The 72,089-nt window shown below is 40.7% G+C and overlaps 2 protein-coding genes across 7 annotated transcripts; one reads left to right on the top strand and one right to left on the bottom strand.

The window, feature by feature from the left end:
- Positions 1-30,239: 30,239 nt before the first annotated feature.
- On the bottom strand, positions 30,240-59,932 carry LOC147444070 (uncharacterized). Of its 2 annotated transcripts, none has more exons than XM_086526804.1 (8): positions 59,686-59,932; positions 59,384-59,565; positions 58,543-58,795; positions 58,139-58,291; positions 56,234-56,293; positions 55,933-56,134; positions 31,191-31,519; positions 30,240-30,643 (listed from the first exon to the last, which is right to left on the bottom strand). In XM_086526804.1, the coding sequence occupies exons 1-8, from the start codon at positions 59,782-59,784 to the stop codon at positions 30,368-30,370; spliced, it is 1,554 nt and encodes a 517-aa protein (XP_086382930.1). In that variant the 5' UTR covers positions 59,785-59,932; the 3' UTR covers positions 30,240-30,367. The 2 variants fall into 2 exon arrangements, with proteins under 2 accessions (XP_086382930.1, XP_086382931.1); XM_086526805.1 differs by having other exon boundaries at positions 56,234-56,284.
- On the top strand, positions 31,306-39,478 carry LOC147444071 (uncharacterized). 5 transcript variants are annotated; one of them, XM_086526806.1, is made up of 2 exons: positions 31,306-31,444; positions 32,411-39,478. In XM_086526806.1, the coding sequence occupies exon 2, from the start codon at positions 36,089-36,091 to the stop codon at positions 37,049-37,051; it is 963 nt and encodes a 320-aa protein (XP_086382932.1). In that variant the 5' UTR covers positions 31,306-31,444; positions 32,411-36,088; the 3' UTR covers positions 37,052-39,478. The 5 variants fall into 5 exon arrangements, with proteins under 5 accessions (XP_086382932.1, XP_086382934.1, XP_086382937.1 ...); XM_086526808.1 differs by having other exon boundaries at positions 31,307-31,444; positions 32,827-39,478; XM_086526811.1 differs by lacking the exon at positions 31,306-31,444 and having other exon boundaries at positions 32,045-32,546; positions 32,827-39,478.
- Positions 59,933-72,089: the final 12,157 nt, after the last annotated feature.

Genomic DNA, 72,089 nt, shown 5'->3' with positions numbered 1-72,089 from the left:
GACACAATTTTGTGATGCTTATACGATGTTTTGGCATCGCTATCGACATCACTTATGCGATGGTTTTGTAGTGACACGGTTTTTGTCGCTTATGCGACACATGAAAAAAAAGCATCCCTAGTGCCAAAGTGAGCTAGTACTGGATACAAAGGAAGCACATGAAGGGGAAAAGTGGGTAATGTTTAATGGAGTGTATGATGCAATTAATGTCTACTTATTGGCACGATTATATGGGCTTGTGGTGGTGTTCCAATGGAGAATAAAGATTTTTTTCTTTATTTCCATGATATATACCATTGTAGAGATACTACTTAGGCGGCAAAAGATATCATTGTCAAGCTTCCTTTGTGGAAAGTTTTATGCTCTAGAATTACATAATGATATAGCATTGTCTTAGATGTGTGTGTGTGTGTGTGTGTAGTTGTTAAATATTAGAAAATAAGACATAATTGAATTTTTACATTCAAAAGATAGCTGGCAATGGAAGAAGGACCAGATAAGTACAAAAACAACTCAGTATTAGAATCACTTAAGTACAATGTTTGTAGGAAAGAGATCCCCTTTCAGTAAGCAGAAAGTAAATGAACTTCCCAAGTCATTAGTGAGTATTCCATCCAGAGTAAGATAGCTTGCCAAAGTTAAAAAACCTTCCAAGATAAGATAGAGTCCTTACATGCACCCATCCAAACAAAACAACAATTCAGTTAGCTTTGGATGTGTTTTACAGGTATCAATGGACCATACCAGTTGTTATCCATGTCCATCTTATAAACTTTTTTTATTTTAACAAGCTTAGTGATATATGAAAAAATGTTCTTCTTTTTCCTTCTTCATAAACCCAAGTTATTAGCAAAAAAACATCATTCTTATTAGAAGGCCACCACCCCTTCTAATCCAAGTGTCATAGTCCCCTATCAATAAATCCTTCAAGATTAATGAAACTTAAGTGAAGTTCAAAAAGACTTCTATTATAGTTCAAAAAAAGCAATAAGCTAGTTTATGTTTAGTTTAAATCAAATAAGTTAAATGTTCATCATGGTATATGGAATTTAAAACATCTTATAGTGTGTATGACTATTATCAGATAAATCTCTTAGCTCATTAAGTGGCAAGGAGACCTTGAAGTAACCAAGTAGTTCAATATCCATATGTAGCTGGCAGGCCAAGCCTTCAAAAACCATAGAGATAGTATCAATTATTACGCAAGAAGATACCCGGTATCATATCATCCTCATGCCAAACCAAGGGGTACATGATATGCAGTCAAATGTAGTCGAAAAAAACAATCCCATAGTGTATACTTACCTTAACGAGGTAAAGGTTCTTAAGTAAGAAAAAATGGGGTATGCTACAAAGCATCGGGTGCAACAGGTCAAGGAATACTTATATACAAAATAGTATAACTGCCCAGCGAATGCGGCAGAGGTAATAGACAACCTAGTTAAAGATTTTTGTACAGCAAATGTATGCAGCCGGCCCAATCAACCCCGCACACAGTGTGTATGAAGCCAAATCAGTACTCCTTATATATAAAAAACCCAAACGATGTGAGGTCCCCACCCCACCGTATCAAACGACGGATCTGATGGTGAACCTGGTGGCCACTAGATCTATAGCGGAAGCAAACAAAGTGGTTCAGGGTTCAACTAGCGGACGATCTCTCATCACAAAGTGAGTCGAGTTCGAGCCTACTAGCAATGAGATCTAGCTCCACCTCGCAGGGGAAGCGTACTTGAACTATCTAGCGATCCTAAGACCCACTTTCCAAGAGGAGAGAAACCCCGAGTGCCTTTTTCCCCATTTTTCAGAGGCACGTACCCTCGAGATTTCACCGCTCTAGGGGCAATGAGTAATTACTAATATCGAATAAGCACTATGGGGCCAGAGAGTTCCCGACCAATCGGGACCACCCATCTCGTAGGCATTGGCAACCCGAGCCAAGCCCCCACTTTCCACCCCCACACTCACACTTCCTTGTGTGACCTAATTACTACCACAAAGGTTGTTCAACATAAAGATTCCTTGTTTAATTCCGAATCACATTGTTCGTTAAAACAGCCCTTCAACTAGTCTTGCAAACAACACCAAGACATAATTCTAGTAAAAATTCTACTCAAACTTATTCATAAAAATTCCAATGTTCTGGAGGTACAACATCCCCCCTCCAGCGAGAGTTCACTCCTCCCGTTGTCGCCTAGCTGCCCATACAACTAGGTATGTCCACCGCATAGAAAGCACGTCATGGATACTCCCACCGCATAGAAAGCAAGACGTGGGTTCCCACCGCATAGAAAGCAAGTCGTGGGTATCCACCGCATAAAAAGCAAGTCGTGGATTCAAGAGCCCTTAACGAGGAACTATGCCCCCTGTGATCAGTAGGGGGGTCAGGATTGATTCAACATTGGAAATAAAATAAACATGTCGAGCTAAATTTTCCCTAGCAGACATTCTTTCCTAATTGCAACCAGCATACCCATCAATCATTTCCTTCCTACTTTAGAACTTAATGTACAATGAATTCAATTCCGAGGTTTCCGTCAGATTTCTCCAACATGTTTGGGGGTATTTTCATTCCTAACTAAACGTGTGCAATGTTAACTTAAACAGCTTGAATGAAATTATGACCTATCTCTTCCATTTCTTCGTCGATGGCCCGTGAGATGGCCTGTAATTGTTCGTCCATGGGAGCTTTTCCCTTCTCGTTCACCTTGCTCGTTCCTGCCACGTGGTCGTGGGCTCCACCAAAGCGAGTCCTCTTAACCGGGGCCATTTTAAACTCACTACTTTAAATAATTAACTTGGAGAAAAGAGCTAATGTCCGTAAGCGTCATAACAAGCCAAATGATAGATTAGCAACATCAAACAATCCCTGCTACATGAGAGGTTTAGATTTTTCCATATAGCAATCATTATGGATGATGCATATTCCTATGGGAACCTGCACTAAAGATAATTACTCGACTTACATGATTAAGAATAGTAGGATTTCACTGATGGAATTATCAGAGAGGTGAATTAAGTATGATTAATCTCTTTCCTAGCAACTAGATGATGCAGATTTATCTTATGCATATGTGTGAGGAAAGTCAATTCGTAGAGACTTAATAACAGATTGATTTTTCCTTAATTACACCTTAATGCATAAAGGAAATGAATTTAATTTAGGTACAGTATTAATGGGTGATAGAAAAAGTGATTCTCTTAAATCTACACAATTACTAGCTTATCGACTAATTTCTATGCCGCCTAGAGAGAGAAAATTCTAATAATTATACACTAATCATTAATCGACAATGATGAATGGCTGATAATTCAGCTATGGAATGATGATTACATAATAGAATATGGTTAAAGAGAATTTAAAGAGTAATTATAGCGGATTACGACTAGGAATAAGCATAATAGACGAGGAATTTAGATGGCAGAGGAAAGAATGTACAGATGGCATTAATTTAACCGTGGTTACCGTGATTAAGGACTGATAATCTTCTCGATTCTCTGATCTAATCGAGCTTCTTGAGGCGAGAATTCGACAGCACCTCCCTCCTTGCTTCTTCTTCAAAAGGTGTGTGATCCGGCAGCACCTTCCCAGTGTGTGTAGGTGTGTGTGTATGCACTGTGTGTGTGTGTGAGCATAAGTGTGTGTGTGTGTGTGTGTGTGTGTGTGTGTGTGCAGGTCTTTAAATAGGCTCCTACAAGCTGAAAATCAACCTGGGTTGCTAAATGCATCTGGGAGCTTCTCCAGTTAAGCATGGCAAGTCCAGTTCCCTACCCACCAAGTGTCAGGTTGGCTTGGTTAACTGGTTCTGAGACTAAGTTACTGGCTTGGCAGCTTCTCCAGGACTCCCACAAGGCAAGAGGGCGCCCCCTAGCTACTAAAGCCGGTCTGGAGTGGGTTGGAACCTGTTCCCACACAGCCTCGGGCCCCCGGTACCTCTCCGGACAATTTTTAGGAAATTTGGTTCTAGGCTAAAACGGGTCATACGAGTCGGATTTTGACGCCGTAAATTGCTATACGGAGCTCTAACTAAGACGTACAGGACCGAGTACTTGCCATATTTAGCAGCCCCCGGGTCCGAAAATGCATTTTTTCAAATTTGAGGTACGGGTGCAGTTTTTCAAGACGATTAAAACTAGACGGGTCGGGTCACCAAAAACTTGCTATTTTTGGAATTTTTTTACAAAAATTATTTTAATTCACATTTCGAAGCTTTAAAACATTCTAAACATCATGGCACTGACAAAATTTGGAAAACTGCTAAAAATAGTAACTTATTCCATTATATTCATTTCATGGTACAAGGGTGCTCTTTTTGATCGGGGTCAGAGACCTTACAAACGACCAGTGAACCGTTACCCATGCTTATCAATCCAATCCCAAACCTTACCCTCTTTAAGCAGTTACCTCAATAAAGCAAGAGAACTAATAAAGTACTGGTTAGCACCCGGAAAGAAAAACCCTGTTACAGTACTCCTTTATATTCCAACAAAACCAAAACGATGAGTTTTACCAGCTTGTAATACCACCAAATAACCATTGAACCATTACCCATGCTTATCAATCCAATCCCAAACCATACCTTTTTTTATGCAGTTACCTCAATAAAGCAAGAGAACTAATACAGTATTGGTTAGCACCCGGGGAAAGAAACCCTTTTTTTTAACAGTAAGTGAAGTCCAAGCAAAACCCAATTTCTCCTTTTCCAATGATGACAAATTATTCCAACCAATCCTTATCCATAATTTCCATGCTTGAGTAAAATGATAAAACCTATCATTCAAGAGCAATAAAAACACCAGTTGTACACAGTGTGAAAACAGACAGACCCGACCTATCATGAACGCAAGCAGAAAATGTCTAAGGTAAAAACACCCGCCACCATGCTAAAACATATAATGTTTTACCTTACATTGTCAACAAATAGCAGATGAAAGCATACTGTACAAAATTCCAATATAACCAGTAACGAGGTAAGCTAGGGTAGGAAAAAACCTGAGACACCTGAGTGGTGAGCTCCATAGCTCCTTTTTGTGAAGCAGGCAGTAAGACTTCTCAGAAAAAAACTGGCTAAGTGAGGGGCAGAGATGCACCCTCACCTGTTTAAATAGTCCAAGGAGGACGAAGGACTGCCAATCCTCTGAGAGGGAGTAATGAGCGAGTCGGGCGGCCTTTCCTTGGGAGTGTGTGGTAGCACAAAAGGGCACACTGATACCCATGAATGGGGAGATCCAAAGCCAGGGAGGAGAGGCCACCTTCACGGCATAATGAGGAAAGAAACCTTAATCACGCTCGGCACTCCAGGGGGTATTATATATCTTAGTTTATTACTCAAGGGCTAGGGCCCATGGTCTTAATAGGGTAATGACATCTTATGAGTAGTATCACTAAAGTGACCCAGTAAAATCTGGGCTAGATCCAAGTGGTGGTGGGGGGGGGGGGGGGAAGGGGGATGTGGAGTAGGTTTGGGGGTGGTTTGTTTTATAAAACCAAAAGAGTATAACTGTGTGTGTGTGTGTGTGTGTGTGTGTGTGTGTGTGTGTGTGTGTGTGTGTGTGTGTGTGTGTGTGTGTGTGTGTGTGTGTGTGTGTGTGAAGTGTAGATTTAATATGACAGAATTCCTTACCAGATACCTTATCATGAGCGGCCTTCCAAGCCAGGTATTTGCAAACGATAGTGGGACAGTTAGAGCTTTTGTCAAGCCCGACAACCAACCATCTATCAGAGATTTTTTGAAAATCAAGATTTAGCTGGGAAGTAAGCCAAGAATCATCAGATGATAACCATTTACTAGGAAGTTGTGAAATTTTATGAAGGAAGCATTCCTTCACAACTTCACTTAAGTTCGGTAGGACTGTCATCTCCAGTCGGAGAGCACTGACAAGGTCAGTGAGACAGCTTAGTATAGCTGATAGAGCAAGGTACGGGTTTTTGGGAGAGTTAGGTATATGATTGAGCCCTTTGGCCAAAATTCTATGTATTTTAGTATTTTCAATAATGCTAAGATCACAAGTGCAAACATGATTACCAAAAGCCTCAAAATTACTGCAAAAGGTGGTAAACTGAAAACATGTACAATGAGAAACAGCATTCTGTCTAAGAAAGTCATTATTATAGATCAACCTCTTTATGGGATGATGATATTTCCATCCTATGAGTATATTGTCGAGCAGTTTGAGATTACCAAAAAATAGATCAAAGCACTCACAAAACAGATTTTTTGGTTGAATCCAATCGAGGAGTACATTGTGAAAGAAATAGTGTATGTAGATGAAACCATTAACCCGATCCACTTTGCTGAGAGTTCTTCTTTCGCAAGGGCTTGTAGCAACCTGCAATATAACCAAAGTTTAGAATTCAGGGAAGTTCCTTATGGGGGGAGACCTGCCTCTTCCTCTTGTAAAGCTACGAACTCTTCCTCGGTTAGAGGAAGAACTAGGTGTTAGGAAGGAAGTGAAGGAGTTGGGGGTGATTAAAGAGTTAGCCCTTTTGAGGGTAGGGGAGTCATCATCATCAATACAAGGTTTAAGAAGACTAGTGATAAGTTTAACACCTTTATAGTTAGCACAAGTAGTTAAGTAAATTCCAGGTTCATCAGATTTCAGCTCCTTCAACATGTCAAACATTAGTCCACGGAAGATGTTGAAGGCAATCTGCGCAATTACAATTTGCTTAGATTGGCCACCAAGCTAAGAGCAAGGTGCTAAGAAAACTTTGTTGGGTAGGACCCAAAGCTAATGGTCAACCCCGAGGGATTCAATTTCAATTTGTCTCACGGGCAAGACAGGAAAAACTTTAGAAATTTTAGGCACCATCTCCAGGAGGTTAGAGTCATTGAGGGAGCAAAGATTACTCTGAAATTCCTTGACTACTTCAAGGGTTGCAATATCCCGACAGAAAATTCCACCAGTTTGTGGAATAGATGGAGTGGCTGGTGCGCAGACAAAAGAGGGATTAAGCCCACATAATTTCCTAAGAAAGTTAGATAGATCAGCACCAGAGGAGGAAAAAAGAGCAAACTCTTGCTGATACTGCGAGGATAAAAGAGGAAGCTGGGCAATGTATTGTGAAATTAAATTTACTCCTTCCATGGAGTCTTTATCCAAAGTAGCTAAAATCTTGACCCAATTATTAAATGACAGCATATGTAAGACAGATAGTTTCTTGTCAGAGGTAAGAGCCAAATCATAAATTAGTTCAGAAGCATCCAAGCTGCTAATACATCTGAGAACAAGAGAAGTGGCCACTGAGAGGGGATCCGAGGCCAGTTCCAATCCTTGTGAGAGAGCAAGAGTCTGCAAAAAAATGAGGAGAGGTTTATTTATATTTCTCATAGTAGGTAATAGAATCTTTGGCCTTCCTACAGAGGAAGGGTCTAGTTCTAACTGCCAAGGCATTCTTTGGTTTACGGTCCTTAAGTTAAAGCTTAATCTGTTCGAGAATCTTTGCATGATTCTCAGGGTTGTGATTAGTGCTCATGCGAGTTGTCTTTTTATAGGGTAAGCAGTCCTGAAAAGGGAACACTGTAAACATAAATAAAGGTAGAAACAGTAAATGTGATTTTCTGGGCCTGCAAACCTTAAGCCAGCAAAGTCAAAGACTATAGTAGCCGTGTGCAGGGGACCAGAAAAAGAATCTAAAGAGGGACCACCTAACACCAGTCAACCAGTCAAGGGATTACAGACTGTGGGTTCAACTTAGAACTCAATTTCAAAGAAAATGTCCAAAGCCAGCATCCCAGTTTCTCTTGGAAAGAAAAACCTTATGTATAGGATGTGTGTGATATTAGATAATAAGACATAATTGATTTTTACATTCAAAAGACAGTTGGCAATGGAACAAGGACCAGAGAAGTACAAAAACAAGTCAGTATTAGAATCACTTAAGTACAATGTTTGTAGGAAAGAGATCCCCTTTCAGTAAGCAGAAAGTAAATGAACTTCCCAAGTCATTAGTGAGTGTTCCATCCAGAGTAAGATAGCTTGCCAAAGTTTAAAAAAAAAACTTCCAAGATAATATAGAGTCCTTACATGCATCCATCCAAACAAGACAACAATTCAGTTAGCCTTGGATGTGTTTTACAAGTATCAATGGACCATACTAGTTGTTATCCATGTCTATCTTATAGAACTTTTTTATTTTAACAAGCTTATTGATATATGAAAAAATGTTCTTTTTCCTTCTTCATAAACCCAAGTTATTAGCAAAAAACATCATTCTTATTAGAAGGCCACCACCCCTTCTAATCCAAGTGTCATAGTCCCCTATCAATAAATCCTTCAAGATTAATGAAACTTAACCGAAGTTCAAAAAGACTTCTATTATAGTTCAAAAAAATCAATAAGCTAGTTTATGTTTAGTTTAAATCAAATAAGTTAAATGTTCATCATGGTATATGGAATTTAAAACATCCTATAGTGTGTATGACTATTATCAGATAAATCTCTTAGCTCATTAAGTGGCAAGGAGACCTTGAAGTAACCAAGTAGTTCAATATCCATATGTAGCTGGCAGGCCAAGCCTTCAAAAACCATAGAGATAGTATCAATTATTACGCAAGAAGATACCCGGTATCATATCATCCTCATGCCAAACCAAGGGGTACATGATATGCAGTCAAATGTAGTCGAAAAAAACAGTCCCATAGTGTATACTTACCTTAACTAGGTAAAGGTTCTTAAGTAAGAAAAAATGGGGTATGTTACAAAGCATCGGGTGCAACAGGTCAAGGAATACTTATATACAAAATAGTATAACTGCCCAGCGAATGCGACAAAGGTAATAGACAACCTAGTTAAAGATTTTTGTATAGCGAACGTATGCAGCCGGCCCAACCAACCCCGCACACAGTGCGTATGAAGCCAAATCAATACTCCTTATATAAAAAAACCCAAACCATGCATTTTACCAGCTTGTATTATCACCAAATGATCAGTGAACCGTTACCCATGCTTATCAATCAAATCCCAAACCATACCATGTTTAAGCAGTTACCTCAATAAAGCAAGAGAACTTATATAGTACTGGTTAGCACCCGGAAAGAAAAACCCTGTTACAGTACTCCTTTATATTCCAAAAAAACCAAAACGATGAGTTTTACCAGCTTGTAATACCACCAAATAACCATTGAACCATTGCCCATGCTTATCAATCCAATCCCAAACCATACCTTTTTTTAAGCAGTTACCTCAATAAAGCAAGAGAACTAATACAGTACTGGTTAGCACCCGGGGAAAGAAACCCTTTTTTTTAACAGTAAGCGAATTCCAGTTACAAGCTAGCCAAGCAAACCCAATTTCTCCTTTTCCAATGAATGACAAATTATTCCAACCAATCCTTACCCATAATTTCCACGCTTGAGTAAAATGATAAAACCTATCATCCAAGAGCAATAAAAACACCAGCTGTACACAGTGTGAAAACCGAAAAACCCCGACAGCTGTAAGACCTATCATGAACGCAAGCAAAAATATCTAAGGTAAAAACACCCGCCACCATGCTAAAACATATAATGTTTTACCTTACATTGTCAACAAATAGCAGGTGAAAGCATACTGTACAAAATTCCAATATAGCCAGTAACGAGGTAAGCTAGGGTAGGAAAAAACCTGAGAAACCTGAGTGGTGAGCTCCATAGCTCCTTTTTGTGAAGCAGGCAGTAAGACCTCTCTGAAAAACACAAGAGAAAAACACTGGCTAAGTGAGGGGCAGAGATGCGCCCTCACCTGTTTAAGTAGTGGAAGGAGGACGAAGGACTGCCAGTCCTCTGAGCGGGATTAATGAGCAAGTCGGGCCGCCTTTCCTTGGGAGTGTGTGGTAGCACAAAACAACACGCAGATACCCATGAATGGGGAGATCCAAAGCCAGGGAGGAAAGGCCGCCTTCACGGCATAATGAGGAAAGAACCCTTAATCACGCTCGGCACTCCAAGGGGTATTATAAAAATCTTAGTTTATTACTCAAGGGCTAGGCCCCATGGTCTTAACAGGGTAATGACATCTTATGAGTAGTATCACTATAGTGACCCAGTAAAATCTGGGCTAGATCCAAGTGGGGGGTTGGTGGGGGGGGGGGGGGGGGGGGGAAGGGGGGTGTGGGGTAGGTTTGGGGGTGGTTTGTTTTATAAAACAAACCCCAAAAGAGTATAACAGAGTGTGTGTGTGTGTGTGTGAGTGAGAGAGAGAGAGAGAGAGTATTCTTACACCTTATCTATTGTCCTAAGTCCAAAAGCATGCAAGATTGCTTCAAAAACAACAACTTTTAAAAGTACATTGATGAATTTGGATAATTGATAGTTAAGGAAATTTTATTTTTCAACACATCCCACCAACCCATTGTTTGCAAATACTCACCATTTAGTGTGTGTTTAAGTGTCTAAAATTGCACAATCTCTATTAGACTGGTAGCTTTTTGTGAAGACATAGGTAAAATTTTACGAGGTATGAGCTAAAAAATAGAGAGGATTTTAAACATGCTCTTTTTCCTTTGTTTTTTCATAAGCCCAGGACTTTCAAGTAATAAACACAAGGGGGGTTTGACAAAGACTAGGAGGGGAGAAATTGCTTTAAAAAATTGAACTATACCTATTATGCCAAAGTGGCATTTTGAATCATGATTGAGGTTTTTGCATAATAGGTACATTCACTCGGGCAGCATGCTGTTTGGGGGGGGGGGGGGGGGGGGGGGGGGGAGAGGATCAGATCAAACAAACTTTCTAAAAAACTTAAACTATTCCCATTAGCCAAAAAAATCATTTCTAATCATAAAAATTTGAGTTTTGCACAATAGGTGCATTCACTTGGGGGGAGGCACTTTTTAAAAAAAACACTATACCATTGAACTATACCCACTATGTTGAAAAAGAATTTCGAATCATAACGGGTTTTGGCACATTTACTAGGGGGCAAAAAGGGGGCGGGGGGGGAAGGGTTTCAACGAACTCAAAAGAGTTAAATCATACCTATTATCCCCAAACAGGGTTTTCAATCTTAATGGGCTAAAGCTTTTTGCATAATAGGTGCATCCAGATCGTAGGAGACATTAAGATACTAATTTTTGCTTATTTGTCTTTTTACATCTTTGAATACTTCAAATGTACAATTATGTTGAAAAGATATTTTTAATGATATATTCATTAAAAAATATCATTGAAACATCTATTTTTCTTGATTATCAATCAAATAGTCTCTTCTCTAATATCAAAGGTATACATGTGACTAAGATTTTACAGCCTTGCTATAGAAAGATATATAAATGACAAACTCTAAATATTTTACAAAATTAAAAATACAAAAAATCAAAAAAAAAGTTAAACTAGTGTTAGTTTGATTTTTGTTTTCTATTTGTAGAAAAACTCATGGCTAGAACATGTCTCACAATGCTAAGATCAAAGTTTGAAAACTTTTAGTATGAGTCAATCTTTGTAGATAAAAAAGTGAGAGATATTTTGTTGGTTCCTCCATCAAAGATTTTAAAAGATAGTGTGAAGATTCAAGACATAACACACGATAAGGATACAAGATCAAATCAAGAGAAACTAGAAAATTGAAAAAGAAAGGAAGAAGACAAATTGAAACGGTACAATTCAGTTCAAGAATTAATGGTCCTTCATAGAGGGAATGTTATGATCAAAACATTAGGAGGTTTGGGATTTAATGTCAAAGTATTGTGACAAACCAAGGACATCTAAAATTTTGGCTCTTCTCTAAGAGATAAATAAATTGAAATGTTAAAAAGTAGAGATATCGATATATTCGTTACTTTAGTTCAATTGATGCAAGGTAATTTTTTTTTTCTAATTAGCTAGATTTTAGTGGCTACATATTTGAAAGTACATACAATGGCTAGAATTGTTTTGCAACATTATAAAGTCTAAACTTTATAAACAATTTCAAATTGAGGCTTTCATTCTAGATTGTGCAATTTCTCAAATCCTCAATCCAAGAAAAGCTCCACATCTTATGCAGATAATACAATGAAATTGGTTATATTTCCTTATCGCTTAAGGTAAGCTGCACATTTGAGATAATATCTCACAAAATGAATTTTTCAATTGTTTTATAACTTAATAGGAGACATTGGAGCCTTGCAATTATAGGCATCCAAGAGAAATACACACTATTTCAACTCTCTTCGACCGTCCTTTTCAAAATCCAAAAGTAAGAAATCTCATTTTCTAAAGCTCTAAAGTTTAAGAGTGCTAACTTATTTTTTTCAATCATATGAACCTCTTAATTGCTGCAATTGAGTCTTCCCACCAAGGAGGTTTATTTATCAAAGAAAGAACACATAAAAGTGTTCATGTAAGAAATAATTAGTTTGTCATAAATTACAATGTTATTTTGAGTATAAGACTTTAGAGTCTTAATGTGAAAAACTATAAAGATTACAAATACCTACACACCAAGATAGTCACCACAAGTGTGTTTGGTACCTACTCTATAATATGAAAGCACTTTTGAGACATTTATACATTCATGAAGATGAAACAAAAAAAATCAAGACTACAAATTTAAATTGAGAAAGACAAACACAATTTTTTTTGGATTAATTGAGTAGTTGAACTTCATTGCAGATGCCAATGCAATATTACAGGGAGCTTGACTTGCTGCAAATTAGACTGGATATGGTCGAGGATTTAGTAAATAGACTCTCAATAAAAATCTTGGAGAAGGAAAAGAACTTGTCTAAAAAAGCTAAAGAGCCTAAAGGTCCATGTGAGGGATCTGACAAAGAAAAGGAGGAAGAGCTAAGAAAACAATTCCACAATAAAAGAAGCACCATCAAAGAGGGAGATTGAAATGTGGAGGATGTTCCTAATCTTCCACACGATGGATTGAAAGACATTGATTCGGAGATTTTAGGTCCTCAACAAGTGACTTTTCTTTACCAATCTCCTAGCCTCAAGATGATTCAGCCTCCACAATCTTGAAGCTCTCTAAAATAGAAGATCAAAGTGAGGAAAAGAAGAACAAGAACCATGATGATAATGTAGATATTGAGCATAAAAAATACTAGCTTAATTTGGATCGATAGATATTTAATATCAATTGTTTCATATAAAATACTTACTTACTTACTATTTTATATAAGTAAGTATCGAATATAGAATTAAGCTGATAATGTAAAATATAATAGCTTAATTTGGATTGATTGATATTTATTATAATTGTTTTGTATAAAATACTTACTTATATTGAAACTATGTGAATCAAGTCATGTTGAAGACTTTGATCGCTCATTTTACTCTCTCCTCTTTTAGAAATATGCATTGAAAATATTCTAAGAATGTCCTTTAAATAAAATTGAAAGTACAAAATAACTTACCCTTCATCTATATATGAAGTTCTCTGGAAGGCCTACTTCATCCTTTGTGATTAAACCATGTCTGAGTTGTGAGAGAGTGCATCATTGACCTATTGATATGGTTGTTTGAATTGTGCAGCCATCCAAATATCAACTTGCTTCATATAATTATTGTGCATGCTTTCACATCAAGTTGTATCTAGATACCTCTCGCTCTATGAGCTCGGTGATAATAAAATGATAAAATAAATTTTGAGATTTAATCATGTATTTAACATTTACAATCTGCAGAATTGTAAATGTATTTAGCAATGTATTTAGCATTTGAATATTGAAATTATGTATTTAACATTTATATATTTCAAATCTACTTTGCATTGAATTCCTTCATCGATATTATTACAAATCAACATGGTATTCTTCAATTTAATGGTCTCATTGGTCGCAAGAAATCAACAAAGACATGAATGGGCATGCATATCTTGATTTTCACTATTTGACTAGCAATTGCTGGATTAAGTCCTCTTCAAACTTCATGAAAAAATTCAAGGCGGTAAATCTCACTTGTTGGAAGAGGCCAATCAATGCTATTGAATTTTGTTTCAAAAGAAAGGTCATCTCCCACATGAAAGAAGTGATCGTTAAAAAAGACTCCCAATTTAACAAGTTGTCTATTTGAACGGTAAACATTAAAAACATCAATGATGCACTTCATTGGTTGCCATATTTTTTAATAGAAAGGATAAACATCTGCAAAAGAGAAAGAAATCCAAAACTAAAACTTTTCCTACATAATAGTTGAAGGGAATCAAAAGGATTAACAGTTAGGTTTATTTATCAAAAGATAGATTGGCCATTCACTTAGAGTTAGTTCTTTATGCATATATGAATTTTGAAAAATAACTTCTTTAACACTTCTTTTGTTCTAATTAACACTAAAGTCCTTCTCTCTTCCTTTGCATGAAGCTAAAAACTCAATTGAGCTTGTTTTCTTTCTCTTTCTTTATTGAAGTAATATCGTATAGTCTTTTGTTACTACAAGTGGTATCCATTGATTTCTCTCATCAAGGGTGTTTGAAACAATGGTAAGCTCAATAGCTTTCTTGATCCATAGAAGCCATGAAAAATATAGATGATAGAGAAGTTGTTAGTAGTGTTTGAAATAGAGGAAGGAGACTAAGATCAGGTTGGAACAAGAGGAGAATAACTTGTCTCTTACTCCTCTAGAAGACTCTAAGAAAGCTTCTCTTTTACTTAAAACTCTACAAAATCATAATCATGAGATTACTTTCTTCTATAAGATATTTTAAGTATGTTTTTTTCTATCATTTGATCTTTTCTTAACAAAGTTCAAATTCCTTATTAAGAGTGCTACTTTGAATGAGGAGACTCTAAGAAAGCTTTTCTTTTATTCAAAACTCTACAAAATCATAATCATGAGATTACTTTCTTTTATAAGATGTTTTTAAGTACGCCTTTTTCTATCATCTGGTCTTTTCTTAACTAAGTTTAAATATCATGCATATTTTTTTTTTAATATATCTCTTACGGTGCTTATCAAGCGATTGGTTGCGCTAGATTTTTTCAATTCTTAAAAGGCCCTTAAGTGACCCCAATATTCCTCTAATGGCTGTATGGGGGTGGAGCTACCTCTCAAAAGTGGTGAGAGAGACCTCCTACTTAAAGGTGTATGTGACGATAAGTGGATCTATTGTAGGACCTAGTAGTATATACAAGAAGATAGAAAGAATATGCTTTCAATCTATGGCCACTGCTTTTCTCAAAATACATGCATGTTATCATATAGGCTCTAGCAATGTACAAAAGTATGTATCTCCATTAGAGTTCACATGCATATCCCGCAAGTATCTTGTAATGACTTGCATAGCTCCATGATCCCACAATGACTGCAATGTCTCAACACTAGAAGGTTGTACATAAGACTCCCAAAGGCCAATGATAACTACATGATATCTATCAATGATATTTGTAAGCCAATCCTTGGTATCCTTATCAATGCTCAATGTGAACTCTGCCAATCTATCCATGACAGGAACCTCAAGGCTATGTGTATCCTCTACATCATCAGGACTACTTGCTACATATGGATTTACATCCTTTCATCCATAGGTGGATCTACATGCCCTAACATCACCATATCATACTTTAGCATGAGTATATATAAAACTCCATATCATCCATCTCCATCAAAGGAGGCATTGTTGTCCTAAGAGAATAAATCCATTGTGCCTTGCCAGAGCATGGTTTCTCCAACTTTGCATCTATAGACATGTCATGCATAGCAATCTAGAGATCTGCAAAAGAGACTCGTCTTTTTTTCACTGACATATCTACAAAAAACATCAAGATCAAACCATCTCAAACCTGAGATCCTTGTAATGGATAGACCAAACCACTGTAGGCTCTCTTTGTAGTCACAAGCAATCCACAATGCATCTGGGAAAATTTCCATCAAAGCAGTATATGATATCTATTGTCTGCCAATCGTCTCACTAAGATCAAATCCTATCTTGTACTGCACAGGTCATAACATATATGATACACCATTGGGAAAAGACAAGCATACATCTCCTACAACTAAAATTTCATGTGCTAAACCACCAACTAGATGCACAATACCAAGACTGTCACTACATAAGGTGTTAGACCACTCAAGACATGGTGTGATGCAGAAAACTGCATCCTCATCTAAACAACCAATGGGAATAAGTGTCACAAGTACTAGGCATGTATGCAAGAGGAATTCTAGAGGTAAATGCATCATCACCATCACTAGCATACTCAGTCACCTCTTTAGCATGTGTCAAAACTATCTCTACATCCCGTACACATCATTTTTTCTTCTTCATACATTAGAGGCAATGGCACCTAATGTGCCCTATGTGAACACAATGCCAACATCACATAAAGTGGCATGATCAAGACCGTCATCTCTCATGAGTCATCACTATCGACTCATCACACACGATGTCAAAAGATGTCAAATTAGTGAATACACATATGCATCAAAGTGGGAGATCACTCAACCACTACACAACCATAACCATGACAAACACATCAATCCAATGCTTTCATATGCAACATGTAGCTCGATGTATCTCTACCAAAAACGTACAAAAACAGTATCCAAAACCCTCTACTAAATCAAGGAAAAATTGTACATAAGAAAGCACAAAAAGATAATGCAAACATAACAAGTGTCTCTCTAGTGAAGTGAGCTCAAACCAAGGATAACAACTCTCAAAAGAGTATAAAACACATAGCCATATGTAGAGGTAGAGAGAAAACGTGATGCTTCTTGTGTATCCCACGAATTTGAGTGCAAAATCTGACAACTGCATATAAACTATACATGTAACTTGTAGAACCAAAACCTATGATTGTGTGTGTACCTATAACTACAATGAATATAATAATTTTACTTTGCAAGAGTGGATACAAGAACACAAATTTGTGTTCAAAGTTTACAAAAGCTATCGAAGTGAGAGTCAAAACTCAATTAGTATCAAAGTTGGAGTAATACTTGACCACTATAGCATTAGAGAATAGTCTGCAGATACACAAAAAGTATGGATAGAATCTAGAAAAATTGCATATACTTTGGCCTATAGCTTGAGTAAAATCTCAAATATATCTCAACCAATAAAACTAATATACCAAAAATGTATAACAGCATAAATCAAGCCAAGTAGGCTACGCGCATAATTAGAGACTCACTCCCTCATCCAAAAATGGAATACACCAAGTCAAAATTAAATATAAGGCTCTCCAAAAAGCAATGAAGAGAAGCAAGATGACCTATGGGTGAAACCAAAAGGCAAAAAACTAAACCGGCTCATGCACAAATCACATAGGGTATACATAGGCCAGATCATTCCCACACGAGTGGCACTCTAGACAATTCCACATGTCTAAAATTCATGTACACTTATGGGGATCAACCACATGTGATCTATAACTAGCTCAAATTGTATCTGCATATGCATACATAGCAAAAATAGCACAATTATCCCTCTCGAGGAGATCAACACCATCAACTATATGAGCACAAATCCTTGTGCTCCATCCTACACTCTCAAAAGTGTCTATGAAAACCATGTACTTGTATCTAACTATGCATGCAAAAATTCTATCTACAATAGGCATTCATAGGCCAAGACCGTCTCTGAAAAAAACACACAAATAATGGACAAAATATACCTATAACACCAAAAGTTTACGATACAAAGCAAAGTATTGTGCCCCATATTAACTGATTACATGTAACCACCTATGATGTTGACGTAGTTTTCTCTATGACTTGGCCTACAAGATGTCTATTTTCTAGCGCTTCAACGCTCTCCACTTGTAATGCCGATGCAAAATCTCTCTCCTTCTTAGCTATGGATGAAAATATAAAAAATGAAGCCAAAAGATGATGCCAAAGGAAGACCGTGGATGTCAAAGTGGGATGTCTAAGGAGGTAATCAATGTCAAGGCTACATCGGAGGAGAGATAAGTTGCTCTCTCTTGCTCTCTCTACATGCCAATGTAGAGTGGGAGTGCCAAAGGAGATCCAAGCCACTCTCTATCTCTCTATGCCTGTGATACCAGGATGCCACACCTATACATGCATAGAGAGAGTTGGTGATGTCATGTGTGCATACTTGAGAGGGTCTCCCTCTCTCTATCTGTTTTTCTACCAAGATTATGTGCACACACTGGCAAAGGGGTTGCCCCTCTTCTATCTTGAATCCTCGAGGGGTTCACTCTATGTAGATCCTTTATATCACGTGCGTTCATGGCCTACTTTAAAATCCCTTTAATTGTAAAAGTTTCATAGATTAAAAAAACCCTATTCCTATTCAATCTATAAGTATCCCTTTATGTGATACCCTTCCGTATGAAAAATGAATTGTTTGCACTTATTTATGCATTAGATTCATGGAAGTGCTACTTGTTAGAGACACTTTTCATCATACAAACATAGGTCATCAAAGTATCAAGTACTTGCTTACACAAACCAATCTTTCCAACAAACAAAAGAGGTGGGATACTTTTCTTTCACTATCTCATTTCACATAGCTCACATCATGTAAAAATGCGGTTGAAAATGCACTCTCATGTCAGCCTAGGGTCAATGTTGTCCATATTGCAAACATTCATGACTTTACACAATGAGGATTGGCAAGTATGTTGAAGATGAAGATTATGTGACTTTATGGTTGACCAAAAGAATGACAAGATCCATGAACCTTTTTCATGAAAGGATGGATTTTTATTGCATGGTTCACGACTATGTATAACAAAGACACTGCATGAAAAGATTATGTACAAATCATGTGACCCTCCTTATGCGGCGCCTTGTCAAATTCAAGCACTTGTTTCTATTGGCCCACTATGTGACAAGACATTCAAGAGTTTGTAATGTGTCCGAAGGTCGAGTATGATGGACATAAGATTGTTGCAACCTTTGCCATTTCTAGAGTCTCCATGGGAGAGTATTTCTATGGAGTTTATCTTTAGCTAGATTCAATTCATGGAATACAGTTATTTGGACAATAACTTATCAACTTAGTAAAGAAGCTCATTTTATTCATTCTAAAAAGACTATAAAATCACATTACATGGCTACTTTGTTCATTTTCTAAATTTTTAAGTACCATGGTATGTGGAGGAGGCTATTTGAAAACATGGGTACACATCTTGATTTCTCTTCAACATATCACCCTCAAAAGGATGACCAAAGTGAAATCACAAATTTGACGATTCTTGAACTTCTCAAAAACCATGTTGGTGAGAAGGAACAAGGTAATAAATGGCAAAAATACTCACAATATCATAGCCCATACTTCTACAGGTAAGTCTTTATTTGACATAGTTGAAGATCGTCCCTATCCACTACCTATCTTAAAAACACATCAAAAGACATTTGCAACTGATGAAAATGTGTGTGACATTAAGATAGCTTTTTAAAAAATTAAAAAAAATATTCAAGCGTCACAACAAAAGTAAGAAGAAAGAGATGTCAATCTATTCCACTCATAAATTGAATCGTATTGACCAACCAAAATTTTGTAAATGAACTGAGCATTGGCATATACATAATGGATTTCATGTGAATCTACCGAAGCCATTCAAGGGTGCATCTCCAATGGAGCCCATTAAAGAGGATCCCCTAGAGCTTGATGAACACATAGGAGATCCTACAACATGAGGCTATCCTTAAACATGAAGATAACATTCTACAAAGTGGAAAGGTAATATGCAGGTATTTGATTAAATTTAGAGATTATACACTTGAAGATGCTTACACTTGAAGATGCTAAATGGATGCACAAATCCCAACTAAAGAATTGCAAGACTATAAGCTCCTTCATTGGTTTACTTTCTCTAAATATGCATTGAAATGTTCTTTTTTACACCAATGTTTTCAAACAATAAGTTTTGTAATGACTACATTATCAAAACACCTCTTAAACTTGCCATACAGCCTAAAGAAAGTATTCTCGCTTAAATGTGGATCTCGAGGAAAAATGGGATACCTTCCACTTGATCCATGCACAGTCAAGAATGACTATGATTTTAAGAGAGAGTATACCATCAAAATGTGATTTTAAGAGAGAGTATACCATCAAAATGTGATTTTGATGTATTTTAGGCTTTACCAGAGAGTATACCATCAAAATGTGATTTTGATGTATTTTAGGCTTTACCATGGCTTTTCTCTCTCTAAAAGTGACTGTACTTGAGAGAGAAAGCACATGCCAAAGGAGAATGAGGCATGCAAGAAAGTGTACTCATGGTTAAGGAAGTACCAAAGATGGATGTCACTTTATAAGTGCATGAAAAAATTTTCGAAGATCTCACAAGAATTTTACGAGGCTCAAAACAACAAAATATGGCTTATGCTAGGTGTAAGAACGGTAGGCAAAAGAGGTAGAAGGGCATGTGGATGGGTGCAAGGGCTTAGAAAATTCATTTGACTCTTCAAAAATCCAACAGAATCTAAATATCCATGTTCATACTCTTCCACCTCCTCCTAGAAGTTCAAAATTACAATTTTCCAAAGGCAAGAAAAAGTAGTCTTCTCTAAATCGATCATAACTCGCTTATACGACGTTGGATTGTGGAACTTTCTTTTATCAAACTTAGGTCTTTCAAGCTCTACAATTTTTTAATGAACTTGAAAGATAATTGAGAGATCACGTAGGTCATTCTCTAGGATTAGAAGGGACTATATTCCATATTCTACTATGTTATGGAGCTCCTTCTTATCAAGCTCATAACCAAAGCCCTATGGACTCCACTCCTTGTATTGATTATTCATTAATGAATTTTAGAAGAGAAGAATTATATATGATGATCAAGAAAGATAGTAAGTTTATTGGGTCATGGAGATCTTAGATTCTTAGCCTCCATGGTCCTATGCATAATCAAGATTCTCTTTGTTGTAAAGAGGTCCAAGAGCATGAGTAATCAAAAGCCTCTTTTGGGGGAGGGAGGTCGAGAGGGGGTCGGCCTTGTAAAATTTGTCCCTCTCATAATCTTCTCCTTAATTTTGAATTTTTAAGCATGCTAGTTTGGATATGTATTTGACAAGGATGCTATAAAGAAAATCTAAAGCTAATTAAGGTTACGCTGTAAGAAAATGTAATCTATGCTACAGTAAAGTTATGCATAAAGAAAATCTAAATCTAATTAAGGTTACACTATAAGGAAATCATCCTCTCTTATGTTGAACAAGTGTTAGATCTATTGAAGAGGAATGAAATCTTTGCCATTCAAATGTAAGAGGGAAGGATGGGAGTAGTCAAAGAAAACTCTAAGATGGATACCTCCTCAATGGGTTCTTCAATTACTATTTCAATACTAAAGAGGGAAATATTTAGATTAGCAATCTTTCTCTTCTACATGAAAATCAATCTCTTCTTTCTCTAAACTTTCAATTTCTTCAATCTCAAAAACTATTCTCTTCAAGATAAGGAGTGGACACTTGGCTTTCTTATCTACTCTACATCATATCCACTCTAAAATCAAGGAAAAATAGAAAAGACACAGCCTTTGTCTAAAAGTACAAGGTTGGATATTTGAGATGAGAAGAGAACAGACACAGCCTTTGTATAAAATTACAAGGTTTGATATGCTTGGGATATCTGAGATTGGAAGAGAACAAAAGTAATGACTTGTTCTTAAATTTTCCAAGCTTGTTTGTGATCTTCCCTTTCACTTGTGTTTTTGGAGAACACGGTGACATGAATCTACTCTTTGTTCTCAATCAAGGATATTTCTTCCCCAATAGATTCTTTAAACTCCTCCCACACTCAACATGCTCTTGCATTGATCAATGATAAACTAGATATCAAAGTCCAAATTGAAAATCTCAACTACTTCAAAACAATATGATTGATCCACTCCTTCGATGCAATAAAGGGTCTTGTAAGCTTCACCTAGCCATCTCCTTGTGTTTTTTAGGCTCTTTTGCAACATCCTAGCCATCTCCTTGTGTTGTCCAGACTCTTTTGCAACATCCTTGTATTGATTGGTCTAACATCCCCCATGACATGGTCACAGATCTTGTAAGCTTCACCTACACCTCTCTTTGCACCATGTGAACTTTTTGCAACATCCTCATGTCAATCAAGCCAACATCCTGCATGTTGTGATCATGAGCCTTGTAAGCTTTACCTAGCCCTCTCCTCGCATTTTCCGGGATCTTTTGAAAAGTTTTCTCGCCGTTCCATAAGATGTGATTGGAAGCCTTACAACCACGCTTCTCATGCTGTTTAGGCATTCTTTTCTAATATCTTCTTGCCCCTTTCCACCAATCTCTATTGTTTTCTTGGTGTTTTTATAAGATAGCAAAGACAAAGAAAACTACCAAAAAAGTCTATATTCCAGAACCCAAAGTTGTTGATTGTTAGCCAAATGTTGACAACCCTACTGCTATGCTTCCCAAGAAGACCAATGTAACGAGAAGAGGGTGAATTACTAGACCAAGTACCTAAGGAGATAAGGAAGGGCCAGAAAGCCACTTCTCTACTCATTATCAATTTTGCATTTATGACGGTTGTTAGAGAGACATCCAACAAGCTATGCAAAATGATGAAGACCACAACTTTTGAAACTTGTCATATGACAATCGCAAGAGTTTCTTTGCCTACAAGAGGTAGCTAAGGATTTCCTTATAGACTTCATGAATGATTGAAGTATTGTTGTCGATTTAGAACATACGGTGACTCACATGAACAAACACTATGTTCTTGTCAATAGGCTCACATATAAATTCAATAAGTTTCTTAAACCTATTCTAAGTGATAGGTTATTCACATTCCTCTTGCAAGGAAGTCTCTTCAAACATCAACAATTTTCATAGAAAATGTTTCTCGTCTCTACCCCACTTTGAAAGCCATGGAAGTGCATGCAGAGAAGAAGAAGGAGAAATAGAGAGAGCAAATGCCAGATCACATCCTTTCGGATCAAATTTAATTACAAAATGGCTTTCTAAAAGTTTTTAGGAGGTAATCGAGAAAATCATAGTGGATGTTTCTATGCCATGAGAAAATGCCAAATATCTTAGTATCTTGCTTGAAGATGGAAAAATGCTCAATGATGGCGATTTGGAGATTTTTGACATTGTTTTCTTCTATGCATTGAAATATGTATTGTAATTTCTTTATGGAATTTCATTTTCTTTTAGTTGTATTTTCTCATGCATGTTTGGTTGCATCTTTCTCAGAAGTTTGGTGAGGGGCCTTCCTGAGGATATTTCCAAGCAACATTTTGTACTTGATCCACTTGCCTGTGTTTTCAAGAATCAGAAGAAACTGGAAAGCTTTTTCAATGGATTTGAAATGCTTCAACCTTATTCTTCACACCTATGTTTAGAGGTAGGATTTCCATCTAAAAGGTGTTTTCACTTGTTTTGGCAAATGACTAATCTGTTTAGGCTCATTCAGTAGGCATTGGAGTCTTATCATCTTTAACCTACTATCGACATATGCAATGTTTATGAACATACTAGCAAGAGTCCTACCATAGGCCGAACGAGATTTTACAAATGTAGCAAAGCTCGAGCAAATATCTATAGTGATGCTGTAGTGTATCCTTGGGACAATATCAAATTATACCACAACCCTTTAGGACACCTCACAATAGGACCAAAGCAAAACATACGTACTAGTTTTTGAAAAAATGGACAGAGTCCCCTTCATACATGGAGCAACACAACAAAAAATACCATGATCCTTTAGGCCACCTCACATGAGAATTTAAAATCTTAACCAAATAGCAAAGAATATATTCTAGTTTTTGAAAAAAATGGCCAGAGTTCTCTTTGTACATGGAGCATTATCTCACAAAGTACCAGACCCAAGGCACCTCACATGAGGATTTCAAATATTATCCAAATCCATCCATAAAGCATTTCTAGTCATCCACAACCCAAGAGAAGGGGGGGGGGGGGGGGGGGACTTGCTCCTAGCAACCCAAAAAAAAATTGTTTTGAAGCAAATAGGATCAATGATAAGTGAGATAGCTATCTTTAACATATAAGAAGAGAAAGTTTAGGCATAGAATTTTCTAGCAATGAACACGGACAATAACTTTACAACAAATAGATTAATTATGGTAGACAGAGAATGGCACTAGATGCTTACCATGTTCTCTTCTAAAAACACTAATTCGGCACATTTATAGATTAGAGACACTCAAGCCCCAATAAAAGTACAAAATGGCAAGATGACACATAAGAAAGATTCTAAGAATATTCCAATCTTTTGTCTCTAAATTGGGGCGGGTTCATCTCCTATTTGGAAGCCATCTATTTATTGGACCCTTCACTCTATAGTATATTAATAAGTACTTTACTTACATACTGGCTCTTCTCACACTTAATATAGCAAATCTTTGAAAGATTCCCTTCTAAGTTCTCATATAGAATGTAAAGTCTGCCATGCCCACTGGCTCACACACTACTTGCTGGAATCGAGCTCAAGATTACACACTCCCATAGAGCATTCCGACGTAACCAGTTCAACACTGCTGAGAGTGCGTGCAAATGAGATGACCTCACAAGCATTAAAAAAACAACATATGTCTTCTTTCTCTCCTCGCGTTCGGAGCTTGCTAGTCCTACCAACAACATCATCCACCTTCTTGTGGCCATTTGCTACCAGCTTGCAGCTCCCCACCTCTTCCTCACTGTGTCTCCACCTGCGACCTCTCATCTCCTCTCTAGCTTGCCGCAGCTACGCGCACCCACACCCCTTGTCCATCCCCCCCCTCGGTCTTTTTTTTGCTTTCATTTAATTCACAAGCCGTCCCACAACACCTTCGCAAATTCTCCCTAATTTGACATGCTTGCATAATTAGACCGACATACTTGAATGATGCTATAGTAGTATTCACATCATGATCTATTACAACCAATCACTCCATGGATTTAAATACTAAATTTTTCTAAGCCCAAGGCTCCTGCCCTCCTCCAACTCTAGCATCAACATCCTCCCTACCTCTGCCACACACATGACACCCTGTATCCGACACTCTCCACTTGGACCTCCATCTGTGCCTCCCCATCTAGTCCTTGCCCTTTTTCTCTACTCTCATTGTAACGGGCCCTTCGTGGATTCCCTGACACCATCTCTGTCACCTTGAGAGCAAGAGAGGGAGAAAATTGCACAAAGACCTTGTATTCAAACACAAAAATAGTTATAGGCCTAACAAAAAACACATCACCCCTCACTCCCAACATCATCCGCCTCCAAGTTTCCTATATATATGCTTGTGATTGCATCATAGGCTTATTGTTCATTGTGGACACACAAACTGCATGCTTGGAGCAAGAGAGGAAGCACTCATTTTCCTTGTAATCTAATGAGATTCCCTTCAATCACACAATAAAAATGAATGGTCTCCCTATTTATTTTTCTCTTTAATAGTTATTCCGCCACATGCTTTTGCTCTCGGCCCCTGTGCTATCGTATGGCCTAGAAAATTGGATCTTAGAGTACTTGTATGGACTGGAAATTTTTTATTGTGTTCGTCAATGATCCTCGGATATCTTTTTCTCTAGGCCCGCGTGCTACCTTGCTTAGGCTCCGATCAATGGTGTTGATCAATTGCTCACTGCTTGCTCAGGTTTTGATCGCTTGCCAATCGGTCTCCATTTGCATCAACCTGATTACTTTTGCCAATCGACAAAGACCTATGCTGCTAAACTATAGATCAACCACACTTTGCTACATGCATACTATAGCCAGAGGAGAATATGGCTTTGTGTAGTGATGGATTCTTGCATAGAGCTCGAGCGCAAAGTTGGTTTCCAACGATGGCTGCACAGAAATTGTTCGCAAAGTTTTTGGGTTTCACATTGGACCTTCCATTAGCAAACAATCTAGGGGAATTTTGAGTAGTATCAATCCTACTGAATCGTTGTTTAGAAGCTTCCTTTTGGCTAAAAAACATGCACATATCTAATCGCCTTATATGTATGTACATCTGAAGACAATGGGGACTTCATAGAGAATTGCATTGATTGTACAACACAACAATAGAAACCAGTTTGTCTAACAAATTCAGGATGTGATTTGAAAATATCTTTTGATGTGCTGCGATTAAGCAGTAGCTACACTTATGCTTAAAAACCAACTCAAGATAAATTCAAATGCTGCTTACCTTTATTATCTGCAGTAAAAGCTCAAGTAACAACAACTACACCAAAGGCAATGTTGTCATCTTTCACTGACGGCCTTGTTTTTGTTTTTATTTTGAGACACTCTTTTTAGTTAAATTGAAGAACTTTTTGTTTAACATTCTCATGTGTGAGTGAAAAATGAGCTTGGTTGTCAGCATGAAGAAAGGAAAAATCCACTTTAAAATTGGAAAAAAAATGACGGTGAGAACCTGAAAAATATAGGTCTTTCTATAAAATTTCCCATTCAAAATTGACCTCATGGGTTTTTTGTATGGTTGTGAGGTTTATTCTTTCATTACATTAGTCTTGATTCAAACTTGTCCCCAAAAAAGTTATTTTGACAGTTTGGTGGGCTAGAGAAAAGCTATTTCGTTAATTTTGAAAAAGTTTATTTGCCTCTATGATCCTAATTCTCCCTTGAAACCTCCAAAGACTTCAAAAGGCAAGAAACCCATCTAAGAAGGCTAAGAAATTCTAAAAGAAAGCATCCAAGAAGTGACCTAAGAAGTATTCCAAGAAGTTACCAAACAAGGACTCAATACCTCCTATACATCCCACACAACAAAAGGAAAAACAAAACCTGCAAAAATCACCACCTCAGGAGCCTTCTCCCCAATCACCAACACCATAGCCATCTATGGAGCCAACTATCTCACCAAAGGAGCCCACATCAAAGAGACAACGAGTGAGTTCATAAAAAGGGATGAGAAATCTCCTCATCTTAGAAGACAAGTACATTTTCTTTGATGACATACCATGTAATGAAGCCTTGATTATTATACAGATTCTTGTAAATGTGTGATCTAATCCTTGTATACCGTATACTTATGAATACAAACCAAATTTGAGTCTTTGAACGTGCACAACACAATTTATTACTACCAAGAGACTCCTTTAGTGCTATGAAGTCATCAATAATTGACAATTAGGAAAGAAAACTATTTGTATTGATGTATAAATTGAGATTACATCAATTATAACTAGCTCTTTAGCCATTGGCTCAAAAGAAACAACCTTTCAAAAAGAAAAGTGTTTGTATTGATGGATAAATTGAGATTACATAAGTTATAACTAGCTCTTTCTAGCCATTGGCTAAAAAGGAACAACCTTTTGAGGAAGAAATGTGATACCTGAGATTTTATTCTCCACTCTAGTACTCACAATAGTACCATCAATCTTAAACCTATAGTCGGGAGTAGTTTCATTAAAAAACTCAAGTGAGCTCCCTGTATCTTGTAATTTCCAATTTGTAGTAACAATCAGCTTTCTAAGCTGATTGATTGGCTTGACCTTGATTTATAGTTTAAATCCTCGATAATTTTCTTCATAATCAAAGAAAATCCACTTGCCTATGTTTTCTCTCCATGCTTTATAATCAGACCCTAAAACTTTGGATTGACAAGATTTGATTCAAGATAGGCATAGACTTTTGGATTACCCTACACTTAATAGTGGTACCAACATGAAAATTCTAAGTACATTATCCACTTCAAGTGTTGGCAATAGAGTTCTGTTCAACCACAATCTTTGTCCTTTGCAAATCCATTGATTTTAAACATGCCACAAAGACATGAATTGGTATAAAACATTGAAAATCTTTAAATCCTTCTTGGTTTCATTGCTCTCTATATATCATCTTTGATTTTTTCTTGAAGCTATCTATGGGATGTGTATCAAGGGCTTCCAAATCTTGTGATCTTAAAGTTGGAATTGGTAAGTCCTGCAACTCTCATGCATCTTTTTTATTTTAGCTTGAAGCTATCTATGGTATATATCAGCACCTTCCCCACTTTAGTGATTTTAAAGTTGAAACTGGCAAGTCCTAAACTCTCTATGTGCACCTTCTCTGGTTGGAGCTTTATATTTTGCAAAATACACAAACAAACCAATTGTTTTGTAAAATAAAGGTGGCTTATCTGCATATAAAATAACATCTACAATTCCTTTATGTATTGTGTATGTGCCACTCAAGTGTTCTATAGGCTTCCAATCCATAGCTATGGATAGAAAGACATTTGCAAATTTAAAAAATTGATAATTGTAACATGATTCTTGCTCATTGGATACAATATGAAACTTACAAATGCTTCACTTACAAAACGAATGCAGATATGGATAATGATCTAAGTTCAACACCATGTCCTTGCCAAGTAAACATGTTATACTCTGCCAGCCCGCCCAATGTCATTCACTTTGAATGCAAGGATATGCCTTTCCAATGGTATTTTTCTTCATCTCATTTGGTCCTCTTCACTATATGTGCACCTTTACGAGATGGAAACATGGTTACCTAATCATTTACTCGAAAAGACATAGGTTTTCAAAGTCCATCTTCTCTAATATTATGGAAAACACAAGAAGTTATGTTATTAGAAGGGTGACGGGAGGAAGCCATTGAAACTCAGAAAGCATCCATAAGAGTAGCAAAAAAGTGTCATGCAAACTAAATTCTTGAAAAAATTGAGGGTAATGCAAAAGGCATATGTAGTCATGTTTCATTACTAATCATTAAATTTTTAGTACCTTTAGCATAAGATTTTGTATCTTCAAGCACCATGACATCCAATTTTGGGTTCTTGAAAATATAAAAAGTACATACTATGTGCCCAAGCTTTTATGTTATCATTGAAAATGACCAAAACGCCATTTGATTTAGTAATTTCTAGCAAAATAGAGAGCTATTTAAATGTTTTTAGCCAAAACCAACTAAGAAAGGATCATGTTAGACAAGAAATGAATGTTATGTTTTTGTATATATGCCACTATTGTATTTGCCTATTCCTTAATCAATAATTAGCAAAAACCCTTTTTTAGTCTTTTTTGCCCTAATAAGACTTTGTTTGAAAACAAACTACTTAGGTGATGTTTGAAGGGATGTATGAATGAATCATTGGTGGAAATTAATGGAGGAACATAAATTGTATATGTAAGACAATGTGGTAGTAGTAATTAGAAAACAAGAGGAATGGATGGCATGGAACGTGAAAGACTAGTATCCAATTTGGAACTATGTCTACAAACAGATGGATCCAATTAGTTGGGTATTTTTTACAAAACTCGTTGCTAGTTAAGGATAAGTCTCATATTATGCCTAGCAAATTATGGTCGGTGGACATGCCTCTTAACATAGAGGAAAAGACGTCATCTATAGACCCTAGGTATGTTGAGATTTGAGTCTAGTTATTAGGATGTAAAGTCCCACTATAACCTTGGGGTTATCGATTTGGCTTGTAATGCACGACCCTTACATCCACAACCGTGAAGAATAGATACCTTCCTCTCTTGTTGCTTGTATTCTCGCTTCTTTGAATGGGAGTGAAGAGTCAACGGAGCCCAAGTATGAAGGGAGGTCTAAGTATCAAGTTTTCCCAGCCTTCGGGTTGGGGACCTTATCGTTTGCACTTTATCTTAGCCTCAAACCTCTTCTAGTCACCACTTAGGAGCAAGATGATTGTGAAGTAGCTAGTCAAGCGAGCATAAGCAAAGTTTCCTAGAGATAGACAATTTTCTATTGCTTGTGAACATGGTTCAAGATGGAAATTACTATAATTGCTCACAATATGTAAGGGTTTATGATATGAAAATCAACGCAAGATTTCCAAAATATGGTGTTATAACAAGGTGAAGGGTCACGTTGACATATTAAAACAAAAAATAAAAAGGACACATGAGGCTTTTAAATAAAAGGACCCCATTTACAAACTAAACAACAAAAGAAATATTCAATGCTTCACATGCAAAAGTCAAATGTAAACTCATTAATGTTTGTTTACAAAGCCAAAAATCATTTAGCGTAGAAAACCACAAGATTCTCAACTGTGTCCATTCTGTGGAGGGTCAAAATGTGATTTTAGAGACCACTAAATAGAAAGATGCGCCTCAAGAAACTCAAACTTTCAAATCTCCAAACTATTGAGAAAAAGAGTCTTTTTTGTATAAATTTTGGTGAGTAGAACTGATTAGCTTGTATTTGATAGCTTGCAGAATATGCAGGTTGGCCATTAGACAAAAGAAAGTTTGGTTGAATTATAAGCAGGCAAAGTCAAAAGAGATTCTAAGTTAGTGGTTAGGCATGTTAAGACTAGTGATAGGTGATATGCAACTATCTGTTGTCAAGCACTATTCGAGAAAGTGTCTCAAATTACACTTCTGTTGTTTAAATAATAAAAAATATTGGTTGAGACCAAGAGAAAAAGGAAATACACCACTAAACTTAAAAAAGTAAAATAATAGGTCCACTTTGTGAAATTTCCTTTTACAAAAACTTGAATTGCAGCAATATGTGTTTACGAAAATGAATGTCAAGTAGCTTCGGTACAAGGTTATGTTACAAGGAATGAATACTAGTGTCCTAGAAAATAGACAATTTAGGCTGCAACAACGGCGGGCTTGCTCTCTGTTATCTTTTGCAAAAGGACACCAGAATAGCCAGGGGAATAATAATGTACAATCTCTTCAGGATAACATGCATTAATGCTATCCACCATTTGTTTCAACTCACTTCCAACCTCAACATGTAGCTTCTGCAACTTTTCCAAGCCTCCCGATGTAACAAATAGAGTCCGAGCATCCGGGTCGTTCAAAAGAATCTTGGCTAGTTGGGCAACAAGAACACTTGTTATATCATCAGGTATCCTTGGTCCCTGTAAACACAAACAAAAAGTAATCAAAGATTTAAGCATACATTAATCCCTATCCTAACTTCCATGTGTGTGCATACATGTATATGTATGATACATGTATACGGATGTATGCACACAAATATATTTACATATGTGTGTGTTGTATATATAAATATATGTATGTACTAGTACGGTCAGCCGCCTTCAGCAGTCTCTCTCTCTTTTTCTCTCTCCGTCTTTATCGCGTGCAGAGGGACTTCTCTCAATTTTGGATTTAGCCTTCATGTCACAGATTTCGACATGTTAAAGGCCTCCCCCTTCCGCCATATTATGTTAGTTTAGATGCATGGGGGCATGGATGTCTATATGTACTCACACGTATGTATATGTAAAAAAAAATAAAAATAAAAATATATATATACAGACACACACACACACTTATATGTGTGTATAGATAAATAAATGTATATATGTATGTGTCCGTGTGTGTTTATTAAATACTCAACTTTAAACAAAGCATCCAAGTGTAGTCCATTAACCGATGCATATTTTAACAGACTATCCTTACCTGTAGCAAAGAATCGAGAGCGGGAAGATGGGTAAGGCTACTAATGATCGCTCTGAGCGCTCTCTGACACTTGGTTCTCAAATCCTCGCTGCTGCCTGGAAAAAGGAATGTGGAAAGCAATTTGGGCAACACTCCAGCTTTGGCCACAGCCAAAGCGTGATGAGCACAATGCCTTCCAATTTGTCCGAGAGACCAGGCACTGGCGCTTTTGATGTGGTCTTCCTCCTCGTTGCTCAAGGCATCAAGCAGAGAAGGTATTCCATTCACTCCTATTATCTTTTCTGCCAGGATCTCATCAAATGCTGCAATATATCCCAGGGCCATAATACCTGTAATATGCAAGGGAAATCTCTCTCTCTCTCTCTCTCTCTCTCTCTCTCTCTCTCTCTCTCTGTGTGTGTGTGTGTGTGTGTGTGTGTGTGTTAATAGATCATCAAATAAAAGTTCTTTGAAGGGGTAGGGAATGGTCTCCTACTGACCATTCCCATTAATCATGGGCGACCGGCGGAGGCCGGGAGCCCTGATTATGGGAATGGTCAGTAGGCGACCATTCCCGGCCTTCAAGCGTCGGGGGGGAGGGGGGCCAGCAGTGACGTACTGTGTTGATCAGTGAGCAGTGTACAGCCCTGGCATCTGGCGCAAATTTGCCTCAAGAACCCACTGAGTCTTGACTGTGCGCCATCCTTCCGATTTTGCAGTCCCTGTGTGCTCTTGAATTGCGGATCAGTCATGCAATGATTGGCAATCATAATGGGCAATGATTGGAGGAGACAATCCCTTGGAACTGGTGACAGTGAGTAAATTGAGGGGATTATGAGCGCTGATGTGTCGGCAGCTGAGCGCATTCCCTTTGCTGAACTGGACTGACCTGATTAGTGGAATGGCGAGAGCTTCCCGCGTGCTGACTTGTCAGACATCTGACGGACGACTCGTCAGATTCCACGATTTGCAGACGTCCTCATTGGATGGCTGTGATCTTCAGCCCCCCGACCCCCGACCTTGAAGTGTATCGTGATGCTTGTGGTAGTAGTTTGGGAGTAGTCTTGCAGCAGAATTTGCCTATGAGACCAGGTTTCTCAGTAAGGCTGAGAGGGTAGCTTACATATCTGTGAGCGGTTGTGGTTGTCATTCATACTTTGCATTCTTGAAATCATTATCCGCTAGGTGCTGATTTTATTGTACACATTGATCAAAAGAGTTTGAAGTATTTCTGGACACAGGCGAAGTTGTCAAATAAGCAAATAGATGGGGACAAATTTTCTTTGTTTGTTCCACTTTGGAATTGTTCATACACTGCCCGGGGAGAAGAACGCGGTTGCTGATGCTTTGTCACGCAAATCACAAGAAACAACAACTGTGAGTCTTTTCCATCGTGAGTTTAAAAATATGAGGGAGCAGTTTGCTTGATATTCAGATTTGACAGTGTGTGAAGGAGTTCAGAATGGAGAGACTAAGACTGACTTCAGTATGGAGTGATAGACTCTGGATTTTTTTGTCAAAGATGGTTTTTCGATGAAGTGGAAAAATTGATGCGTCACACAGGGATCGAGACAGAAGGCTCCTGCTGAGTGGCACAATCACCTTTTGCAGATCGAGACTGAAGCTTTCTACTGAGTGGCACAATCACCTTTTGCAGGTTATAGGAGCATGGATACAAATCTCAAGGCAGTCGAGAATTATTTCTTCTTGCCTCAGTTTAAGCCAAATCAGGATACATTTGTACAGACTTGTATGGTTTGTTAGAAGGTAAGTATTATAGGCATAAGGCAGCCTTTGTCTATACCAAATATGGCATGGGACAGTATTTCTACGGATTTTATTTTTGATTTGCCACGGAAACAAGGTTGTCTTGATGATTTATCGGCTATTTGTAGCTGGGCTACAGAGTCATATGCACTGAATAGGCAATTACAGCTTGTTGGGTATATGGCCTTTGACATATTTTGATATATTTTTTGGCCAATCATGATTGTGCGATAATTAGGGATTACCACTCTTACAAAATGGCACAATAATGTTCTCAATCTAGCTAGTCAAGAATCCTTCCCATTTACTCTATTGAACATGCGCATTAAAGTCATTACCAGCTTTTTTTTTTGCATGTAAGAAATATCATCAGAGGCACATTAGGTGGCGGTGTTTTAGGCTTTTGAGGGCAGTGCAAAGGACAACAGAAGCATGATGCAATTTTTTTAATAACTATTGAGGATGGACATATGCATGCCATCTTGAGTGACGACAATGATGAGGATGATTCTCATGTTTTAGATGGGGATGCATTTTATGCATTTACGTATTCACATGCCTTCTTGATGCATGATCGGATCTTAGACGCTTTGGGAGTGATTCACATGGTATGATGCTATGAGAAGGGGCTTGTTGAGATTAGGTGATCAGTTATGCGAAGTTACGGGTGTGGGGAAGTCCGTTTGGCATTTCCTCATGGTTCTTCATTGGTGTTGAAGGATGTTAGACATGTGCGAATGTTTTCAAGAAGCTTCATCTCAATGGATGAGTGGGATGCTTTGGGTTATTGTGGGTTCCTTTGTAGTGAGTTTTGGAAGACATTTTAGGCACCTCTCTGGCTGGTCGGGGCGGAGCTGCTAGTGCCCAAATATCTCTCAGGGTTGATCATAGGGAGTGAGTCTCACAAATTGGTGACGTGGCGTGCCCACAACACACACATACACCCTCTCCTGGCAGGAAATGCTGACATGTATGCTGGCTGCTCCCGGAAATGCCGTACAGAATTGATGACGTGGCTGCAGTGTACGGACAGCAGGCCCGCAAAAAGTGGCGCGTTTTGAGGTGGGAAAAACGGGCAGGCTGCTGACATGTGGCAGCAGCGTACAGACAGCAGCGCTAGCTTTTGGCTACGCAAAGAGAAAGAGAGAAATTTTTTTAATTGCTTTAATTTACAAGCAAGCTTGAGAGAGAGAGAGAGAGCCTTGCTTTTTGAGGGCTTTTGATTTTAAAGCTTTTGGGCTTTGCTTTTAGCATCCCTTGTAAATCTATAAAATAGTGGCTTGGGCTCTCACTTCTCAGAGCATCTGGACTCAGAGTCTTAGAGTGAATCCCGACCACTCCCTTGTACTTTGAGTTATAGATTAATACAAAAAGAAATACCGAAAGGGGCTTCAGTCTTTGGGGCCAATATCTCTAGGCACGGAACTGTGCCGGGCCAGTGTCGAATCAATTGTGAATTGTGAATATTTTTAAAGTGAATTTCTTGTGGTGTCGCGGTAGAATCTCGACTTTACGTGTCCAAGTCTGTTACAGTGGTATCAGAGCACGGTCGATTTCTGTTCTACAGAAAATCCGATCCTTTTTACGTGGCACTTATGGCTTCAGACAGAGATCAGTCGACTTCCTTTGCATCCGGAGATGCGAGAAGAGATCACAACGAGGATTCACGCGAGTACGGCCCACCTCAGCCTACTCAGGCGGAGCTCGAAGAGATGGAGCATCGACGATTGATCGGCGATGCAACAAAGATGATGCTAAATTTTGCGAAGGGCCCGAAATTTGTAAAATTTATGAGCCAGACCTCCTTCAACGAGGTGCATTCATAGTGGCGGCAGACCACAGAATCACCCCTCAAACTGGCATTGAAGAAACCTCCTACTCCAAGGATGTATACAGAGCAAGATTTAGAAAAGGTGGTTGATGTACGAATTGCTCAACGTTTTGACGCCCAAAACAAAGCAGAAAAGCACGACAAAAAGTAGAAGAAAGGAACTTACCTCCCAGGTTATTTGGCTCGTCAGTCTACATTTGCGTTGGCAAGAAAGCAGAAGAAGCGTGTTCGATTTGAAGGAGTACCGAGTTCTTCTTCTTCTTCTTCTTTTGAGAGTTCTTCTAGCTCCTCTGACTCTAGCGAAGAAGACAGAAAGGGCAAAAAGCAAAGCTTCGGAAACGTCAAGAAAAAGGCAAAGAAGCCTAAATCTCGCCCAGTTGTTGACAGTTCTACAGAGGACTCCTCTTGAGATAGTTCGGACTCTGATGACAACAGTTTTTATGCAAAGGAGGAGAATTTTTATAAAGCCAACCAGTATGACTTTTTGGAAGATAAAAGCAAGAAAGTTCGAGAATTTAAGAAAGGTGGACAGTCAATTAAATTTGACACGTTTTCAGGTTATAGAGATGCTTCGAAAGCTTTGTCTTTTATACAGCAATTTGCCATAGCTTTCTCTGAAGAGCGTTACTCAAAGCACTCCAAGATTCGGAGAGCTGCCTCTTACTTCAAGGGAAATGCTCGAACTTGGTGGTCCGCGCTTCTATTAAAGAAGACAGCGCCAATTCAATAGCTAAAATTTAAAAGGCTTTTTATTTCTTCTTGGCTAACTCGAGAGTACGAACGCGACATACGAACTGCTTGGAACCATCTTTGGATGACTAAGAAGGATACATTGGATGCATATTGCGAGAGATTCTGGAGCTCTTTTCTACCCGCCTCTTCATTTAAGAAGATCTCGTTCAAAGAACAGATTGAGCGGTTTACCTTGGGTCTTCCGATAGAGATCCGAGATCACTGCTTAGAGCAAAAGTCAGATTCCATTCAAGAACTAATGAGTCATGCGAAACCGGGTTTTGCCATTCACTCATATAGTTTGACCTACCTCACAGATGAAATCATAACGCAAAGGGCAGAACGGACTTCGAAAAATGGAAGTAGAAAGAGGAAGAGCAACCCAAAAAAGAAAGAAAAGGATGCACGACTCAAACTCACTTCTCAAGAGAGAGCTCTTTACATCCAAGAGGGGAAGTGCTTTGGATGGAGAGAAACTGGGCACATCTTCGCGAAGTACCCTAAGAAGGCACTGAAAGAATAGAATGACAAGGATGAAGACGGGCCTAAAGGTTCGAGAGTAGCTGAGGAACGTGGATGAAAAGGCAAGATGAAAACAGGACTGGTTCTAGATTGCGTGGGCACTGACCCTAGCACGATGGACGAGAGTACAGAACTTTGCCGAGCATGGGGCAAAGTGAAAGACCAAGAAGCCCTGATCTTCTTTGATGGAGGAGCCAAGGCCAACTTCATTTCACCTGAATTGGCGGTGTGGCTCGAGATCACACCTGATTGGATGGGACCACTAGCAGAGGCGGTTCTAGGGGCACTCGACAGGGACGTAGCCATTATATCTGTCATTGGCAAATTTCGGTTACATTGTCGGGGGTATTTGGGGCATGAGGACTTTTGCATAATGCCTTTAGAAGGTTGTGATGTTCTCTTTGGAATTCCTTGGTACCACAAGAACAACACCGTGGTCGACTATCGGGCGAGAAAAGCGACTTCGACTATAGAGAAGGGCATAACCATTGTACTTGATGTAAAACTTAAGGGCGAGTCTATCCCTATTGTATCGGCTTCGGCTATTTCAAAATTAATGAAATCCAGTTTGCTTGTTTACTCGATCTTCTTGAGAGAGATGAATGATGAGAATAGGACAAATATGTCTGAACTTGATAAAGAACGCCAAGATTTTCTCGACACTCATGCCGATTGCTTCTCAGAGGGCCTGCCACGCGAGTTACCACCCGCTCATCCTGAGGATCATACCATTGATCGGATTTTTGGAAGCACACCACCGAACCGGCCACCTTACTGTGTGAGCCGAGCCCTGAATGAAGAAATTATGAACCAAGTGAAAGACCTCTTGGAAAAGGGTCTTGTCCAGCCTAGTACTTCACCGTATTGCTCTCCTGTGTTGTTGGTTTTAAAGAAAGACGGATCTTGGAGAATGTGCATCGATTATAGAGCTCTCAACAAAATCACCATCAAGAACAGATTTTCGATTCCTGGAATCCATGATATACTTGACCGACTACAGGGATCTCATGCTTTAGTAGGATCGACTTGAAAAGTGGATATCATCAAATCGGAATCGCACCGGGAGATGTCTATAAGACAGTCTTTCGGACAACTTTTGGATTATTTGAGTTTTTGGTGATGCCTTTTGGCCTAACCAATGCTCCTGCGACATTTAAGCGGATAATGGACATGATTTTTCGAGAGTATAGACTATTTGTTGGCACTTTCTTTGACGACATCATTGTTTTCTCCAAGGATGAGGCAGAACATAGAGAACATCTGCTTCAGGTCTTTCAGGCATTATGAGATTACAAGTTGGTGATTAATGCAAAGAAAAGCGAATTTTTCCTACCAGAGATGCACTTTTTGGGACACATCGTCTCAACAGCAAGAGTGGCCAAGATAGAGACTATCCGTGATTGGCCCGATTTGAAGAATGTCCATTAAGTTAGAAGCTTCTTGGGCTTATGTTCGTACTACAGGCGGTTCATTAGAAAGTTTGCAGAGGGTGCTTCCCCTATGCATATCTTGACACAAAAGGAGTCCCTTTCTCGTGGGGACCCACAAAGGTGATTGCCTTTCAGACATTGAAAGAGAAATTGACTACAAGACCAGTTTTGACTTTTCCGGACTTGCAAAAGTCATTTGAAGTATAATGGGATGCTTGTGGTCGTAGTCTAGGTGTGGTCTTAATGCAAGAAGGCCATGTCATTGCCTACGAGAGCCGATTGTTCTCAAGGCCGGAATTGACAGCACAGATTTATGAGAAAGAGCTTTTGGCGGTTATCCATGCTCTTATTTTGTGGCGACATTACCTACTTGGAGCGGATTTTACTGTCTTCACAGACCATCAGAGTTTACGCTATTTCTTGTCATAGAAGCAACTATCGGAAAAGCAGATGCGGTGGGCGAACATCTTGTTAGAGTTTCACTTCCGGATTGTCCATGTGTAGGGACAAAAGAATTTGGTGGCGGATGCTTCGTCTCGGAAGCCGTTGGTTCTGGCTATTTCCGCGATACATCATAGGAGCTTTGACGATACGATTGATCAATATGCCACGGATACAGATTTTGGATACAGTAGCGGGATATTCCATTCGGGATGGCTACTTGATGAGGAAAACCATGTTGTGTGTTACACAGCCGTTGAGGGAAAAGTTTATGACCAAATGCCACTGTCCACCTTATACGGGTCACCGTAGCATTGCTACCACCTTGAAAGGGGTAGAGAGATACTTCTTTTGACCGAGACTCAATAAGGATGTGGACGAGTTTGTGTGCAGTTGCTTGGTATGCCAGAAGGTCAAGTTTGACAGGCATAAAGCACAGGGATTGTTACAGCTTTTACCCATACCCACTCGCCCCTTGGAAAAGATTGCAATGGATTTCATTTTTTATCTCCCGAGAACACAGAGTGGTCACGATGGTATCTGGACTGTTATTGACAAATTTAACAAGCAAGCTCATTTCATTCCAGTGAAGAAAACAATCAAGCCGTATCACTTAGCGAGACTATTTGTGGCCTAGATCTTCAGATTACATGGCATGCCCCAGACGATTGTCTTTGATAGGGACCCCAGATTCACGAGTTTGTTTTGGAAGGTAATTTGGGATAACATTGGCACGCGGTTGCAGTTCTCGACGCGGTTGCAGTTCTCGTTATTTTTCCACCCTTAGACTGACGGGCAATCTAAGATTGCTAATTCAGTGGTACTAGATTTATTGAAGTCTTACATCTCGAATCAAAAGACTCAATGGGAAAGTGCTTACCTTTGGTGGAATTTGTCTACAACAACACGATACACTCTTCGACGGGGAAGGCGCCATTTGAGATTATTGAAGGTGCTGCGAAGGTTCCACCCTTCCTAAGCACGAAAGATAAGATTTTTGAAGCCGATGAGTACACGTGCGACTTGGACACGGCTTTTGTCAAGGTCCGCGAGGCTTTGCAGAAATCTCAAGAAAGCCAGAAAAAGGCAGTAGATCGCCATTGACGCGATTTGAAATTGAAGGAGAATGATTGGGTGCTCTTACGTTTTGAGAAGGCACGCCTGAGAAAGAAGAAGGAAAAGGAGAGGCTTTTTCCAAAGCTTAGTATGCAGTATTACGGACATTTCCAGACCTTCGAAAAGATAAATGATGTCTCCTTCCGACTGAAGCTGCCCAACACTTGGAGGATTCACAATGCATTTCATGTGAGTCTCTTGAAGCCTTTTAAAGGCGATGTGCTCGAAGATGGGGAGCCTGATGAGCAACCCGAAGTGGAAGAAAACGAGGAGATCCTTGTTCCAGAACAGATATTGGCACATAAGGACAGAAAGATTAAGGGTAAAGTGAGAAGGCGGTTCTTGGTTAAATTCAAGAACTATCCTGCTTTGGATGCGAAGTGGATGGAGGAGGACCTAGTAGATACTCCTCAGATTGTGAAACTTTACCTTGAAGCTTTTGGTTTAGTATAGTCTATTCCAAATGGAACCTCGAATTCAACTTGGCCGGATATTTGGTGCAGTCTCACAGTATTCTGTTGACAGTATTCTGTTGTATGACTTTATGAAAGGAATTCCGGATAATATGATACTGATTTGTTCTTGACTTATGGGGTTTTGGGGGAGGTCGGGAAATCTAGTTTGCTCCCTATGTAGGGAGTGAAGGTGTTCGCCCCAGTTGTATTATTATTTTGTGCATCAGCAGAGTTAGCCAGTGTTTTGGTCCCTCTTTCTCTAGAGGTTTTCTCTCTAGTGCTTTCTCCAGATTGCTCCCCCTCTCTTTGCATCCCTTGCATTTTTTTACAGATCCCTCTCTTTTTGTGCCCTCTCCTACCCTAGGTGACTCTCCAACTGTGACGTTATTGCAGATCTAGGAGATCACCACGATGGGTTTTCTCTTAGAGGTTCTATATTCGGAGGTTGTTGCTGTTCACCATCCAATACGATAGGTTGCACACTTGTTGTCACTATTTTTGGCCATCTGTCCACTTCTGCTACCACTTTCGACAATAGAAATGCAAAGTTTTAAGTAGCAAGATTCCATTATGTAATCATTTTGGGATGTTTCATTGTGAGAAATTGATGCGTGTATAGGAGGATACAAGGAGTTGTTTTTTGTCACAAATGGGTGAGGTGGCATGGCTCTGGACACACTCACACAGTGGGGCAGCAGACTCGTACACCTTGAAATTGGCCGGCAACACACGTGGCAGGCTGTACGGTAATTTCCGAAAATTGCGGCGCTTTTCGCGCTGACTTGCTGACGTGGCAGAGCGTACGGACTTTCGCTTTTTACGCTGTTGTATGGAAATCCTTGGATTTGCGTTGAGTTGCTTTTGAGCCCAATTGCTTTATTTTTGGAGAAGCTTTTGATTACTGCTTTTGGGGCTCTGCTTTTGGACATCCCTTGTAACCAATAAATAAGTGGGTAGGGCCTCACTTCTCAGAGCATCTGGACGCAGAGTTTGAGAGTGAGCACCCTCCCACTCTCGTACTTTGAAACAGATTAATACAAAAAGAAATACCGAAAGGGGCGCCAGTCTTTGGGGCCAATATCCCTAGGCACGCAACTATGCCAGAGGCCGTGTCAAATCAAGTGTGAATTGTAAACTGTTTTGAAGTGAATCTCTACTGTGTCGCGGTAGAATCTTGACTTTGAGTGTCCAAGTTAGTTACAGTGGTATCAGAGCGCGGCCGATTTCTCTTCTACCGAGAAATCTGATCCTTTTCTCGCGACACTTATGGATTCCAACAAAGAACAGTCGACTACTTTTGCATTTGGGGATGCAGGAAGAGATCACGAAGAAGATTCTCACGAAGAGTACGGCCCACCATGGCCTACTTAGGCAAAGATTGATGAGATGGAACGTCGACAATTAGTTGACGATGCGATAAAGATGATGATCAACATTGCGAAGGATCCAAAATTTGCAAATTCTGCGTCAACAATTTTACCAGTTTCTGACAGTTCTACAAATGACTCATCCTCAAATAGTGTGGACTCCGATGATCACAGATTTTACGCAAAGAAGAAGCATTTCTATAAAGCCAACCAATACGACTTTCTCGAAGATAAAAACAAGAAAGCTAGAGAATTTGAAGGTGGACAGTCAATGAAGTTTTATACTTTTTCTAGATTCTGAGATGCTTTGAGGGCTTTGGCCTTCATACAGCAGTTTGACATAGCTTTCTCTGGAGGGCATTACTCAAAGCACTCCAAGATTCGGAGGGCTACCTCTTTCTTCAAGGAAAATGCTCTAACATGGTGGTCCACCCTTCTATTGAACAAGGAAACGCCAGTTAAATGGCTGAAATTCAAAACGCTTTTTATTTCTTTTTGGCGATTGGGGAGTATGAACGAGATATACGAACTGCTTGGAATCATCTTCGGATGACCAAGAGAGATTCTATGGACGTGTATTTTGAGAGATTTTGGAGCTCTTTTCTACCAGCTTCTTCATTTAAGAAGATCTCGTTCAAAGAACAGATTGAGCGGTTAAGTTGCGGACTTCCTACAAAGATATGAGATCACTTTCGAACAAAAGTCAGATTCTATTCAAGAATTGATGGGTCATGCGAAACGGGGTTTTGCCATGTATTTAGGCAATTTGACTTACCCCACAGATGAGATCATGACTCAGAGAACCGAACAGACTTCTAATAATGGAAGTAGAAAGAAAAAAGAGCCCCCAAGAAAAGAAAGTGTCACAAAGTGATGACGTGGCTACCCGAAACCCTAATTTTGCTGAAAACCTAACCCTAAAATCAAAAACCCTAATTCTGCTTTTGGCAACCCTTGTACTCTTTAAATAAGTGGGTAGGCCACTCACAACTCAGAGCATCTGGACGCAGAGTCTGAGTGTGAGCGCCTGCTCGCCCTCTTGTACTTTGAACTCAGATTAATACAAAAAGAAATACCGAAAGGGGCGCCAGTCTTTGGGGCCAATATCTCTAGGCATGGAACTCCGCCAGGCAGTGTCGAATAAATTGTAAACTGTGTTTTGAAGTGGTTATTTGGTGCTGTCGTGGTAGATTCTTGACTTGGAATGTCCACGTCTGTTACAGTGGTATCAGAGCACGGCCGATTTCTCTTATACGGGAAATCTGATCCCTAAATTTTTTCCGCGGCACCTATGGCTTTAGGCAAGGATCAATCGACTCCCTCTGCATTCGCAGATGCGGGAAGGGATCACAACGAAGATTCACACGAGGAGTATGGTCCGCCTCGGCCTACTCAGGCGGAGCGTCGAGAGCCGACAATTGATCGGCGATGCAACAAAGATGATGCTTAATTTTGCCAAGGACCCGAAAATGGCAAAATATATGAGCAAGACCTCTTTGAGGAAGTGCATACGGAGTGGCAGAAAACCACAACACCACCCCCAAAACCCGCTCTCAAGAAACCGTCTGCTCACAAGAAATATACAAAGGAGGAATTAGAAGAGATGGTTGATGCACGGATTGCTCAGCTTTTTGACGTGCAAAACAAAACTAAAAAGCATGGCAAAAAGCAGAAGAAAGGCACTAACTTCCCGGGCTATTTGGGTCGTCAGATGACTTTTGAAAAAGCAAAGAAACGGAAGAAGCGTGTTCGATTCGAAGGAGTACCCAATTCTTCTGCTTCTTCTTGTTTTGATAGTTCTTCTAGCTCATCTAACTTGAGCGAAGAAGATAGAAAAGGCAAAAAGCGAAGCAAGAAACAATGCTTCGGAAAGGGCAAGAAAAAGACAAAGAAGTCTAAATCTCGCCCAGTGAGTGACAGTTCTACAGAGGATTCGTCTACAGACAGTTCAGACTCTGATGAGAGCAACTTTTATGCAAAGAAGAAGAATTTTTACAAAGCCAACCAGTATGACTTTCTCGAAGACAAAAGCAAGAAAGTCCGAGAGTTTAAAGAAGGTGGACAGTTAATTAAATTTGACACATTTTCTGGTTATAGAGATGCTTTGAAGGCTTTGTCTTTTGTACAACAGTTTGACATCGCTTTCGCGGGAGGACGTTACTCAAAGCACTCTAAGAGTCGGAGAGCTTTCTCTTACTTTAAGGGGAATGCTCGAATTTGGTGGTCCACGCTTACATTAAGCAAGACTACGCCAGTTAAATGGCTGAAATTAAAGAGGCTTTTTATTTCTTCTTGGATGACTCGAAAGTATGAACATGATATACGAACTGCTTGGAACCATCTTCGGATGACCAAGAAGGATACAGTGGACGCTTATTGCGAGAGATTTTGGAGCTCTTTTCTACCTGCTTCTTCATTTAAGAAGATCTCGTTCAAGGAACAGATTGAGTGATTTACCTTGGGTCTACCTACAGAGATCCGAGATCACTACTTGGAACAGAAGTCAACTTCTATTCAGGAGTTGATGAGTCATGCGAAATGAGGTTTTGCCATTCACTCTGGCAGTTTGACCTACCCCACCGATGAGATCATGACACAAAGAGCCGAACAGACTTCGACAAATGAAAGTAGAAAGAGGAAGAGCAACCCAGAAAAGAAAGATGCACGACCCAAGCTTACTCCTCAGGAGCGAGCTCGCTTCATCAGGGAGGGGAAGTGCTTTGGATGCAGGGAAACTGGACATATCTCCACGAAGTGCCCTAACAAGGCACCGAATCAACAGGATGAAGAAAGGCCAGAAAGTTCTAAAGCAGCTGAGGGACGTGGCAGAAAAGGCAGATAACAAGCAGAATTGGTACCACATTGCGTGGCACCTGAACCGAATCCAAGGAATGAAAGTACAAACTTTGCCGCTTTTAGGGCAAAGGGAAAGATCAGGAAGCTCTTTTGAGGGAGCCAAGGCCAACTTGAATTAGCGGCTCGATTTGGAATTACGCCCAACAGGTTGAGGCCACAAGCGGAGGTAGTTCGAGAGGGCACCCGGACGGGATGTTGCCATTACACCGAGCATGGGTAAACTTCGTTTGCAATGACATGGGTGTTTAGGGCACATGGAGTTTTACATAATTACCTTAGAAGGTTGTGACGTTCTACTTGAAATTCCTTGGTACCACAAGAACAACGCCGTGGTTGACTACCGGGTCGAGAATGCGACTTTGACAAATGAAGGGCTCACAGATTGTACTTGATGAACTTCAGTTTCTTTACTAACTTTTTTTTTGGGAGAGAACTGAACGATGGATGAAGGTCGAATATGTTAGACCTAAACAAAAGAACGCCAAGATTTTCTCCACACTCATGCTGATTGCTTTGCAGAGGGCCTACCAGGCGAGTTACCATCCGCTTGTCTTGAAGATCATACTATTGATCTGATACTTGGAAGCACACCATTGAACCGACCACCTTACCGTGTGAGCCGAGCACAGAACGAAGAGATTATGAACCAAGTGAAAGACCTCTTGGAAAAGGGTCTTGTCTAGACTAGTACTTCACCGTATTGCTCTCCAGTGTTGTTGGTTTTGAAGAAAGACATCTTGGAGAATGTGCATCGATTATAAAGCTCTCAACAAAATCACCATCAAGAACAGATTTTCGATTCCTAGAATCGATGATATACTTGACCGACTTCAGGGATCCTCGTGCTTTAGCAGGATCGACTTGAAGAGTGAATATCATTAGATCCGAATTGCACCGGGCGACGTCTACAAGACAGCCTTTCGGATGACTTTTGGGTTATTTGAGTTTTTGGTGATGCCTTTTGCCTAACCAATGCTCCTGCGACATTTAATCGGATGATGGACAGGATTTTTTGAGAGTACAAGCTATTTGTTGGCACTTTCTTTGACGATATCATTGTTTTCTCCAAGAATGAGGTAGAACAGACATATCATTTGCTTCAGGTCTTTCACGCATTACGAGATCACAAGTTAGTGATTAATGCAAAGAAAAGTGAATTTTTCCTACCAGAGATACACTTTTTGGGACACATTGTGTCAGCAGCAAGAGTGCAAATGGATCTGGCCAAGATAGAGACTATCCGTGATTGGCCCGATTTGAAGAATGTCCATGAGTTAGAAGCTTCTTGGGATTGTGTTCGTACTATAGGCGGTTCATTAGAAAGTTTGCAGAGGTTGCTTCCCCTTTGCATATCTTGACACAGAAAGGAGTCCCTTTCTCGTGGACTGAGAAATTGACTACGGGACCAGTTTTGACTTTGCCGGATTTGCAGAAGTCGTTTGAAGTATATTGTGATACTTGTGGTCGTAGTTTGGATGCGGTCTTAATGCAAGAAGGCCAATGTCATTGCCTATGAGAGCCGATTGTTCTCAAGGCCGGAATTGACAACACAGATTTGTGAGAAAGAGCCTTTGGCGACTATCCATGCTCTTATTCAATGGCGACATCACCTACTCGAAGCTGATTCTACGGTTTTCACAAATGATGCGAGTTTACGCTACTTCTTGTCGCGGAAGCAGCTATCGGAAAAAGCAGATGCGGTGGGCAAACATCTTGTCACGATTTACTTCCGGATTGTCCATGTGCAGGGACAAAAGAAATTGGTGGAAAATACTTTGTCCCGAAAGCCGTTGGTTCTGGCTATTTCTGCGATACATCATAGGAACTTCGAGGATATGGTCGGTTAGTACGCCATAGAACAGATTTTGCAGATGTATCCAGTTGAATACAAAAAGGGAAGATAGTAGCGGACTATTCCATTCGGGATGGCTACTTGATGAAGAAACCCATATTGTGCGTTACACAACCGTTGAGGAAAAAGGTTATGACTGAATGACAGTGTCCGCCTTTTAACGGGTCACTGCTGCATTGCTACCACCTTGAAAGGGGTAAAGAGATACTTCTTTTGGCCGAGACATCAAGAAGGACATGGACGAGTTTGTGCACAGTTGCTTGGTATGCTAGAAGTTCAAGTTTGACAGGCATAAAGCACAGGGATTGGTACAGCTTTTACCCATACCCACCCGCCCCTGGGAAAGTATTGCAATGGATTTCATCTCCTGAGAACACAGTGTAACCGGCCTGTTAACTTCAAGAAGGGCGGTACACTTTACTTCAAACCTTGATTTAGCTTTCACCCATTATTAGTCGTCTATTCTACCTGTGCTATAATGACACAAGAGAGGGGAATGGGATACAGATGCTAGAATGCATCTGTATGCGAGTCAGACACCAGATTGGCCCCTAAATAGGCGCCCCTTTCGGTATTTCTTTATTCTTTAAAAGAGGGAATAAAAGCTGTGGTTCCCTACAAGCTGTCCCGCACAATCTGGGCTGAATTTCTTCTATTTTGGCCTGATTTCGGCAGCATAACTGAACTAGGACCCTCCACAGTTAGTATCCCCACGCATTAAATGACTTTCCCGATGCATACAGACACTTTGCAAAACCTGGCGAGAATCTGCAGCACGCTGAATTCTCTGTTTTCTGCCATGAAAATGCGCCAGACCACCTGTACAGCGGTCCCCTCGCGTCCCCGAACCTCCTGGGGGTATTAGGGTCCGTTTAGGGCCGAAACCCTAAACCTGCAAAAATACACAGCAGGCTGTAATTCACTGTTTCGGGCTCCGTTTCGCATGCCGATCGCATCCGTAGCAAGTCCTCGAGCTCCCGCAACTGTAGGGCTACTTGCCCTTCGAATCGGACGGGATTTCGCACGTGAAACCTCTTCGAATTCACCTGTACCTGTGGGGGATTAGCCGCTAGCTAATCCAGTACCTGTGCAAGAGGCTCTTGCCTCGGCAATTGCGCATGAACCCACATAATTGTACATTGGTCAAATGAAAAGCCCACTAGAGGGGCATAACCATAAAGAATAGGGGAGAGAGAGAGCAGTGAGAGGTGTGCAGGTCATGACATCCTGCATCTCACTGTACATAGAGGGTAAGCCAGCACTCCATTGAAGCTCTCCCACCTGTGACAACACTAAAAAACGAGCTCATAGCTGAAAATCACGTTTTTGCCTTCTCTTTAAGTAGTAAAATGGCCTCAAGAGTGCCAAGTGTCACTCATTTGTGCATTTTCCCGCTTTAGACCCTCGGGTCTAAAAATATCTCACCTGCAGCCTCTGTTGACTTGGCCACAGAGTAACAAAATGATCCCCATGTCAAACTGCACGTAATGACGCGAAGACATTTTGCCGTCCAAAAATAGCAATCCCTAAAATTTAGGAGTTTCTGTCATTACATTCTTCTAGGTCATCTGACCCTCTTTGTACATTGCAGCCACACCCAGAACTGAAATGTAGCCTATGTAGCAAAGGATTCCGCTTTGGCTGGCCAATGACCCCACTTTGGCTAACCATGGTCCTTGTCCAACCTTAGTGCTCTTTAGCCCTCAAGCCTGGACTCTCTCTGAACAGTTCCACACTGGCTATGCAATGCAGGGCAGTTAGATTTCCAGAGGGGTGTTTCCAAAAGGTAAAACAAACGAAATTCCCCAAAGAAAGAGAAAATAAACAAAAATGAAATTGCCACTGGCTGGTGACACACAGCATGGGCACGACTGTTTATTGCCCAGGTCTTTAGATTGCATGGCATGCCTGAGACGATCGTCTCCGACAGGGACTCCAGGTTCACGAGTTTATTTTTGGGCGGCTATTTGGGAGAACATAGGCACGTGGTTGCAGTTCTCGTCATCGTTCCACCCGCAGACTGATGGGCAATCAGAGATTGCTAATTCAGTGAAACATGTTTGACTCTTTGAGATTTTTGAATTTGCTACGAAGGTTCTACCCTTCCGTAGCGCGAAAGATAAGATTTTTCTTTGAAGCAGACCAGTTCATGAGGGACTTGGTTTGGAAGGCTTTGCAGAACTTTCAGGAAAGACAGAAAAAGGCAGTAGATCGCCATTGTCGCGATTTGAAATTGAAGGAGAAGGGTTGGGTGCTCTTACATTATGGAAAGGCACGCCCGAGAAAGAAAAAAAAAGGGAAAGAAGCGGCTTCTTTGAAAGCTTAACATGAAATGGTGTGGACCTTTCCAGATTTTCCGAAAAGATGAATGATATCTCCTTTGGACCGAAGCTGCCAGAATACTTGGAAGATTCACAATGTTTTTCATGTGAGTCTTTTGGAGCCTTTTGAAGGCAATATGCCCGATGATGGGAAGCCAGATGTGCAACCCGAATTGGACGAAAACGAGCAGATACTCGTTACAGAACAGAAATTTGCACAAAAAGAAAGAAAGAAGGTAAAGCGAATTGACGGTTCTTGGTTAAATTCAAGACCTACTTCGCATTGGATGCGAAGCGAATGGAGGAGGAAGACCTAGCAGATATTCCTTGGAATTTGAATCTTTACCTTGAAGCTTTTGGTTTGGCATAGTCTATTCCAAATGGAACCCAGAATTCAGATTGGCCGGAGATCTCGAGGGGAGTTACTCCGCTCCTTTGTCAACAGAATCACAGATGCCTCGATTTTTGAATACTGGAGTCACTGATGTCTCTTTGAGCTTCAGGGATACTGAGAGCTGACAGTATTCTGTTGTATGACTTTATGAAATGAAATTTCGGAATATGAAATTAATGTGTTCTTGACTTGTTGTGCAGGAACTGATAGACGAAATGACTGCAGCATTTTGGTCTAAATGATCTCGAATAGACATGGTTGCAATAGAGGTTAGTCAATCGGGCATCTATAAGGTCACGATTGTATCTAGATGCGATTGCTAACTACATTGCCGATAAATCATGGTCTAAGATCTGAATGAATGTTGATTTGTCATGTGTCTTGTGATGTCGTGTGATGTGACTGTCGATTGGTACATGTGCTAGATGTGTGTTCCTAGTGCGTAGGTATTAACAGTCAGTGTGTGTTGATACAAGTTATGGCTTCTGTCTGTTTTGCAAGCGTAATCGAGAGCGATTACAATGCTTTCAAGAGGGGGGATGTCACAAAGTGATAACGTGGCTGTCTTAAACCCTAATTTTGTTGAAATCCTAACCCTAAAATCAAAAACCCTAATTCTGCTTTTGGCAACCCTTGTACTCTTTAAATAAGTGGATAGGCCACTCACAACGCAGACCGTCTGGACACAAAGTCTGAGTGTGAGCGCATGCCCGCACTCTTGTACTTTGAACTCAGATTAATACAAAAAGAAATACCGAAAGGGGCGCCAGTCTATGGGGCCAATATCTCTAGGCACGGAACTCCGCCGGCCAGTGTCGAATAAATTGTGAACTGTAAATTGTTTTGAAGTGGTTATTTGGTGCTGTCGTGGTAGATTCTTGACTTGGAGTGTCCAAGTCTGTTACAGAAAGATAAGGATTCACGACCCCGGCTCACTCTTCGGGAGAGGGCCAACTACATCAAAGAGGGGAAGTGTTTTGGATGCGAGGAACATGAGCACATCTCCGCGAAGTGCCCTAAAAAGGCACAGCAAGAACAAAATGAAGACAGGCTAGAAAGTTAGAAAGCAGTTGAGGAACATGGACGAAAAGGCAAGGTGAAAGCAGGACTGGTTCCGGATTGCATGGGTATTGATCCAAGCACAATTGATGAAAGTATAGAACTTTGTCGAGCTTGGGGCAAAGTGAAAGATCAAGAAGCCCTGATTTTCTTTGATGGAGGAGCCAAGGACAACTACATTTTACCTGAATTGGCGGCGCGGCTCGAGATTACACCCGATCGGTTGGGACCACAAGCAGAGGTAGGTCTAGCAGCACCCGAAGGACGTGGCCATTACACCTGTCATTGGCAAACTTCGGTTCTCAAAAACAGGTAGAGAAGCTACGAGGACTTTTACATAATACCCTTGGAAGGTTGTGATGTTCTCCTGAGAGTCCCTTGGTACCATAAGAACAACGCCATGGTCGATGGGTCAAGAAAGCGACATTGACTACTGAAAAGGGCCAAAACATTTTACTTGATGTGAAACTAAAGGGCGAATCTGTCCCTATTGTATCGGCTTCGGCCGTTTCGAAATTAATGAAATCCAGTTTGTTTGTTTACTCGATCTTTTTGAAAGAGTTGAATGAAGAACGTAGGACAAATATATCTGAACTTGATAAAGAACGCCAAGGTTTTCTCCACACTCATGCCGATTGCTTTTCTAAGGGCCTGCTAGGCGAGTTTCCACCAGCTCGTCTTGAGGATCATACCATTGATCTGATACGTGGAAGCACACCATCGAACCGGCCACCTTACCGTGTGAGCCGAGCCCAGAATGAAGAGATTGTGAACCAAGTGAAAGACCTCTTGAAAAAGGGTCTTATCCAGCCGAGTACTTCACCTTACTGCTCTCCGATGTTGGTTTTGAAGAAAGACGGATCTTGGAGAATGTGCATTGATTATAGAGCTCTCAATAAAATCACCATCAAGAACAGATTTCCGATTCCGAGGATCGATGATATTCTTGACCGACTATAGGGATCCTCTTGTTTCAAGAGGATTGATTTGAAGAGTGGATATCATCAGATCTGAATCGCGGCAGGAGATGTCTACAAGACAGCTTTTCGGACGAGGTTCGGTTTATTTGAATTTTTGGTGATGCCTTTTGGCCTTACCAATGCTCCAGCGACCTTTAACCGAATGATAGACATGATTTTCAGAGAGTACAGATCTTTTGTTGGCTTTTTCTTTGATGACATTATTGACTTCTCCAAGCATGAGGCAGAACATAGAGAACATCTGCTACGGTTCTTTCAGGCATTGCGAGATCACAAGTTGGTGATCAATGCAAAAAAAAAGGAATTTTTCTTATCAGAGATTCACTTTTTGACACATCGTCTCAACAATAGGAGTGCAGATGGACCTAGCCAAGATTGAGACTATACGTGATTGGCTCAATTTGAAGAATGTTCATGAAGTTAGAAGCTTCTTGGGCTTATGCTCTTACTATTGGCGGTTCATTAGAAAGTTTGCAGAGGTTTCCTTCCCCTTTGCATATCTTGACACAAAAAGGAGTCCCTTTCTCGTGGGGACCCACAAAGGTGATTGTCTTTCAGACATTGAAAGAGAAATTGACTACATGACCAGTTTTGACTTTGCCGGATTTGCAGAAGTCATTTGAAGTATATTGTGATGCTTGTGGTTGTAGTCTGGGTGCGGTCTTAATGCAAGAAGGCCATGTCATTGCCTATGAGAGCCGATTGTCTTCAAGGCCGGAATTGACAGCATAGATATATGAGAAAGAGCTTTTGGCAGTTATCCATGCTCTCACTTAGTGGCGACATTCCTACTCGGAGCCGTTTTTACGGTCTTCACAGATCACCAGAGTTTACGCTACTTCTTGTCACAGAAGTAGCTATCGGAAAAGCAGATGCAGTGGGCGAACATCTTGTTAGAGTTTCACTTCCAGATTGTCCATGTGCAGGGACAAAAGAACTTGGTGGCAGATGCTTTGTCTCGGAAGCCGTTGGTCTTGGCTATTTCCGTGATACATCATAGAAGCTTTGAGGACATGGTCGATTAGTACACAACAGATCCAGGTTTTGCAGATGTATTCAGTCGAATACAGAATGGGGAGGTAGTAGCGGGATATTCCATTCGGGATGGCTACTTAATGAAAAAAATGATGTTGTGCGTTACACAACTGTTGAGGGAAAAGGTTCTAACCGAATGCCACTGTCCACCATTTAGGATCACCGCGGCATTGATACCACCTTAAAAGGTGTCGAGAGATACTTCTTTTGGCCGAGACTCAAGAAGGACGTGGACAATTTTGTACGCAGTTGCTTGGTATGCCAGAAGGTCAAGTTTGACAGGCATAAAGCACAGGGATTGTTACAGCCTTTACCCATTCTCAACTGCCCCTGGGAAAGTATTGCTATGGATTTCATTTTTGATCTCCCGAAGACAGAGTGGGAGCAATGGTATCTGGATTGTTATTGACAGATTTAGCAAGCAAGCTCCCCGATTCACGAGTTTGTTTTGGAAGGCTATTTGGGAGAACATTGGCACACGGTTGTAGTTCTCGTCATCTTTCCACCCGCAAACAGATTGGGCAATTCGAGATTGCAAATTCAGTCGACTGGATTTATTGAAGTCTTACATTTCGGATCAAAAGACTCAATGGGAAAGGTTTTTACCTTTGGTGAAATTTGTCTACAATAACATGATCCACTCTTCGATGGGGAAGGCGCCATTTGAGATTATTGAAGGTGCTCCGAAGGTTCCACCCTTCTTAAGCACTAAAGATAAGATTTTTGAAGCTGACCAATACACGAGGGACTTTGACACTGCTTTTGCCAAGATCCGAGAGGCTTTAGAGAAATCTCAAGAAAAACACAAAAAGGCAGCAAACCAACACCCTGGCGATTTGAAATTAAAGAAAGACGATTGGGTGCTCTTACGTTTTGAGAAGGCACGCCTGAGAAAGAAAAAGGGAAAGGAGCGGCTTTTTCCAAAGCTTAGCATGAGATACCATGAACCTTTCCATATAAAAGAAAAGATAAATGATGTCTCCTTTAGACTAAAGCTGCCCGGTACTTGGAGGATTCACAATGCTTTTCATGTGAGTATCTTGAAGCCTTTTAAAGGCGATGTGCCCGATGAGCAACCCGAAGTGAAGGAAAGCGAGGAGATACTCGTTCCAGAACAGATACTGGCACATAAAGATAGAAAGATAAAAGGTAAAGTGATGAGGCGGTTCTTGGTTAAATTCAAGAACTATCCCGCATTGGATGCGAAGTGGATGGAGGAGGACCTAGCAGATACTCCTCAAATTGTGAACCTTTACCTTGAAGCATTTGGTTTAGCATAGTCTACTCCGATAGAACCCTGATTTCAGCATGGGCGAATCTAGTGCAACAGGTATACACAAGAGGAGAGTCACTCCGCTCCTTTGTCGACAGATTGCCTCGATATTTTGATTTGATATAGAGTCTCTGATGTCCCTTTGGGTATTAGGGATACTGCTGAGCTAACAGTATTTTGTTGTATGACTTTATGAACTGGAAATCCCGATAATGAAAATGATACTGATTGATTTGTACTTGACTTGTTTGAGTGTAGGAATTGAAAGGCAAAATGACTCGAGCATTTGGGTCTCATAACTCTCTATAGACATGATTGCAATAAGGATTAGGCATCTGTGAGGTCTCGACTGGATCTAGATACGATTGCTAAATACGTTGCCGATTAATCATGGTTTGAGATTTGGAATGATTTTTCAATGTGATTTGTCATGTGATGTCCTGTGATGTCGAGTGATATCCTATGATGTGACTGTCGACAGGTACATGTGTTGTTCCTAGTGCGTCGGTACTAATAGTCAATGTCTGCTAAGACAGTTTATGGCCTCTATCTGTTTTGCAGGCGTAATCGAGGGCGATTACAATGCTTTCAAGAGGGAGCTATGTCACAAATGGGTGACGTGGCATGGCACTGGACACACTCACACAATGGGGCAGTAGACCCGGATACATTGAAACTGGTTGATAGCACACGTGGTAGCTATACGGTAATTTTTGAAAATTGCGGCGCTTTTTTGCGCTGACTTGTTGACGTGGCAGAGCATACGGATTTCCGCTTCTTACGCTGCTGTATGGAAATCCTTGGATTTGCGCCGAGTTGCTTTTGGGCTCAGTTGCTTTATTTATGGAGAAGCTTTTGATTATTGCTTTTGGGGCTTTGCTTTTGGGCATCCCTTGTAACCAATAAATAAGTGGGCAGGGCCTCACTTCTCAGAGCATCTGGACGCAGAGTCTTGAGAGTGAGCACCCTCCCACTCTCTTGTACTTTGAACAGAGATTAATACAAAAAGAAATACCGAAAGGAGCGCCAGTCTTTGGTGCCAATATCTCTAGGCACGGAACTACGCCGGGCCGTGTTGAATCAAGTGTGAATTGTGAACTGTTTTGAAGTGAATCTCTGTTGTGTCGCGGTAGAATCTTGACTTGGAGTGTCCAAGTTAGTTGCATGTTTCCTCTTGGGGTATGTATGTAGTTGTGATGGCAGCTTGTTTTGAGGCACGCAAGGTGACTATAGAGGATGATGGGCAACCACTAATGAGACTAGAGATATTGGTTGTGATGATGCCGAGGATGCTGCGTTGCTATCGGCCATTAAATGGCAATGTGTTGGACCTCTGAATGTAGGTTCTTGTGATGTGAGTAGGCTTAGACAACAAGCCAAAGTTTTGATGCAGTAGGTATACAGGTTTGTGCATGTACCTAGATTTGTTACTAGGTATGGTCCACCTATGCATGATGTTTGTTCACAACAGCTAGTGGATTGTCCTCTCGTCATGAGGCTATGCTACAGGGCGTCAAGCTTCAGTGGGAGTATACCATGAATACGATTCAGTCAGAGATCGCTTCTACAGTGAGAGCAGTGGATTGACTTATGGCTGACCATGATAGCATTGATAGGAGGCTATGGGAGGTAGTGCTTGACCTCTTGAGGTACTTGGTTGATACTCAGGTGTTGTGCTTATTCTTAGATGTGCATGGAGTATTTGTACACAATTATATATAGATGCGGTTGTACACATCAGTTTGCCTACTTCCAGTGTTTGGTGGCTTCTACATAGCCGTTAGTTGATGGGCTAGGATGAGGTTTCTCATAGTCAATCTCGCTTAGATAAACACATTTTGTGTATTCATCCTTTAGTAGTCTAAGGATCGAGACTGAAGGAGCTTACCATTGGGGCTCCGGCTACACAGTGTGTCTCTATCTCTTCTTGCTCGCACTTCCACTCCCATCACACACACCACTTAGCTTCCTCCGCAAGGGTGGCATTTATTACATCCACCTTGTTATTTGGCATACCCTTATGCCATTCCACAACTGTCACATGCGCATTGCACTTGAGCCACGTGGACAAGCTACTACTACAGGTCATCATCAATCTTAGTTAGATTAGGATCTAGCTTGGCATTTTGTGAGCCTGTAGGACATGCATGATCATGCAGGTCAATAGTTACATACCCTCACTTGCAAAGTATAGTCACTTAAGCATATAGACATATGAATAGTCACGGAAGTCATTTATAATAAGTGACTTTGACATGACATTTATAAAAAGTAGGTAGGGCAAATGGCTAAAACACCTATAAAAGAGTCACTTGGCCTTTAGTTTTTAGGACATCGAGCGCCCACAGCACCTCAGCACCTCAGCACCTAGCGTTTTGCATCAGATCACCCCAACGTTTTTGCTCCACATCAGCACCTCAATGGCTGCCCACCAATACTGGAAAGGGAGAGAGGCAGGCTGCTAGAGATGGCACTCCAGTCTATTGGCTACTTCTTCTTAATGATCCTACATGGAACTCGTCGGGGTCACTTAAAAAATCTCTACAAGGTCTCCCGAGAGTTATTAAAATCACAATCCAAAGTTTCAATAAAAAATCCCCTTTCAAATATGCCATGACTAGTCAATTCTATTAGATCCTCATGGAAGATATCTGCAAAAACACATTGGTTCAGGCATGCACAGCTCGCACACTATATGGCCTATGCTTCCGATCTTCCCATCAGTATGGGGCCGCAATCACGTGTGCTCTTGTCCTTGACTCGTACAATCAATTGCACAAAGGGGGTTATGCGGTGTTCTATCCAGTCTGATGGATCAGTTCAGGCATGCAGGTCATGTGAACAGATGCCCTAAGTTTTCCTAGTCGACAGGTTAACTCTAGGTAAAATTAGCGTGTCCATCGAGCTCATATGGGCTTGACCTATGGAACCTTCATGACAAGGAAACTAGAAGCAGCAATTGATAGTTATGAAAGGCCTCTTGAGCAGTGAGATAACAGGCCATGAGACAGCCAAAAGATGCCGAGAGAGGGACAATTTTATTCAAACAACTTGTTGCACCAAAGGTTGGCAGGTGCAGCGGGAGTGGGGGAGAGAGATCTTACTGGGCTCTTAATATTTGGTGCAAGCGATTGCCAGCATAGCCCCTCTCTCTAAACAACGTAGGTAAGTAAAAGCCCATTTTGTCAATGTATGCACTTCTTAGTAAAATTGCAAGATAGCATTAGAGGACACAGCATATTTTAAATGCAAATGTTGGTTTCAGCAGTCAACCCATTAAGTAGATTATTTTGCACATGCTTGAATTTTAGAAAGATGTTCAAGGTTGCTACCAGGCAAACGTTCATTTCCGATAGTTTCAGTGACATTCTCGACAATGGCTGCAGCACCACTGCCACATACAACCAAACTAGCCAGCTCTGCCGTATGCTTGCATACTTCTCGAACTACTAAAGATGCGTTTCTTCTCACCTGAGAATCTGTGTCTTTCAAGGATAACAAGCTCTTTGGAAACACATTTGCAGCAACAACTTTCTGCACATCACATAACATTATCAATGAAACATGATCCAAGCCTTTATTAAGGAGTGGTTCAATCAGAATTAATGTCAGAATGGAAGCAATTGATCATACTTTGGCCAGGTCCTCCGAATGCTTTGCCACAGAGCTTAAGCAGCAATACACCTGCAGGTACTACAAGTAGATTTAGAGAGGCCATTATCTTAAAACTGAATTTCAGACTTCCAATGTTATATTTGCGACCTTTATGAGAGAAAATGGACATTTACGTCCAAAGAATTTCAAAATTTATCTTGAAACAGGTGAAAGGGGATTCAAACGCATCACATGACTGGAATCAGTAATGCACTCTATGAGATTTTCTTTCATATAATACTTACAGTACCTGTGGGAAACCTCAAAATGAAGGAAAACCCACAAAGAAGATAATGCACAAAGTAGAATAGAACACTTAGACCTTGAAGGGTTGAGGTTGTGAGCAAGTAAAAGCAGCCACAAAACAACTCTAGGGTCTGCTGAGAGATGTCGTGTAATACGTATATTAATGGTGGGAAATCTCAGGATGAGGAAAAAACCCCAAAGAAGACAATGTACAAAGCAGAATCCTGCACTCAGATCAGAAAGAAAAGCAATCAAGGGTCTGCTGAGAGATGTTCTGAATGCTGTACAGAAGCGTTAATGACCGCTGACGAGACATCTGAAAGAAGTCAGAAAGATCTCTTGGAGGTTGAAAGGACAAAAAATCATTCCTAAAACTCCAAATGGACGGCAAAACTCAAGAATGAACCCAATTGAAGAAGATGACAGCATCCATAGAAGGGTAAGATGGCACACCAAACATCCTGAACCACTTCCCAAAGCAGAAAGAAGGGAATCTGACACGAAGGCAACTGGAAATGCACTAAAGAGATGCCTGAGAAGAAATATAGAACCACGGTAAATGCACAGGAATGTCCTCCACATGTCAACAACATGGAGAATCATGCATCAGAAACATTAGGCAAGCACATGCTATTGGAAGCACTCCAACAAGTCATTGCCATAGAAACAAACGTGGAAGATGACTTTTTCATACGCATGTAAGACATTTGCACCACCAAGCATCACCTTTTTGGCATATGCCACAAACAATTGCACACCTCTGATACCCAAGAATGGGATTGTAGCTTTGCATATATGTGCTGAACTGAAAACATCACAAAGGTGTCGTTCTTTCTTGAGCATCTAGAGGAGGAATCACCAGAAAGGGTCAAAGCCAATCACAAATTTGATACTAGAAAGAGCCCTAATGATTACCCAAACTAAAAGGATGTTGAGCAATACAAATAGAGATACGTTTCCCATTTCATCATTCAATACATTCATCCTTTTTCGTGCAATAAATATGCCCTGAGGGGCGCAAATCAGTTCTTGTAGTTGGAAAAGCCATGCTCCAATGTAAACTTTTCAAATAGAAAGGATTATTAGCCAAACCAGTTCTAGGATGCCAAGATGGCCAAATGCAGAAGAGCACAATCTTCCCAAGAAAACCACTGAATGCACTCCACCCACATGATCTACCAATACCACTTGCGTGTCATATACCAGTGCGATTCGCAGTAGCGTGCTCAATGCTTGGATGGCCTTGTAATATGGAAAGTTTTAACACCCAAGGATGATAGTCAACGTGCTCAGCTTCATGAAATGAGATGAGAAATGGCCAATAGAGCATACCAGGCTCGATATAAATCATTTTGAAACTGTGACTCTTGAAGCTTATTGCACTCCAGATTAGATGCATGTCATGACTACTATCACCATTCATCTAATTTTACTAGGCCATAGAGTGATTCAAAATATTGTAGGAGCATATTAGTATCTTATCTCTAAAGCTAAAAGCCTGTATTTTCATGAATGAAGCTACCTTATCAAATCCTTGAAAAGTAGAGGGGTTCTTTGAAAAAATCATGCTTGACATCCGAGCCATGTGGAGGTTCATGAATATGCACTGCCAGAAATGGATACAAACCACTTGCATACCTGTCTCTTTAGCCTTGCATCTGGATGATTAATCAGAGGAGCCACTAAAGACAAGGTATTCGTGTCAACCACAACTTGAGCAAGCTTGGGAGAGTGCTTTGCTATGTTTGCCAATGCAAGCACGCTAGCACGTCTTAGCGGCAACTCGGACTCCTGTAAAGCAATGATCGGAGTGTTTATGAGTGCAAATTGACAGGAATGTGCAATCAGATTTTCAGAAATCTCATTTTTGATAAATGGGACTTTACAGGAGTTTTTTGGGATTTTTCCTGTGGTTTATTTTGGGAATTTTCCCCATGATCGCATTGTATATCTTTCAGGGTTTTTTGGATGAATCTCTGATGTATGGACCTTCAGTTGATGTTATGTAATTCTATGAATTGAAAGAAGGATAGTATGTTGACCTGGACACAGACAACTAACAGGGGTACTGCACCAGCATTTACAACTGTTTCGGCAAGCTTGGAAGTGTGTCTCGCTATGTGCCCAAGTGCCGAAGCACCTGTTTCCTTGACAGCTGTGTCAAATTCTTCAAGGCACAGCACTAGCTCATCCACAGCCCCGCTATCGACAACGGCTTGTGCCAGAGCCGGCGTGTGTTTGGCAACAGCATTTAGGACATGAGCAGCTGGTCTTTTGCTGTACCGGTCCAGCTCCCTGAAAGTACAAACCCTATTCTTCACACACAGAAAAACTGTACAAAGAGAGGCAAAAGCTTCCTTCAATGTTGTGCTTGCCATGTCTAAACAAGATCAAGCAGCATCTCTCTAACACTTGTGTGAGTGTGTGTCTTGTGTGTGTGTGTGTGGTGGTAGGGAGGGATAGCGGAAACATTGCATAGACGCGCACGTTGCGCGTGCGCGCGTGCGCACACACACACACACACACTCTCTCCATAAAATTAGCGGCAACATTGCATATGCACGCACGCACACACACATTCGGTAAAATTAGAGGAACGTACAAGATATGGACACTCAAAATGGGTGAAGCCATGTCAAAAAGCTAGAAACAGTCATACCGTGCGTGCAGGCACACACACACAACACACATGCACACACGCACTCACTCTTGAGAGACTCAATATGGCTTCTATACTGAGAAAACACACGATGCACACATATACATTGAATGTGCAACTCTATGGTTAGTGCAAAGATGATGCATTCATGGTTGTGAGATGCCTACAATCGAACTTGAGGATACGCAGAGACTGATGCGGATTTGGAAAATCGATATATTTACTTGAGAGATTGGGCAAGTTGAAGATGGATTTTCTGGGCTACCACAGCAGAGGACAGGTCTTCGTTGTAGTTTGCAAGATAGCCAAGGGCGAGAGCAGCAGTTTGCTGGACTTGAGGAACACTGTCCAGCAAAAGGGGCTTGAGAAATTGCATAAATCCCGCTGTATGGAGGGCCTCCACATTCTGCATAATAGCACAAAGAGATGTGCTCTCTCTCTCTCTCTCTCTCTCTCTCTCTCTCACACACACACACACACACACGCACACGCACACGCACACGTGCACGCACACACACATCCTTGCCTGCCATTTGGAAGCGAGCTCTGCGACATCCTCTGCAAAGGAAAGGCGAGATCTCTGATAAGTATCGAGGACATTGAGGATCGACCTGGTGGTGGCCATCCAATCATCATCATCAGATGGCTATGGCTAATTTGGAAGGGGAAATGTTCTGCCCCTGCTTCAGCCGGCATCCCATGATGGCAGTTATTCTCGTTGTTGATGTTGGACCTCCCCAACTCCAGGAGCTAACAATGTTAGAAGGTTTAGGGTAAAAACTAGTAGCCTCCAAACGTGACAAACGATGCAATGTGTGATTACATTTTTTAATGCTCGGATAGTTTAGGGTCTAGCTACTTTAAATACTCCTTTGTTTAGGCTCTAGCTCTTGGCTATACTTTTATTATACTAGTACTCTTGGCTGCCTTCGGCGGCGCCTCTCTCTTTCTCTCTCCCTCTTTTGGAACGTAGCCTTCATCTCGCAACTTGCGCCACGTGTAAAGGGGACTCCCCTCTGCCATATTATGTTAAGTAGATTCATTACTTTGTGCGCTACCTCCTCCAATCCCATCCTTAAGTCCCAATGCTAGGACTCATCTTAGATCTCTATCATCTCTACCCCTATGGGAGCTCCCAGGTGTCTGAATACACTCCCTTTTGAGATAATCTCTCCTATCCAGACTGCAGGGTCAAAAGAGTCGTTCTCCGACAGGGGTCTTGACTTCTCTACATTGCACTTGGATCCCGAGGCCACGAAAAATGTTTGCACAATCTCCACAACTCTCCTGACAACTTGAGGGCACGCCTTCAAGAATAGGAGCGAATCATCTACGAACATTTTGGCCAATAGTTGATCGTTTCCCGGTAATGCCAGACCTTGAATCTCTCCCCGTGCAGCACTGACTTCGAGCATCGTAATGAGAGGATGCGACCCGATGGCGAAAAGCAAGGGGGCCAGGGGATATCCTTGCTTAATAGATCTTTTAACCTCAAAAGAGTCCACAATTATGTCATTAAACAGGAGCTCTGATTGGCTGCCAACGTCTAGTGTGCGTATGAGGCAACAAAGGCGATGTCCAAAGCCCAGAGCTCCCATGACTTCTTCTGTATAAGACCATTTTATTCTATCATAGGCTTTGTCGAGGTCCAGCTACATCAAGATGCACTCTTGCTTGGAGAAGGATGCATACTCTATTCCTACCATTGCTGCCAAGATATTTTCATATATAGATCTCCCTTTAATGAACCCGTGTTGATGGGGAGAGATGATCCGACTCAGGAGGGGGACAAGTCTGAGAGCTATCGCCTTGGCAATAATTTTGTATGCTACTGAGATCATCGTAATGGGACGCCAATGTTCCAATTGAGAGCAGATCTGTTTGGCGATGGGCTTGATAAGCCCTCTCTTAACACTTGCATCCAATGAATCTTTGGAAACAGCTTGACCTTTGAGCTCAAGGTTGGTGTATATTTCTGATGTTCTTAATACTATCCACTCACAATTGTGAGTTTTGCAAAACAAAAAAAAAAAGATCTTTATCGTCTCTAGTAAAAAGTGGATGAGGGATTTGATGTCGCAATGTCTACATGACCTTCTCATACGCAACTCACGTAGCCAACTCAACATCCTCTCGTTGCCACCTCAAGCAACCCGCAAATTGGAAAAAAATCCCTGACTTACTCTCCGCCCATAGCTGCCAACTCCCCAACGGCCGCCCTCGCATCTCCCCCCCTTCCTCCTACTACTCCTCCTCGTCCTCTCTCTCTCTCTCTCTCTCTCTCTCTCTCTCTCTACGCGCTGCAATTGGCCCTTCCAGTCTCTCGTTTTTTCGCCCGCATCTGCCAAGATTCGCCACGATTTTCTTTTTCAAAAATCTTAGCACCTACTACTGTTGCTCTACTCGAAAAAAAACTTAATGCTTGGCGACCTACTAGCTCGTACGTGGGCTGAATTGGATGCCCTTCCTTAGGATGCTAGATCTGAGCACCAGATTTAGGCATGATGAAGTGGAATCGGAGTTGGGGCCTCAGAATGCGGATCCGGTCTATTGGTATGATGAATGATGTCGGATTAAGAGTAGTGGATTGGGACTATTGATGCATGTTCTGACTACTCGGAACAATAGCGAAAAAGTCTCAGATTCTAGGCTTCAAGTTGAATTGGTTGCACTTAGCACCATATTTGTACAATTATCTAGCCTCTTATGTAGGTTTTTGTGATGTATATTTTGTTCTCTCTTAATATATAATTCACACCCATTTTTTCATAACAAAAATTATTGGTAAGCTTGATCCCTATTTACTTAGGTGTAAAGGGATCTAGAGGAGAATCTAAAGAGTGTCCTCCTATCTATCATCTCCCAACTTCTAAGGTTACATTACCCTTCAAAGGTTGCACGCATGAAGAGAAAACGTAGCTTTACTGATGTGGTACTCATTTTCCTTCCCAATGTTCAAACACATGGAAGTAGGATTTAGCACATAGTTGGACGCAGTGGTAAGTTCCTTTGCTATTTTTGGTTAGACCGCTCGAGGAGCTGGTAGCATTTAGTGCCTTTGATTTTGATCGTGGTAGGAGCAAGGAAATTCATCAGACATGTGCGTAAGGCTTCAATATGTATTGGTTTGCATTGGTTTTTAGGACTATTGACAGAACTTTTAATTTAAAGTGAATTGGGGTTACCTCTTGAGTGAAGTGTGGTGTGGGATCTAGAAATTGTAACTGTAGTATGGTGTGAACCAATCCTCATCGTCGAGTCTTGTGGTCTATTTTTATGCGGGTCTGATTTTCTTGCGAGCTTCCTTTTGCGAGCTTTTTTGAGGAATAAACCTTTCTTGCGAGTTTCTCCCCTATTTAGAAAAAAATTATAAATATCAAACCACTATAAAGAATTTTATAAATCATGAAGGCAAAACTATAAGTGATGGTTTTAAATTACACAAACTCATCAAAAGTATATGCTAATTTTTCATGTATCCTTCTTCATAAAGTCAACTCAAATACACACTTTCAAACAAGTTTGTATGAGAAGTATGTGCTAGCTCCTCCGAGCTTAAAAGAACCTACACGCAAAGAAATTCCTATTACAAAACACACAAAATTTAAGCATTCAACGCAATGTTTTCAAACAAAAATTTGATGGACAGAAATTCTCACCCTTGACATCAAGATTCCCCAATGTGCAATCCATGCTTCCCACCAACTGATCCATGTATCCAATTATGATACGTTTCCCTCCTCTACATGTCCCTTGTGCCACAATTCATAGATTTCTTTCTGTTTTAATGATAATTCCTCTTTATTTGTTGTTAATCACTATTTTTCACATAAGTTAATATGTTGTTGTTAACTTTCTTTCTTCACACATTGTTTAGTATGTTTAAATAAGCCCTGTTTCCAATGAAATAGGCATGTGCACTCCCTATCCTCCATGATGTTTGTTGAGCACCCCATCTGGCATACATATAATATTTCCCCAAGAGTCCCGAAGACCATAAGAATTCAAGGTGCAATCATAGGTTGGAGAAATGCCTTCTCTGCATACGTCAAAATAGCTTTAAGTTAGAGCTTCCTTGCAATAGCCACAATGGGTATATCTTGCAATCATCACATCCAAGTAATGACATTTTAGAGAAGCAACCCATGAAGAACTTCTTATCCTTTCATGACCACACCACATTTGGCATACATATCGACCAAAGCACTATCAAGCACATCTTTCTCCAATAGTTAGTGATGAGCAATGCTATCATGATTTTTCTCAACCATGTCAACATCTTGCGTAAGATCACAAGCCTTCAAGATAAAAACGAGCCTTTGACTTTGCAAGTTGCAATCGTGTTCATGCAGCACGGAGCCTCGCCCTCACCCTCACTACTCAACCAATTTTATAATGGCTACTCACATTCGTAACCCCAATTCCCTTTGTAGCAGCACATGTGATGTGATGCTTTACCTCCTAATCCTTTGACTGATGGACACCCTAGTTTTTTAGTTGATGAGAAAAGGAAGCATCCATAGCCCACCTAGCTATTTAAAACCACAATCTCCTTGCTCTAGATGGCAAGTCGTGCCCTCTCAGCTAGCCCTGATTTCATGCTCATTTTTTCATAGATCACCTTTGCCTGGTACACACCAGTAGCTACGTGACTGTTCAGTCTACACATCACAGTCAACGTACTCCAAGAGGCCATTTTCTATGCAAGAAGCTAATCCAAAATCTCGACATCTTTGGTTGTGTTTGAGAGAACACGACCGCCATGCACCCAACTCACCAACCTGACAACAGTGCCCACAACTCTTTGTAGCTAGCCCAACCACCTCAATCTCCACCTCCACTGCATGGCGGCCGTGATCTCTCAACCACTACAATCCAAAGATGTTGAGACTTTGTATCCACCTTTACTTTATTTTCTTGTTAGTATTATGCAATGCCTTATTTGCAGCATGCACATCAAGAATCACCCATACTTGACCGTCTATAGCCGTCGACTCTATCTCTATATAGTAGCCATCCAAATCTCTTTCTCACTGTGTGTGTGTGTGTGTGTGTGTGTGTGTGTGTATGTGTGTGTGTGTGTGTCTTTTTAAGGTCTCTTGGGATAGTTTCCTACATCCCTGTCGCCATGAAATAGCCTCAAACGGCTTGCCTCAAACACCCCCCCTCACAACGCCCACGTAGGAGTACGAAGTGTGAGGAGCTTCATGCAGTAATATTTGGTCTTATCCTCAGTTACAGGATGATAGCTTACTACAACCTACTGTCTCTCCTTTGTTGTTATGCAAGAGAGTGGTGATTGTGAAACACTATACAGAAGCTCAACCTAGCTACCTTGGAAAGGTTGAATGCTTTACGGCATGCTCATGAGAAACTCTTCTGTAAGAAGAATGCATAGTTAAATGACGTCTCTGCCACTAAGAAGCTCTTTGAGATCGTGCTTATTATAAAGATACATGCTATAGTGTCAGCGCTCTTACCATGTGTATGCAGCTATACTATCAAAGGCGATCCTTTCTCTTAAAAAGCAGCACCATCTCTTGTTCAATTTGAGGTGATACTTATTGTTTCATCGGAGGCCATTTTGGGTATCCCGAGTGGCTATTGGCATCCGAAAGCAGATCCCTGCTGGGTTTGGGCTAGCATTACTTGTAAAAATGGTCACGTGTATACCATAACTTTATCAAGACTAAGAAATACATTATCAAGAACCCTGTGTCCTTCCTTTGCATCGGATCCTTTTCGGTATTTTTTTAGACTCTCTATTTTTAATTCTTCAAGGTTTACTTTACGTGGCATGATTCCATACTGTTTTTGCTCTCTCTCCTCCCTAGAGCAGCTGGATTTCTCCTCCTCTTCAATAAAGTCCTCTCTTCCCACATGAGTGCTAGATTCGGTATACATGCAAACCAAAGCACCTCCAAGCACAAAATGTTTCACTGAGGGCCCTTGATTAGCAACATTGTTATGAATAAACTTTCCTAATGTGATGTCTTGCACTGCATAGGTGATTGTATTTGGAGAAGTGCCCTTTTCAATTTGCATATGACAAAAATAGATACAGAATGCCATAGGCCTATAAGGTGTATGCATAGGTGATTCCATTTTCAAAGGCGCCTTTTCGCTTCTCATATGGTGAAAATAGTCGAGAGCTTCCTTGCCACAACCATTTGCAAAGGGGCATTTGGTGAAAACAATCAAGAGCTTCCTTGCCACAAACATGTTGGGCATATCCTGAAATCAACGTACCCCAAGAGACAACAACCCGGCAAGGGAGCTCATCTAAAACTTTTTGAGCTTTTGTGAGGGCACCACATTTAGCATACATAATGACCAAAGCATTTCCAACCACAATATGTTTCTCCACCAACCTCTGACTGGCAACTTCATCGTGAACACTATCTCCCATGACAATGTCTCGTATAATGCCATAGGAATTCAAGGTTCATGCATAAGTATTGCATCAAGAGGGACCCTTTTCGTTTCACATCTTGTGAAAACAATCCCGACTTTCTTTGTCACGGCCATGATGTTGGACATATAATGCAATCAATGCACTGCAGGAAGCTGAACCAACACTATTCGTGGGGGTGCCATATTTGGCATACATATCAACCAAAGACTAAAACACCTCCGAGTACAACATGTTTCTCCAGTAACACAATATATACGCTCTCTCGATAGTGCTTCATGAAGTACACCACATTTGGCATACATGTAAACCAAGGCAATGCCAAGTATGTCGTTTTTTTTCAACAGCCTCTGGCTAGCAATAGCATCATGAATTGTTTTTCTCGTTATCAGCATCTTGCATAATGCCATATGCCTTCAAAATACAAGCATACATGATTCCATTTTGAGAGTTGTACTCTCTTTGCATGTGCTGAAAACAGCCTAGAGCTTCCTTGCCCTACCTCTATTGGGTATAACCAAGAGACAACATTTCGGACAGAAGCTCTTCAAGTACTTTTTGTGCTTTATAAAGTACACCACATTTGGCATACATGTCAAGGCAGTGCCAACGATGTTTTCTGTCAACCGCCATTAACTAACAATCGCAAGCTCTTTTGCGCATACCAACATTTGCATGATGATAGATGCCTTCTAGATGAACGTGTAAGTGATTGCATTTGGAGAGATGCCCTGTCTTTGCATCTGCCAAAAATAGCCCATAGCTCCCTGCGGTGCCCCAGTTGGGAATATCTTGCAATCAATGCACTTCAAGGGAAAACATTCTAAACAAGAAGCTCACCCACTACCAGCTCCAATGCCACTACTAAATTGGGGTGCTGTAATTGTCTGTTGCTCTTCCATTGCTGATGCCCATCTCTCTCAACCCTGGGGGTTTCACCATGAAAAACTTACCGCACCACGTAAGTGTAGGGGAGGGGGGTTTCTTTACAAGTTACATAAGCGTATCAGTTAGGGGCAGGCCCCCAATGATTTATCTCCCTAGCTTAAAAATAAGGGAGGGGGTATCATATTTATGTTGGGGGGAGTGACCCAAGTTGATTACTTGTAATGATTAGTCATTGGTGTGCACTAGAACTTGGATGAATTTTGGAAAAGTTTTTTATCAAGTCACACATCAAATTTTGCATCAAGCCGGTCATAGATAAGGGCTGATTTGGAGCAAGTCAAGGGTTGATTTACACCAGCTTTGGATGGGTCAAAATTAGACGAGTAGCCAGAGTGCAAGCTGATTGAGCACATAGTTCGAAAGTCAAACTAAGACACATTGAGGGTACATCTAGTTATCAACACAAGTGGTTCCTTAATACATTGCCAATCTCACTATGTTACACACTCTTTTGTTAGGAAATAAGACGTATCTAAATAGATAATTGAGTAGTTTACTTAATGGAGAGAGACAGATTTATATACACGAGATTATAGAGTAGAGAGAGAGAGAGAGAGAGAGAGAGAGAGTACACACGATATACGTGGTTCACCCAATGTGGACTACGTCCACGGGAAAGCAGCCACTCAATGGCTTTAGTACTTCAAAACAAGAAATAGTTTACAAAGGGATTATACCCTTAATGGAGCTCCCGCCTTGCTTCACTCTCACCACCTCACACTCACCTTGTTGCATCAACTTCACACTATGAAATGTGTGTAGAAATGGCCTCCTTTTATAGGCCAAAAGGGCTGTCCTCTCTTATGAGAGACAGCCATGTGTAGCCGCCCTTGTGCGAATATGTCCAAATCGGACCCTCCAATCCGCCCATGTGTGGCCGCCCTTGAGAAGACAAGTCCGCTTTTGAATTCGGCCACCGGCCACCGGCGATTGACTTTCGACCACCGGCCAACCGACTGGTTGTATTCCGACCACTTTCTGGCCGCCGTCCGGCCATAATATTCCGGCGAAAAAGAATATTCCGGCGAAAAAAAAGTCTCGAGGGCCTCCGCCCCCGAGGCCTTTAAAGTTGCCCCTAATTCTTGTCCGTGAAAATTTTGGTTTCCGGTGAGTGATTTTCCTTCACGCACGATGGCTTCTCCTCATAATGGGGGCCTTACAAATGTGCGCTTTTACCACAGAAAATTACTTTGGTAAATCAGGCTCCATACTTAACAATCTCCCACTTGGAGACTGATCTCCAAACCAAACCTGTGACTGCTTTCCATTCTGGCTTCTTATCCTTGAATGCCGATTGAAGATGAGAAAAAGCTCAACTTTTCCTTGTTGACCACCTTTGTAAACATGTCTGCAGGATTTTTACTTGTATGCACCTTTCCTAGCTTTAGTTGTTCCTCTTCCAAAAGAGTGCGTATGAAGTGATATCTCACCTCAATGTGCTTTGTCCTTGAATGAAAGGCTGAGTTCTTCGCAAGATGGATAGCGCTTTGGCTATCACTGTACAAGACACAATTGTCTTGTTTGAATCCAAGCTCTTCTAAGAATCTGTGAAGCCACAGAATTTCTTTGCTTGCCTCCGTCATTGCTACATACTCTGCTTTCGTGGTAGAAAGTGAAACCACTTTCTGCAGCTTTGAAGCCCAGCTCACTGCTGTGCCTCCAACCGCGAACACATAGCCAGTAGTGCTCCTTCGAGTATCTTTTTCACCTGCCATATCTGCATCAGCATACCCTTCTAGAAAAATATCAGTTCCTCCAAAATACAAAGCATTTGTTGTTGTCCCTTTTAGATACCTAAGTATCCACTTCACAGCTTGCCAATGCTCTTTACCTGGGTTGTCCATGAACCTACTCACAACTCCCACTGCATGTGCAATGTCTGGCCTTGTCCAGACCATAGCATACATTAGAGAACCTACCGCTGCAGCATATGGAACTTTACACATATAGGCTATCTCCTCTTGTGTCTTTGGACACATATCCTTCGTTAGTTTAAAATGACCAGCCAAAGGTGTAGAAACTGGTTTTGCATTTTGCATTGCAAACCTTTTTAGTACCTTCTTGATGTAATCTTCTTGAGATAGCGTTATTGTCTTCTTCGTCCTGTCCCTTGATATTTTCATACCAAGTATCCTCTTTGCAGCACCTAAATCTTTCATTGAAAAAGATTTGGACAGCTCCTCTTTTAGGTCTTTGATGTCCTGCATGTTAGCACTTGCAATCAACATGTCATCAACATACAACATTAGGATGATGAATTTCCCATCTCCCAAATTCTCCGTGTATACGCAGTGATCCGAGTTGCATCTTGTGAATCCATGATCCAACATCCATCGATCAAACTTCAAGTACCATTGTCTTGATGCTTGCTTTAAACCATACAAGCTCTTCTTTAATCTGCAAACCATTTTCTCCTTACCTTTTACTTCATACCCCTTTGGTTGAAGCATGTAGATTTCCTCCTTTAAGTCACCATGAGGGAATGCCGTATTTACATCCATTTGCTCGAGATTTAGATCATGAGCAGCCACAAGGCTTAAGACAAGCCTAATTGAGTTCATTTTTACAACAGGAGAAAATATTTCATTGAAGTCAATACCTTTCTTTTGAGAAAAACCTTTTACCACAAGCCTAGACTTGTACCTTTTCTTCCCACCTTCTTCTTCCTTTAGCTTGTACACCCATTTGTTTTGAAGTGCCCGCTTACCTTTAGGCAACTCAACCAACTCCCATGTTTGGTTGCGATGTAGTGAGTCCATCTCCACTTGCATGCTCTTCGTCCATTCTTCTTTCGATTCATGTTGCATAGATTCTTCATATGATTCCGGCTCTCCAGAATCTGAGATCAAGAGATGGTTGAAGGAAGGAACAAACCTTTCTGGAGGTCTACTTGCTCTTGTAGATCTTCGGGGAATAGGTTGAGGCTCCTCATTTGGTTGACGTTGTTGCACATTGTCACCGTTTGCAGTCCTTGAGTCTTCACCGTCCTCAAGCTCCATGTACTCATCACCTGTTTCTTTTGTTTGTTTTCTTTCCAAGTAATCTTTGTACATATTTTGTTCGTTAAAAATTACATCCCTACTCCTTAAGATTTTACCATCTTCAGGATTCCATAGGCGATACCCAAAGTCTCCTTCTCCATAGCCAATGAAGAAACACTTTTTGGACTTTGCATCTAACTTTGATCTTAGGCTTCTATCTATGTGCATGAAAGCCTCACACCCAAACACTTTGAGAAATGCACAATTCATCGGTTTACCTGTCCATGCCTCTTCTGGAACACCCCCATCCAATGCCGTTGAGGGTGACCGATTGATTAAGTACACAGACGTACTTATAGCTTCCGCCCAAAGCTCAAGCGGTAGGCTTGCATGTAGTCGCATGCTTCGTGCTCGTTCCATGATTTTCCTGTTCATCCTTTCCGAAATCCCATTTTGTTGAGGTGTCCTTGGGGTTGTCCTTTGCCTCCGAATGCCATTGCTAGCACAAAAGCTTTCAAAAGCTTGGCTGCAATATTCGCCTCCATTGTCGGATCTGAGGCATTTAACCTTGGTACCTGTTTCATTCTCCACAAAGGCTTTCCACCTTTGAAATATGGAAAATACATCGGATTTATTCTTCATGACATAAACCCATGTTTTTCTAGTCGCATCGTCTATGAATGTTACATAGTACAATGAGCCACCAAGTGATGGTGTACTTGCAGGACCCCAAACATCAGAATGAACCAACTCAAGTTTTTTATTTTTTCTTTCATTTCCTGATTTTTGAAATTCTACCCTCTTTTGCTTACCATAAACACAATCTTCACAGAACTCTAAGTCCACTTCTTTCAAACCTGGTAGAAGCTTCTTTGTTTGAAGGATTTGCATTCCTTTGGCACTCATATGCCCAAGTCGGTAGTGCCACACCGCACTGTCAACTTCTGTAGTTGCTGCACAAGCTGAAGGTTGCGTGCTAACAGTACACAAGTAAAGTGTACCGACTTTTTCACCCTTGGCAACCACTAAAGATCCCTTTGAGATCTTCCACCGTTTGTTTCCGAATGCAATGTTGTGACCTTCATCGTCCAATTGTCCTGTAGAGATCAAATTTTTGCGAAGAGAAGGAACATGCCTAACATCTTTAAGCTTCCATTCATTTCCGTTAGCAGTTTTGACAGAAACTGTACCTTTGCCGACAATCTCACAAGCTTCATCATCTCCCAAGTATACATATCCAAAATTACCTTTGGTGTAGTCTTGGAAATGTTGCTTGTGTGGTGTCGCATGGAATGAAGCCCCGGAATCTACTATCCACGAATTAGACACATTGTCTAATGAGAGAATTAGAGCATCTTGCTCTACTTTACCTGCCACATTGACCTCCGATGTTGGCTTGTTGTCTTGAGACTCTGTCTCCTTCTTCTTCTTGGACCAGCAATCCTTCTTGACGTGGCCCTTCTTGCCGCAGTTCCAACATTCAAGAACTGACTTTGCGCGTGACTTGCTCCGCCTTGAGCGATCACGACCCTTTTGGTTTTTGAACCTCTCCTTAAGCCTTCCTCTTGTTTCCACTGATAGTGCAACACTTGATTATTCTCATGTGCTTCTCCTTCGCATTTCCTCGCTTAGGAGAACACCCACAACATCATCAAACTTAAGAGTATTTGTGCCAGAGATAGAATTACTTACAGCCATCACAAGGCTGTCCCAACTATCCGGTAGAGATGATAGTATAAGGAGAGCTCGCACTTCGTCATCGAAATTGATTTTCACTGATCGAAGTTGACTTATGTTTGTGTTAAAGTCATTTAGGTGTTCTGCAACTGAACCATTCTCTGTCATCTTTAGATTGAACAAGCGCTTCATAAGAAATACCTTATTGGATGCCGATGGTTTCTCGTAGAAGTCGTCAAGTGACTTCATCAAGTCCTCCGTGGTCTTCATCTCCGAAACATTGAAGGCCACCGTTGACGCCAAGCTTAACCGGATTGTTCCCAATGCCTTTCGATCAAGGACAATCCATGCTTCATCTGCCATTGTTGCGGGGTTCTTCGCAAGACCGCCTAGTGGCAAATAGATGTCCTTCTGGTAGAGATAGTCTTCAATCTGCATCTTCCAATGTTGGTAGTTTTTGCCGTTGAACTTCTCAATCTTGAGCTTCCCTTCCTCCGCCATAATTCCCACTCAATTCAAGGAATCCTTTCCTTGAGATAATTTAGCTACGAGCAAACCTTGCTCTGATACCAGTTGTTAGGAAATAAGACGTAGCTAAATAGATAATTGAGTAGATTACTTAATGGAGAGAGACAGATTTATATACACGAGATTATAGAGTAGAGAGAGAGAGAGAGTACACACGATATACGTGGTTCACCCAATGTGGGCTACGTCCACGGGAAAGCAGCCACTCAATGGCTTTAGTACTTCAAAACAAGAAATAGTTTACAAAGGGATTATACCCTTAATGGAGCTCCCGCCTTGCTTCACTCTCACCACCTCACACTCACCTTGTTGCATCAACTTCACACTATGAAATGTGTGTAGAAATGGCCTCCTTTTATAGGCCAAAAGGGCTACCCTCTCTTA

This window comes from Adiantum capillus-veneris, chromosome 13, assembly GCF_014529385.1.
Source record: "Adiantum capillus-veneris isolate H3 chromosome 13, ASM1452938v2, whole genome shotgun sequence".
NCBI classification, from domain to species: Eukaryota; Viridiplantae; Streptophyta; class Polypodiopsida; order Polypodiales; family Pteridaceae; genus Adiantum; species Adiantum capillus-veneris.
This window is presented reverse-complemented; position numbering and strand designations above follow the sequence as displayed.

Coding starts and splice junctions, on each gene's coding strand:
- LOC147444071 (XM_086526806.1), top strand. CDS start 36,089: ATGAAAACAGGACTGGTTCTAGATTGCGTGGGCACTGACCCTAGCACG.
- LOC147444070 (XM_086526804.1), bottom strand. CDS start 59,784: ATGGCCACCACCAGGTCGATCCTCAATGTCCTCGATACTTATCAGAGA. Junction 58,796..59,383: donor CAACTTGCCCAATCTCTCAA/GTAAATATATCG, acceptor TTGTACTTTCAG/GGAGCTGGACCGGTACAGCA. Junction 56,294..58,138: donor ATGCAAGGCTAAAGAGACAG/GTATGCAAGTGG, acceptor ATCTACTTGTAG/TACCTGCAGGTGTATTGCTG.